At 44.5% G+C, this 69,067-nt stretch overlaps 1 protein-coding gene and 1 long non-coding RNA gene across 3 annotated transcripts; one reads left to right on the top strand and one right to left on the bottom strand.

Annotated features, from left to right (window-relative positions):
- Positions 1–8,389: 8,389 nt before the first annotated feature.
- On the top strand, positions 8,390–52,338 carry LOC115138286 (mitochondrial peptide methionine sulfoxide reductase-like). 2 transcript variants are annotated; one of them, XM_029674983.2, is made up of 6 exons: positions 8,390–8,618; positions 16,968–17,036; positions 17,829–17,948; positions 26,446–26,550; positions 34,097–34,203; positions 49,211–52,338. In XM_029674983.2, exons 1-6 carry the CDS (start codon positions 8,438–8,440, stop codon positions 49,394–49,396), a joined length of 768 nt encoding a protein of 255 aa, XP_029530843.2. In that variant the 5' UTR covers positions 8,390–8,437; the 3' UTR covers positions 49,397–52,338. The 2 variants fall into 2 exon arrangements, with proteins under 2 accessions (XP_029530843.2, XP_029530844.2); XM_029674984.2 differs by lacking the exon at positions 8,390–8,618 and adding an exon at positions 12,103–12,122.
- Positions 44,385–52,992, bottom strand: LOC135574341 (uncharacterized). Its single transcript, XR_010465367.1, has 2 exons — positions 52,714–52,992; positions 44,385–49,390 (listed from the first exon to the last, which is right to left on the bottom strand). It is a non-coding gene; the product is annotated as an uncharacterized LOC135574341 (long non-coding RNA).
- Between the last annotated feature and the right edge of the window lie 16,075 nt (positions 52,993–69,067).

Raw genomic sequence — 69,067 nt, 5'->3', positions numbered from 1 at the left:
GACACGGTCGACCCTGATTGATTGGAATCAGACTCCACATGACGGCAAATCATTTTCATCCATTAACTATCTATCTCTCTCTGTCCATCCATACTCATCCCTCTCCTCCCTCGTCCTATCGCTCGCTCTGCTTTTTCCTCAAAGTATTCCATATGTTTGTCATTTCCTCCTTCTCAATAACGGTAGTTGCACAAACGATCTAGCTATACTGTATGAACCTCTGAGCTGGTGGATTTGGAATGTCTTTGGTGTCAACTGCATTTGATTGGTACTGTTTTGCTGCATTGGTATGATGAGCCCAATCCATTAGTATTTTATGATACACTTTCATCTCTCTGTAGGGATTCCACTATAGAGATTCCCTCATTTTTTACTACGAGTGTTCAAGCTCAAGGGTATTTCTTCTTCTGCCCCTAAAGAATTGAACACAAAAACACTGGCCTACATCCTCTCTCTCGCTTTCTCTCTCTTTCTCTCTCTCTCTGTTACTCTCCTGCTCTCTCTCTCACCCTGGCTTTCAACTCAATGCGGAGCTCTGCTTCAGGGTGAATTTGCAATTTATTTCAGAAGACAAAAATACCAAAAGGGACGATATAGTCTTTTGTAGCTCTCTCTCTCTCTCTTCTCCTCTTTTCTCCTCTCCACATCACTGTGTACTTCCTTCTTCTTACTCAGGCCTAGCAGGTTCCTCTGTCCCAGGGGTGATCGCACGGAGAGAGTATGGAAGGATGGATGGGTAATGGGCGCTGGGGGTTGGGCAGTTTGGGTGCAGGAGGAATTTCTAGACCATTGAAATTCCTTGGTATGTGTGGTCCATCGGAATTGTGTACACAAGTAGACATGCATGCACACGTATACACACACACACACACACACACACACTTGCTCATTCTGTGGTATTAAACCCACATGGTATTTAAGTTGGTGCAACATTTTACCACACAATCATCATAGTTTGTGCACAAAATCCCAAGGTCTGTGTGTATTTCATACAGATAAGAAATCCATCTAGTATTTGTTTCATGTCCTGTATGATTTCTACTAGAGCGGGTCAGCTGGACAGTGATTGGCTTGGCCTGGGAGGAAAAGTTGACCCTAACAGCAGGCTCAGAGTCTGTGTGAGGAGAGGGGAGTGAGTCACTAAAAAGGATTTCACCCAAAGCCTCTTTCCAAAGAGGAGGGAGGGATGGGGTTGAGGAGGGAGGGATGGGATATTGGATGACACAAGGTCCAGATTAACCCTAATCCCAGTACTGGTGCTCCATGCAGGGTTTAGGTGAGGGAACCAGCCTGTAGGTTAAAACCAGGGCGGGGTATCTGGGGAGGGAGTTGCTAGGGAAGAAAGAGACTGGGGGGGGGTCGGTGTGTGTGTATGGTGGGTGCGTGTGTGCTTCCATGTGTGTGTATATATGTGTGTGTCTATGTCCATGTGTGTGTGTGTGTGTAGGCAGCAGGGTGAGGAGTGGTGACAGTGGCACATGCCTCTGGTGTCTGTGGGATTATGCACAGGGTTTAATCTGCCCTGTGTATGTAGGGCAAGAGTGGCTTAGCCGGGCCATTCTTAGCACGGGTCGATTGGGTTCGAGTTTGGGGAGGGCCAATGGGCTCTCCCCCTCTCTATAGATCCGGGCAGGCCCATAGTAACTTGCTATGCCCCATTGCCATTGTACACAAGTGCAGAGTACTCTTGCATGCTTGCAATCCCTTACCATATACTCAGTTGATGTGAGCGGTTGGATAAACTTGCTGGATTGTAGGCTACTTGGTAGGGGATAGTGATCTTCCCTCCCTCCCTTTCCCTCTCTCTCTAACTATCTCTCTCTCTCTCTCTCTAGGTCAAATTCTCATGTGTCATGGTAACTGATTATTTATTGATTGGATCAACTTTGCGTATTTTGCCAATCCTGTCTATGTCACCACGGGCAGCACCTGGGAAACGCTCTGTCAGAGAGTCACATGGCATTATTAAGCACAGACATAATCAGTCCTTTTGTTCGTTGGTGCCAACCGTGCCTCAGTCCCACCTGCCCAGGAAGAGGAGAGCCCTTTAGAAACAGCGAGCGAGGTGGGGTGATTGGTGAGTTATAATTTTAATGAAGGCCCTCAAGCAGTGTGAGACTAGCAAAAGCAACAATTACGCCAAAGTGCCAAACAGTCTGCTGCTTTTTTCAAATGCTAATTCAAATCAGTTGTGGAGTCAAGAGGCAAAGATTGAAGCATGGCAGTAGTGGCCTATCTGTTTCTGACACACCTGGAGCCCAATCCCTATTCCCTTTATAGTGGCAAAAAAAAATGGTGCACTATATAGGAAATAGGGTGTCACTTGGGATGCACTCCTAGACTGACACGGACTGTAGGTAGTCTCACTAATAATCAAATGGGGAAGCATGCTCAAAGTATCTGACACCAAAACAAACTAATTCACATGTCCCACACCATGCACCGGTGTACACACACACATAAACCCCAAACCTGGTTTTGACTCAAATGAGACGCTAGTTTTTTTTTTTCAAACAACTTATATAACCACCACTGCAGTCAAACAGAATGGATGAGCCATGGAGTTCAGTGGGTTTGTTTATTCCAGGTCATTTGGTAATCTCTTTGATTCTCCGCCCAGATCTGCATAACCACTTCTTCTGACTGACAACAGCTGCCGTGTTTTTTTTTCTTTCTTCTTTGCTCCCATGGGACCTCATTTATCAAAGGTGCATGAGCACAAAAAAAAGAAGACTTTAAAACTTGCGTGCGCCAGTATTGCCCTAAAGGTTGGTATTTATCGATGTTGATCTTGCAGAGGAAATGTGCGTGTGTCCACCCAAATCTCAGACCATGCGTGGTTGAATGTTGCAAGCAAATGTGGTTATTTTGAGGGGAAATGGAAATGTTTGGTGCTCGAAGAATTATAATAATGGAATGCTAATAAAACATTAAAACATAGGCCTAGTGATAAAACAGATGCATTTTCCATTGGTATGGAGATCACATAGTAGCATGCGTTTCTTTGAGTTTTATGATATGATATTTTCTGACATGACTGGTTTATTCCTGTTACACAACACATATTAGGATACCACTTATCCATCACCCATTCAATAGTCACGCATGCTCAAAAGTAAATAGGCCAGTAGCCTAGACAGCATGGGTAGGCTCCAGTATTGCTGTGAGATAGGAGTGTGGCATCATAGCCTATTTCATCTACAGTAAGAGCCTATACCAAGACAGGAGATAGAAATACAAACAGCTATTGACAAACAAAATATTGAACAACAATGGTGACTTTGCATAGTGTGGGTTGTAGCATTTACTTTTAAATGGTTTGAACAGACAGTCAATCATGCAGAATGTGCGGACGGTATTTGGCACTCGCTATAGGCGGCATGCGTTTATTTTATTTTTAATGTGACATAAAAAAGATTAAAACATTCTGCCCACACTTCTACAGAAATGTGATCAACTTTGATTATTTTAGAAACAGACATGGCCCAGTTCCAAAATGTCTAAATCATATAGCAAATTAAGGTGGTTTTGTTAGGTGAGTGGAGGGCGTTTTCCAGGCAGGGGTTTAAATGCTCGTTTATGAGCACACACATATAATGTGGTTTGGATTTGCCGTGGCATTGTTGAATACTTGTTTCTGATTGGCTTGAAGGGCATTCTAGAGTGTGTATTATTTCCCTATAACGCGTGGTATATTTGCACGGTGGAATTGAATCCATAGTTCATTCTTACACGTTCTATGTTTGAGCTGCTTTTGAAAGCAAAAAAAAAACATTGTTGAATTAGATTTTCATAATGGTAAGCTAGGAATGACGGTTTGGTTAGCTAAACTAGCAAGTCTGTTTGTTTGGTTACCACGGTAACTACTCTAGTAAACTCGCTAGCTACTTCAGTGGATGTTGAACACATTTCTACCGGCAAAAACGAACACATTTGTAGCGGCAAATGTGTTAAATTATAGCCATGGTATAAAAAGTCTAATCAACTTGGGGCTCTACTGCATGCGTTCTCTGGAAAATAATGTAACTCCGTGGAAGGTCAGTTCCACTCGTTGTCATTCATTATTTTCCATAGAATGCATAGCCCCTCGTTGATTATCCCGTACATGTCGCATACAACAGTTTGAGAAATCCCAATCATTTGTGGCACACACAAACCCTAGAATCTATACATACGCCAACATTTTGTATGAAATGCACGCACCGTTGATAAATGAGCGCCGGCGGACTCTAAAGGAAGTTACCGCTGACAACACACACACACACAGTTACCCATACTGCATCATTAAACAGATCAATAGTTTGCATCCACAGTAAACATCACCTTACTTACTCTCCATCCCATGCAGATTTTGTGAGCATGATCAGATCAGGGGAACAATCAAATGTATTGCAAGCTAGCATTTCCTCTTGTGATTAGAATACAAACCACACATGGCCACATAGTCAACGGCTTTTATTCTCCATATACAGCCTATTACACTTGAACATGGCAACCATGACATACATTAAGCTAATCACACAACGACGACTAACCAAATCTCTCTGGAGTTAGGAAAAACATGGAACACATTCATCTTTTTTTTTGCAGAAGAAAAAGAGGCCACGCACAGACACATGAATGGGCTTAAAACACAAGGGCACAGCAGTCTTCTGTGAATCCCTTTCCTACACAACACCCCTCCATTTTTGCCCTTCATTCCGAGTGCTCCAATCAGTCAGCATCAACAGGCTTGTGAATCTTTCGCGTCTCTCACCGTCGCTTTCCCTTCTTGCTCTATTTTAGCCTTCCACTCGCTCTCCTGGCTTTTAGGTAATTACCTCACATTTGCATCGCAAAGTCCCCCGAGCAGCCCTCGGATCCCCTCAGCTCCTCCGCAGGTGATTGAGCTTCAATATCTACCATCGCAGACAGAGAGAGAGAGAGAGAGAGAGTTATGGAGGCGGTGATGTGATGTTATTTGTGGATTACATAGCCTACCTATATGTTTCATATCCACCTTGACAGGCAAAAAGAGAGAGGGGGAAGAGAGGGATTGAGGCAGTTTGATATATGTAAATCATATGTTATATGATTTGCTTACATATGTAGGCTACGTACGGTACCAGTCAAAAGTTTGGACACACCGACTCATTCAAAAGTTTGGACACACCGACTCATTCAAAAGTTTGGACACGCCTACTCATTCAAATGTTTGGACACGCCTACTCATTCAAAAGTTTGGACACGCCTACTCATTCAAAAGTTTGGACACACCGACTCATTCAAAAGTTTGGACACGCCTACTCATTCAAAAGTTTGGACACGCCTACTCATTCAAAAGTTTGGACACGCCTACTCATTCAAAGGTTTGGACACGCCTACTCATTCAAAAGTTTGGACACGCCTACTCATTCAAAAGTTTGGACACGCCTACTCATTCAAAAGTTTGGACACGCCTACTCAAAAGTGTTAAAATAGTCCAAATGTATTTTATATTTGAGATTCTTCAAAGTAGCCACCCTTTGCCTTGATGACAGCTTTTCCACACGCTTGGCATTCTCTCAACCAGCTTCATGAGGTAGTCACCTGGAATGCATTTCTTTTAACAGGTGTGCCTTGTTAAAAGTTCATTTGTGGAATTTCTTTCCGCCAATCAGTTGTGCTATGACAAGGTAGGGTTGGTATGCAGAAGATAGCCCTATGTGGTAAAAGACCAAGTCCATATTATGACAAGAACAGCTCAAATAAGCAAAGAGAAATGACAGTCCATCATTACTTCAAGACACGAAGGTCAGTCAATGTTGAAAATGTCAAGAACTTTGAAAGTTTCTTCAAGTGCAGTCGCAAAAAAATCAAGCACTATGATGAAACTGGTTGTTATGTCATTGAGGCCAAATTTGAGATTTTTGGTTCCAACAGTTGTGTCTTTGTGAGACACAGAGTAGGTGAATGGATGATCTCCACATGTGTGGTTCCCACTGTGAAGCATGGAGGAGGAGCTGTGATGGTGTGGGGGTACTTTGCTGGTGACACTGTCAGTGATTTATTTAGAATTCAAGGCACAGCATGGCTATCACAGCATTCTGCAGAGATACGCCATCCCATCTGGTTTGCACTTAGTGGGACTATCATTTATTTTTCAACAGGACAATGACCTAACACACCTCCAGACTGTGTAAGGGCTATTTGACCAAGGAGAGTGATGGAATGCTGCATCAGATGACCTGGCCTCCACAATCACCCGACCTCAACCCAATTGAGTTGGTTTGGGATGGACCCCAAAGTGAAGGCAACAAGTGCTCAGCATATGTGGGAACTCCTTCAACTCCTCCTTCAATGTTGGAAAAGCATTCCGGGTGAAGCTGGTTGAGAGAATGCCAAGAGTGTGCAAAGATGTCATTAAGGCGAAGGATGGCTACTTTGAAGAATCTAAAATCTAAAATATATTTTGATTTGTTTTTGGTTACTACATGATTCCATATGTGTTAGTTCATAGTTTTGATGTATTCACTATTATTCTACAATGTAGGAAATAGTAAAAATAAAGGAAAACCCTTGAATGAGTAGGTGTGTCCAAACTTTTGACTGGTACTGTATGTACACTGAGTGTACAAAACATTAGGAACACTGGCTTTTTCCATGACATACAGACATTTACATTTAAGTCATTTAGCAGACGCTCTTATCCAGAGCGACTTACACCAGGTGAATCCCGGTGAAAGCTATGATCCCTTATTGATGTCACATGTTAAATCCATTTCAATCAGTGTCGATGAAGGGGAGGAGACAGTTTAAAGTAGGATGTTTAAGCCTTGAGACAATTGAGACAATGATTGTATATGTGTGCCATTCAGAGGTTTAATGGGTAAGACAAACTATTTAAGTGCCTTTGGACAGGGTATGGTAGTAGGTGCCAGGGTCACCGGTTAAAGTGTGTCACGAACTACAACATTGCTGGGTTTTTCACGCTCAACAGCTTCCCATGTGTATAGAGAATGGTCCACCACCCAAAGGACATCCAGATAACTTGACACAACTTTAGGAAGCATTGAAGTCAACATGGGCCTGTATCCCTGTGGAAGAGTCCATGCTCCAACGAATTGAGGCTGTTCCGAGGGCAAAAGGGAGTTATATATAACTCAATATTAGGAAGGTGTTCCTAATGTTTTGTACAATCAGGGTATATGCATATTAATACACTCTCAAAAGCATAGTGCCTAGTAAAGCTCTCTCACTGCCTGAGACAGGAATTATGAGTCGATGTACAGGTATGTTCTCTTGGTTTATGATTGTGAACATCAAGGTGAACAACTTAAATAAAGTCCTGTGATTGAAATATTTCATCTTCTACCTTGTATAATGGTAGTTTTAGTTTATATTCAGAGGCCACACATTATAATGAAGAAAAAAGTCATTTCTAAGGTTATTCCAGCAAAATGTATGGCAAGCTTGTTATTGACAAAGTGTCCAATCTCAAAAAACATACTACAGTTTCTGAGCTCTTGGCTTCTTAACAAAAGAAGGGTGGCTAAGACTGCTTACCACCATCAAAATGGGTCTGATGGCGGTCTTTTCCTCCTCCATTTTGGTGAGCAGGGATGGACCACACATCCTTCCCTTACCCATTATCCCCTTGTTTTTGAAAGAAACCCCCTGGGCACAAACTTCAATTCAACTTCCTGTGCCTAGTAGAAACATCAAAGTGGCCATATCCTCATCCACAAAATGGAGATCATGTTATAACAAGTCTGTTACAAAGGGATTTATTTTTGACAGCGATCCAATTCACTTTACACTAAACACAGGTACCAGCACTGGAGCAATAATAAACCTAAACTGTAACAGTGGAAGAAAATGCATGGTTATTATACTCAAATATGGCAGATTATTTCACCAATCTCCAAAACAAAATGGCACAAACATTTCAGTGACGATTCTTAGGTAAATATAGGAGGATTCACAGACAAGTGCATGAAATATTTCAAACGAAAGGAAAATGGTTGAGCATTCAAATCTGGAAAATGTTGGGACCTAAACTTTATTTTAATTGAATTACCTTGCATTTTCTTCCACGTTTTCTACCACTGCTCAAAACACATGAATTACTTGATTGGACATTACCAAAGGGGAAACAATATATAGTCTGTTTTTGCCCTCTGCTGCGTTTAAACAGATGCACCGCCCTGAACTAACCCCCAGAATGAGCGATGGCGGGTGGTGAAAAAAGCTCATTTGCATGCTGAACGGCGTTCTCAATGTGGATATTTATTTAAATTTAATTTATTTCACGCATACACTGCACTGTAGGCTTTTGTGCCAAAGTCATATTAACCCCTGCCTAGTTATTATTCAGTGCACGACGTCCCGCACGCACGTTGAATATTCATGTTGATGGACATTCGCTGTCGTTATACTCCTCCCATATCCCAACGCAACAGCGGCGCGACGCAGCGCCATGGAGACTGTCAAAGTACAGAAGGAACTATGTTTACTGTTATCCGCTAAAGCGCAACTGCTTCTCGCTTGGCGCCTTCTTTTGATTGTGTCACTCGCTGTCGCAGACATGGCAGACACAACAGCCATGCCCACCAAAGACCGCGCTCTGAAAGGAAGGGAGGAAAAAATGGTCGTGGCAGGTAAATGAAATCACGTCTCTCGTAAAACTACATCGTGCCACAGAAGATGTTTGTTTACAAGTCCTCCGGGCACAGCAAAGTCAGATGACGATGCACACGTTTTTTGACAATTGTCATATGACGTTTCTATGTTAATATATGGTTATTCACCTCTCTGGTTCAACTATAGGCATATGGGTTTAACGACCAATGAGGGGTGGTCCTGAGCCTAGTGTTGTGACGTGTTAGGCTACACCTTATGGTCACCAGTCATATTCAAAGTTATCCCAAACTATTTACCGTATCACTTTATCAGGCACATAGTTTGCCCTCAGATCATTGAAAGTGTTGTTTGACTTGGTCTCTGTGTCATAATGGGCTAAATATTTTTTTTTGACAAAGTAGCCTTTGCAAACATTCCCCTCCACTGTGGTGTAATTCTTTAGGGGCTATTTATTTGAGATAATTTGAGTGAGTTTAATGCTTATGAGAGTATGTGCTTGGATGGTGTCTATAAATGTCTATGTAACTTGTTTTTGTAATAAGCATAATCACCAATTTCAAGATTCCAACCACATAAGTCTGCACACATGACATATCAGATTGTTGGCATTGATTATGCAATGCATCATCCATCCTGAGATTGCAAAGAGGATGATTTTGAGGTCCGGTCAACCCCCCCAGGCCCCTCCCCCTGGCCATCTAGCTGCTTAGTGCATGGCCTTGAGCACCACACCCAAAGCATTTTGGGGAGCTCTGCAGCCCACTGCAGCGTCCAGGGGCCCATCTGTGCATTATGCGCATGAGAAGCTCCGCCCTGTCGTAAATTCCCGGGCCGTCTGTCGGAGCAGCTCGGAGACACCGCATGGCGGAAATCTGTCCTCCCCTAGTCACCGTGGGGGGGTTGGGGTGGTTTGGGAGGGGGACTGAGAGAAGGACACCCTGTTCCTGGCCAACTTGGTCCTAAACGTTTCAGGGCCCGTTTTCACAAAGCATCTCAGATTAGGAACGCTGATCTATGATCAGGTCCCCATGTCCATGTAATCATATTCATTAGGATTTAAAAGGGGAAAATGATCCTAGATCAGCACTTCTACTCTGAGAACCTTTGTGAATATAAGCCCAGCCTTGTAGCTCAGCAGTAGAGCAGATGCTTTGCATGTACTGCACAAGACTTATCCATGGTTGATGGTTCAATCCTCAGCATATATCCTAATCATGGTCTTGTTGTCTGTAGGCACTAACCAGAAACACCTAGCTTTAGGATAGACAGATAAGGTGGCAATACTATCCTAAGTCAGACTTTAACCTCAGGCCTTCATGGAAGGAAGTGCACACGGGCTATAGGGTGTGAATGTCTACACACTGTGCGTTGCCACAACTTTTTATTTAACTAGGAAAGTCAGTTCAGAACAAATTCTTATTTACAATGACAGCCTACCCCAGGCCAAACCCTAACCCGGACGACACTGGGCCAATTGTGTGCCGCCCTTTGTGACTCCCACGGCCGGGTGTGATACAGCCTGGAATTGAACCAGGGTCTGTAGTGACACCTCTAGCACTGGGATGCAGTGCCTTAGACCCGCTGCGCCATTCGGGAGCCCACACTTGCCTAACTGTTGTTCTCTGAAAGGAACTTGTAATGTCAATTCTCTGATGTGGGCTATCGACCAACATTTGTCCTGTCAATGCAGGTCATGTTTCCTACATGGTGTCAGTATCCCTGATATGACCCCGTCTCTTGTCAGTAGCCCAGATGGTCTCCCATCCAGGTTCTGACCAGGCCCAAGCCTGCTTAGCTTCAGATGACAGGCAGCAGAGGGAATGACTGGTTGGCTTGTATTTGGTTTGATATGGCATCATAGTAGTAGCCGCTGACAGTCAGGATATTGCCTACTGTAGAGAAGGAGTCATAACTGATAAAGAATCCGCATGCTTTTGTTTTGGAATAGAGGCTATCTTAACACGGTTTGCTCTTTGGTTTTCCCCGTAGCCTAGTGTATTTTGTATTTTCTTCAGTATTCTGTTGCATGCTGCTGTCTTTCCCTGTACCTCCTGAAGTTATCAATTCCTCAGATTCTATACTGTAGCAGCTCCATCTTGCTGACTGTAGCAGTCAAGATCAATCGGGTGATGGGGTGGGAGTCCTCTCCATAGCAACCGGAAATGGTTGCTAGGATACACGTTATATGGGAAGCACAGGGGATGAATTTTCTGACGGTCTGTGGTCTCCCCTTCTCCCTCACTGTTTAAACGTTAGCACAAACTTGTCCACAACCCCAGTTTTCCCACTTAATGCTGTCTCGCTTTGGCTGAACTAGCGAAAGTCGTCGCTTTTAATGCTTCACTACTAGTGGCCCGTTGCAAATAGCTTTTTGGAACTTTTTCAAATATGCTGACCGTGTAGATATACCAATGACTATTTTTACTCACAGAAAAAGATAGTATAGTAAGTTTAGTTTTGAACTTTCAGCCACAACACTCCAAATGAAAAACCATTTTGTTTGTCATGTATTTTTTTCTCACTCAGAAGAGCTCAAGGCTCACTCACGTCCTCTTTCCAATAGCTATACAACTACAGACCACCATCACCACCACCATATTGCTCCATCCCACCTACCTCTCCCCACAATGCCTCGCTTCGCCTCATCCCGACTTATCATCCCATGATGCTTTGCGGTTCAGCAGAGCGTAGTTGGCACCAGTAGAAAGCGCCAACCTTCGCCTCGTGCCGGACTGTCTGCCAGCCTGTGTGAGGGGACAGAGAGAGAGAGAGAGAGAGAGAGAGAGAGAGAGAAAGAGAGGGACAATGCCACTTGGGAGAAGTTAAAAGTCTGGAATGCAACCTCTACATCACAGCATTGGCATGGAATCCCCGATTCCCAGAAACCTGGATTCTCTCATATTTACGTGTGCGGCAGGAATCTGTTTCCGCGGACGAAAAACGCAGGAATGTTACAGTGGCACGAGAGGCTAACAAAGGAAAACTCCAGTTCGGTGACGTAACTGGACATATTATCTGGTAGCAAAAGAGCGAAGTTAGCCCTACCATGACCGGTGGAGAGGCTGGCTAAAGCAAGTTTTGACCGAACGTGGTAGCCGATGGTTTGCGTTGTTGTTTTATTTCTACCGCCACAATTAAAAACCAAATAAGCCAACAAAAGCTGTCTGATTACTGATTACTACTGCTTTACGGTTTGACTGTAGGCGCTTTTCAATTTCCTCCAAAAACAAAGGACAAAGGAAACGCCCATATTTCATCCAAGTCACACCAAAAGTATTTTTCACACGTTGTATCCTTTTGTAAGCTCACCACCAACCTCCCTTATTCCCTTTCTCTCCCTCCTCTCCATTGCTGGCATATTCAACCAGTTATTTTGCCTCCTCGGTGCTATTTGTAAGGTGGGGTGTTGTTGGCAAAGGCGCCCGCTGGCAATGGCGGGGGACTGGGCTCAGTGAAAAGAGTCATCCTGAAATCATCTGGACCTCTGCCAGGGCTCCATGGGAGAAATACCCACAGCAGAGGTTGGTGTGTGTGCTCCAAGGAGATGTGGCTTTGTGTGTGTGTGTGTGTGTGTGTGTGTGTGTGTGGGAGGGGAGAGAGGCTGATGATAGGAACATGGTGGGAGGAGAGGAGGGGGTGTGAAGAGAGAGAAGGCAGGAGAATGGCAGGAACACAGAGAGAGAGGGAGAACGAGAGAATAGAGAGAGAGAGCGATTTTGGCGCTGAGTGAGATTCTGTTGACGACCGCTACATATCAGCGTGTTCTTGGCCTCTGGTTTTACATATTTGAAAAAAAAAAATCCTTGTTTGTTTGTTTTTTCGACCCCCGTTCACTTTTTGGACCTGGCGCCCGTGCCATTGCGTTCATTTGCTGCCCAAAGGCATGGCGGTCTCGGAAGCCAAAAGAATCTCGCCGTCCATCCCTCTGCCACGGTCATCTGTTGCTTCTCCCTGGCGATTTGCTTTCTCTTTTTTTAGCATTTGGCATCCTACACTCCTCCTTCTTCTTCTCCTACTCCTCCCACTCTATTACTTTTCTGTCCTCTCTCCACTTATTTCTCCACTCATTGCCTTCTTGCAATACTGCGATACTGCCGTTTGCCTGATCCTGTCTTCTTGTGAGAGGGTGGTGGGTGGTAGGGGTATGAGTGTGCCCATGAATAGGAAGGCAAGGCCAGTCTACCTACTGGCTCAAGATGTAACCTGACACGGGGGAGCGCAGTAAGACGAGTGTCTGCTTGAAGCGATCTATCCCAACATTAGGATCAGGAGTTTTTCCTGATCAAGGTTGTTTTTCGTCAGAAGAAACTGTCTGCAGACGCATGATCTTAGAGACTTTCCACTGGCGCCCCGTCATTAAAGATGGCTGTTCAGGGGTGGGTAGAGTGAGGCTACTCTGGGGTTCAGGGCTACATTGATTTGTCACAATGTTGGCTTTTCTATTTTCTAAAGAACTCCGTGTTGGCCAAGTTATCGTATTTATCTACTTTCTTCTCCACACAAGTCAATACATTTCATATTGTGGGTATTTACTGGATCTCAAGCTGAAATGCTATATAACATCTATTTGAATGGACCCTATTACACACAGTGCATTTGGAAAGTATTCACACATTTTGTTACGTTACAGCCTTATTCTAAAATTGATTAAATAAAACATCATACTCGGCAATCTACACACAATACCCCATAATGAACAAGTGAAAAACAGTTTAAAAAATAAATGTTTTCACATTTATAAAAAATGTAAAAGAGAAATATTTAATTTACATAAGTATTCAGACCCTTTGCTATGAAATTGAGCTCAGGTGCATCCTGTTTCCATGATCATCCTCGAGATGTTTCTACAACTTGATTGGAGTCCACCTATGGTAAATTCAATTGATTGGATATGATTTGGAAAGGCACACACCTGTCTATATAAGATCCCACAGTTGGCAGTGCATGTCAGAGCAAAACCCAAGCCATGAGGTCCGAGACAGGATTGTGTCGAGGAACATATCTGGCGAAGGGTACCAAAAAATTCCTGCAGTTCTGAAGGTACTCAAGAACACAGTGGCCTCAATTCTTAAAAGGAAAACGTTTGGCGCCATCAAGACTCTTCCTAGAGCTGGCTGCCCGGCCTAACTGAGCAATCGGGAGAGAAGGGCCTTGGTCAGGGAGGTGACCAAGAACCCGATGGTCACTCTGGCAGAGCTCCAGTGTTCCTCTGTGGAGATGGGAAAACTTTCCAGAAGGACAACCATCTCAACAGCACTCCACCAATCATGGTAGAGTGGCCAGACAGAAGCCACTCCTCATTAAAATGCACATGACAGCCTGCTTGGAGTTTAACAAGAGGCACCTAAAGGACTCTCATACCATGAGAAACAAGATTCTCTGGTCTGAAGAAACCAAGATTGAACTCTTTGGCCAGAATGCCAAGCGTCACATCTGGAGGAAACCTGGCACCATGCTGTGGGGATGTTTTTCAGCTGCAGTAGTCAGGATCGAGGCAAAGATGAACAGAACAAAGTACAGAGAGATCCTTGATGAAAACCTGCTCCAGAGCGCTCAGGACCTCAGACTGGGGAAAAGATTCACTTTCCAACAGGACAACAACCCTAAGCACACAGTCAAGACAACGCAGGAGTGGCTTCAGGACAAGCCTCTGAATGTCCTTGAGCGGCCCAGCCAGAGCCAGGACTTGAACCCGATCGAACATCTCTGGAGAGACCTGTTAATAGCTGTGTAGCGACGCTCCCCATCCAACCCGACAGAGCTTGAGAGGATCTGCTGAGAAGAATGGAAGAAACAGGTGTGCCAAGCTTGTAGCGTCATACCCAAGAAGACTTGATGCTGTAATCGCTGCCAAAAGTGCTTCAACAAAGTACTGAGTAAAGGGTCTGAATACTTATGTAAATGTGACCTTTAAAAATATATATATTTTTATAAATTAGCAAAAAATTCTAAAGACCTGTTTTTGCTTTGTCATTATGGGGTATTGTGTGTAGCTTGATGAGGGAATAAGGCTGTAACTTAACAAAATGTCAGGGGGTCTGAATACTTTCCGAAGGCACTGTATGCCTTTAGGTCGCTAGTCATTTCATCAGAAGTCTAAAATTACAACCCAAGCTATCCATTGTGTGTGGCTTTAGGATCACAATTACATCCGTCATTTCTATTATATGATATTTCCCTAATTGACAGTGAAAGCAGTCCACTGTAGAGATAACATTGAGCGTATTAAAACAACCACACACACAACCGGGTGGCACCTGGCGATTGGAGATCTTCACTATTCAGGTTAATGTCAAACATGATCTGAAATTCACCCAGATATAACACTGACCAAAAGTAAACGCCCCTTTTACACTCTGGTGTGTGTGCGTGTGCGAGCGAGTATTTGTGCGCACACATTCACAGCCGTTTATCCACAAACTAAAATGAGTCTGTGAAGCAGTGTAAACCAGCCTGGCTCGGTTAGAGATTTACAGACTAAGTCACCTCAGTTGTGTTAGCATTAATCTGTGTGCTGGTTAGTCTTTCAGTTTTATACTTTGCGCTTTATTTCCATTCCATTTATTCCATCCATATCCGCACAGTTGGCATCGATGCACCGCTCCCGCAACCACTTCGTATATGTAGCATATCATTTGTTTTTCAGGTTCTATTCAATAACAAGGGGCACAGTTTGGCACGACAGCCAAGCCACCAGGGTGATACAAAGCGAATGCATCTTTCCACGTTTTGACCCCCTTGACAGAAATGGCTGCTGGTTGGTTTGAGGTAGGGGAGGGTGGGGTAGGGCTGGGCGATATGGACCAAACATTATCTCACGCTATTTAAAAAAAACAATTGACGTTATAACGGTATTTGATGTTTTTTTAATAATAAAAGTTCTACATTTGTGTTATAAGTAGTGCGTGACCCTAAGGTGGCAACACATACATTCTAAGTGAATTCAATGGGTGTTTCTCCATTCTGATTGTTTTATACTGTTCAACTTCAAACCCCCAAAACGTCAGCATTTTCATTTGCATTTGAGATCATCTCCACACTGCCACATAGGGCTGCATGATATTGGCACGTAAATCTGGGCCTTATTTTTAACCAAATGTTGCAATTTGACTTGCGATTTAGAGCAAAACACTTGGGTTAACTGTTGGATTCATGGGAATATAATGTATATTCTAATTATATCGTTAGAATATACTAGTGGGCACGTTTAATAAAGTGTTGTTTGACATGAAAATAAATCATCTTTGGCTACATTGAATGTTTTCTCTTAGCTACTTCATGTAGCTAACATATTAGGTCTACACCATCACTGGTATTATCAGGCTGTATAGCTAATTCTGCTTGCTCTTACTCCGTACATTTATTAGCCAGCTAGCGATTAGCATTAGCGTCCACCAAGATTTTGGAACAACTTGCTAAGAAAAGGAAAACTAGCTGTTTGCAGATGTAAGAAGCACAAGCTAATAGTGATATTATAGAATGCTGCTAGTAGATTTATATTATTAAGAAGCAAAGTGAAAACGGCGTCATTGTCGTCAACATTGTTGCCTGTGCTGCGTTGACCATGCAGACTGAACGCGTGGTTGAGGAACATCCAATGCGCTCCTTGAGTGAAAGGAGGTGGGGCGAGGTCTGTGTGGAAAGCGGCATGGAGAGAGAGAGAGCGGAGAAGGAATGACTTAAGTAGCGGAGTAAACTATAAAAATGGACGTTACACACCGCGTATCACATTTAACAATCCAAACATTCAAATACCGTTATAGAAGGTAAAGTAAACACCAAAACCGGTCCGTGCATCAATACCAGTATATCGCAAAAAACGGTATACCGCCCAGCCCTAGGGTGGGGTTAGAAATGGGGGTCAGAACCATTTAATCTTCTTAGTGTCTTCCAACCCTAGAGCCACCCAGCTCTGATCCTGCTTAGCAGGAACAGGCCAGCTTGCCAAAGCGGTCATTAATCCGACCCATGCAGCATGCCACCGTTTTAGTTTACCTGAGGAGAAGGGAGGGAGGGGGAGATTTTACTGGGACATCGCCTGACGAGTGCCACTTTACCCTGCTCCGCTGTGGTGACCTTTGTCCTCCTGACCTCCATCCACTACTGTTAAGCAGCATGGCACAGATAGGACACATACATACTCTCACAATGGCATGTTGATGTCGCCACTCATTGGTCAGGGTTCTGATGCTGTGATGTTGATGGTCTCATATTAATCCGTCATCGTCGGTCGTCATCATTTTCATTTGAATTGCACAAAGCATTTTATACACAAAGATAGTGACTGTCATTTCTCTCTCGCTCTCTCTCTCTCTCTCTCTCTCTCTCTCTCTCTTCTCTCTCCCTCCCCTCCCCTCCCCCCATAGAGAAGCATGCTGTCAATGGCAACCCCACAGTGGAGCCGTTTCCAGAGGGCATGGAGACCATCATGTTTGGTAAGCCTCAATCTCTTTCAAATGACCGCTACCACTGATGACCGCTTTCACTTTTCATTGGTTCTCGTTAGCTGTGGTCATATTGCAGTCTTATGAACAACAGTAGCAGTGTTATTCGTATACTATAGTGGTAGTGTTATATGGAGGAACACAGTAGTATGAATAGAGTATGTGTTTTTGGTCATCTAGGATCAGCTTACCCTCCCCAAATTCTAAACTTGACAAAATCAAATCAAATGACATTTGTCACATGCGCCGAATACAACGGGTGTAGTAGACCTGACAGTGACATGCTTACTTACAAGCCCTTAACCAACAATGCAGTTAAGGAAAATACCCCCCAAAATAAGAAATAAAAGTAACAAATAATTAAAGAGCAGCAGTAAAATATCAATAGCGAGGCTATATACAGGGGGTACCAGTACAGAGTCAATGTGCGGGGGCATTCGGTTAGTCGAGGTAATTGAGGTAATATGTACACGTAGGTAGAGTTATTAAAGTGACTATGCATAGATAATAACAGAGAGTAGCAGCGGCATAAAAGAGGGGCGGGGGGGACGGACGACAATGCAAGTAGTCTGGGTAGCCATTTGACTAGGTGTTCAGGAGTCTTATGGTTTGGGGGTAGAAGCTGTTTTAGAAGCCTCTTGGACCGAGACTTGGCGCTCCGGTACCGCTTGAGGTGCGGTAACGGAGCGAACGGTCTATGACTAGGGTGGCTGGAGTCTATGAGGTAAAACCATGTCAAACTGACCTTAGATCATGTCTTAAGTATGTCTCTCTCTGGGCCAGGTATGGGCTGTTTCTGGGGGCCTGAAAAGCGCTTCTGGCAGAAATCAGGGGTGTTCTCTACCCATGTGGGCTATTCAGGGGGACACACACTCAACCCCAACTACCAGGAAGTGTGCTCAGGTAACTACACACACACACACATACACAAACCCCACCCTCCTCACACAAAAACACATCTATGTACACTAGTGATGCACGGGTCAGCTTGTTTGTTCACCCGTCCGCAACCACCTGACTACAGGTGATAAAGTGAGAATCTGAGGCCCACACCCGACCCCCTAACCCACAAATATAGAAAATGTGCTCCACAGTCAGAGATGCCGGAATGATTATTTGTTATTCAACTTGTCTATAATAATTAGATACATGCAGTTTCTCTTTTGTCATTACTTGGGACTCTATTCAATCAGATCCGCTTTAGACGACATCCGCACAGCGGCTGTTTTGGCGGTGTTGTAGGTGGAACTGCGTTAGAGCTGTCGTATCCACAAGCGGCTCCTGGCATTATACCTAAAGCGGAGTCGCATTACGAGAAATCCCGTGCAGCCTTGTTTACAAGTTCGAACACTGGAATGAGAGATGTAAACTACACCTGGGTTAGGCTGATAAAAAAATCTCATTATTTTGTTGAATGATTTTCAATTTGAGCGTCATTATTTCAATACAGTTTACACTTTCTCGTTCTGAACTTCTAACGTGAGTGGGACGGGTCTGGCTTTGTGACAATGATCAAGAGCAGCTACTCACCGATTTGACAGCTCCAATGCAGTTACACCTCCCCGGTCCTATGTCATACATCGATAGAATGAACGCTTCATCTGTAGAGTTTTCTCTTTCATCTCTGCTTCTCTCGTGCAGCGAAGACAAGGGACGGGGAGAAAATGCAATAAAAAAATAGGAAAGATTTCAAATGACATCAGTTTGACCGGTTTTAAGGGAATTTGAAGATGTGATATCAACCCAACACATTTCTGAAACGATTTGAGTTTGTCTTGGATGCATATTTCATGTGGTTGAAATACTGTCAGCTTTTTATGATGCTGATAAAGATAGCATCTTTATAGACGCTCCCTAACCATCCATTCATTCTCTTCAATCCTGTTCCAGGGTCAAAATGTACATTTGTTGAATTATTTTACTGCAAGAAATGCTTAATTCTGCAGGAGTTAATATTAAGGCTATGTGAGCGGTTATAGACCTATAGTCAGTGTCCAGATTTCAGTTACTATTTAACCCATCTGAGCAGTGCAGTTCCCTTGACGTTCCGTATTATTTTGTGACTGTCGAATTTGCATAGCGCCTCACAATCATCACGCACAACATATTTCCCAAACATTAGGCCACTGTTCTGGCCCTCCCTTCTCTTTATTTTCAAATCTCCATTATGCAGCTTTTCTCTTGTTGAATTCAACAACATGATCCTTTTTGCCTGAGTGGATCAGCATGAACTTTTTCAGCCCGAGTTCGCAAAAGCATTTGGCAATTGGCATGTGTTTGGCGCGCGTACAGTTAAGCCTTAAAGCTTAGGCTTACGCACTAACGCGAAATAAAGTCAAACCTGCGCATCACTTATGTACGTCATGTCTTTGTTAGTGTGTATGTGTATATGTCTGCAGTGTTTGCTTATGTACGTCTGTGCAACACCTGAGTATCTGGGCAGAACATACACTGTATATACAATAGTATGTGGACAAAAGTATGTCCACCTTCAAATTGGTGGATTCGGCTATTTCAGCACACCCGTTGCTGACAGGTGTATCAAATCGAGCACGCAGCCATGCAATCTCCATAGACAAACAATGGCAGTAGAATTGCCTTACTGAAGAGCTCAGTGACTTTCAATGTGGGACCGTTATAGGATGTCACCTTTCCAACGAGTCAGTTCGTCAAATTTCTGCCCTGCTAGAGCTGCTAGAGCTGCCCGGGTCAACTGTAAGAGCAAAAACATGTCAGCCGTGAAGTGGTAGGCCACACAAGCTCAAAGAATGGGACTGCTGAAGCGCGTAGCGTGTACAAAAGTGTCTCTCCTCGGTTGCAACATACGAGTTCCAAACTGCCTCTGGAAGCAACGTCAACACAATAACTGTTTGTCTGGAACTTCATGAAATGGGTTTCCATGGCCGAGCAGCTGCATACAAACCTAAGATTACCAAGCGTCAGCTGGAGTGGTGTAAAGCTTGCCAACATTGGACTCTGGAGCAGTGGAAATGCGTTCTCTAGAGTGATAAATTGCACTTCACCATGAGGCAGTCCGAAAGGACAAATCTGGGTTTTGGCGGATGCCAGGAGAACGCTACCTGCCCCAATGCATAGTGCCAACTGTAAAGTTTGGTGGAGGAGGAATAATGGTCTGGGGCTGTTTTGTCATGGTTCGTGCTAGGCCCCTTAGTTCCAGTGAAGAGAAATCTTAACGCTTTGGGATGAATTGGAACACCGATTGCGAGCCAGGTCTAATCGCCCAACATCAGTACCCGACCTCACTAATGCTCTTGTAGCTGAATGGAAGCAGGTCACCGCAGCAATGTTCCAACATCTAGTGGAAAGCCTTCCCAGAAGAGTGGAGGCTGTTATAGCAGCAAAGGGAGGGGACCAACTCAATATTAATGCCCGTGATTTTGGAATGAGATATTCGACGAACAGGTGTCCACATTTTGGTCATGAACACACACACACGCATTTCACAATTCTATGTTTTTCCCGTGGCTAGCATGGACAATGACATGCCCAAAAATATAGCTAAACCACTTTTTGTGGGCCATGCAGAGTGGCATGGCATCCCTTCCTTTGACAGTCCTCCGCCCTGATAATACCAGCGTTATTACCAATTTCAAGATAATACCTGTCCAGTATCCCTGCATAGGATAGTTAGAGTGGGTAGTGCCACCCTACTCCTCAGAAGGATCAGTCCGAGTCAGAGAGAGGGAGACGGAGAGAGAGAGAGAGAGAGAGGACGAGAGATAGGCGTTCTACAGTAAAGCTCTCTGATCCTCCCTCTCTTTCGCTATGCTTCTCTTTCATCTCTGCTCCCCCCCCCCCTCCACTTGTGACCTACTTGGAGGGATTGGATTCTGTACTGCGGCGTTTTGCTTCACACTGGTTCCTGTGCCACCTTCGCCTCTGCTGCCATACACTGCTAATGCACTCCACCACTACTCCTCTCTCTACTCATACTGTAACTCAACCCTGCAGCTCAGCCCAAGGCAATTGCCCTTTTCCAATACCAATCCTTCTACCCTTCATTGAAGACGTCCTTGATCTGATATAGCTGGATTGTTGAATGCTATGTGATGGATACGTTGCTTACACCTATACAAATGTGTTTAGGTCAGTGGTTAGTTCAAGGGTGGAAGGGTGGTTTTGAAGTATTTAGACAGGGGACCATGTTCACTCCTCAGTAGACAATCAGCGTTTTATTTGAGGGGATCGGTTTGAGCAAGACGAGGCACAGAATCGCCGATCTCGATCACATAATGAGAAGTTGTTTGGGGATGCACAGTGATTTGGAGATCCAGGATTCCATGCAGTCCCACTCACACCCGTGTAGCTCAGTTGGTAGAGCATAGCGCTTGCAACGCCTACGGTTGGGAGTGCGATTCCTGCGGGACACCAGTACGGGGAAAAAGTACTGTAAGTTGCTCCGGATAAGAGTGTCTGCTAAATTACTGTCAACCGGCAAAATGGGGGACAGACAGACATCTTAAACCTGCAATGGAAGAAAGAAAAGTAGGGTTGGGATGAAAAGCGTAACACAATGGATTTCTGACTCCGTCCTTGGGCTGCTTGGCACTGTGAAGGGACAGCCTCTGGGAAGATGAATTCATTCAAATAGATTCATCATTATTGATTGGTACTGATTCATATTTGGCCACGATAACCATTGTGGCCATGTTCGAAAAGTCGCTCAAACTAAAAACCTTACATATGATACTGCATGACACCTTTTTAGGAGAGTACTTATTGTTTTGGTTAGCATAACACTTCGTAGAGCAGTTCATTGGTGCATTCGAAGATTCAATGTGAACAATACCAAAGGGTGCAATGTCCCTGTTTTATAAATGAAAGAGGTGAAACGATCCCAAACACAGTGAGAGTGTTTTCGACTGCGGAGCTTCCACAGTAACTTTGGGCGCCCCCCGCAGCTCAAGGCATTGGAATGCAAGCATGAGCACGGGTGAGCAGGGAGGCGAGCGGGCAGGGGGGTGAGCGGGCGGGCGGCGAGAGGGGCGCTTCTGGCTTGGCTGGCGGACCTTCTGAGTGGAATCCCTTTGGGGGGTGCGAGCTCCCTCTTGCTGGCAGCCCCGAAAAAAGCTAAGGGAAAAAAAGGGAGAGAAAAAAGAGAGAGAGAGAGCGAGAGAGGAGAGTTGGGCACAGCGGAGGAACGAGCATCGCTTCACTGGGTGTGACGGATCCAAACGCTGCTCTGGAGACAGAAAGGAGGAGAGGAGCTGTCCACTGAGTCACGGGAGGGGGAAGAGAGACAGAGACAGGGGTCCAGTCCACTACAGTCCAGTGTGTGTGGGTGTGTTAGAATCAGGCCGTGTGAGTGTCTAAGAGGGAGGGAGAGAGGGACTGACAGCTGGGACTGCTTGATTGATGTGTATGTCAGTTTTACCGGGTCCCTCCTGTGTGTGAGTCACACCTTTATCTCCTGTGTGTGTGTATGCATGCAGACGTGTGTGTGTGTGTCTGTGCATTCTTTCTGTTTTCCTTCTGCACACTTGATTCAGTGTGTGTGTGTGTGTGTGTGCGTGTGCGTGCGTGCGTGCGTGTGTGTGTGCGTGTGTTAAAGTGTGTGTGATTCATAGACCATACCTGATTTATTTATTTATTTTCCATGTATATGACTAGGGTTGCACATTTTGGGGAATATTCAGAGGTGGAAATTTTCCGTGGGAATTAACGGAAATATATGCAAATTAATATTAATACCATTTAAATATAGATTTTTTTTGCATTGGATATATTTACCATATTATATGGAGACAGAAATCTTTTACCTTATCATAAGTAGTCATCATTAAAATGATTAAATCCTTCCAATAGAAAAAAACAATTTTGTTACGAATTTAACTTTAATTAAATGAGTTCTTCACATGGGATGATTTCACTGAACAACAAAAGAAAGGGACTATTGAATGATCCATTGTATCTCCCAAAAACATTTTCAACATACATCTGTAAAATTCTAGTCTAGAAACTAAAGCTTTGATTGTCTTCCTCTCAGGCTTCCATGTCTTCTCCCTGGACCTCCTCAATTTCCACCTCTTGAACATCAGACTCTGAGGCCTCATCTTCACGGTCACTTTCCAACCGTGTTGAGGATGGCTCGTTGTCACCAATTTTTCAACCCTTGTAATGGTCAGCCTGTTGCGTGCTTTGGTGTGTGTGTTCCCAAACAAGGACAAATTGCGCTCTGAGGTGGCTGATGTTGGTGGGACTTGGAGGATGATGGAGGCAACAGGGGAAAGAGCCTCAGATCCACAAAGTCCTTTCCACCAGGTGGCTGATGAGATATGTTGGCAATACTGCCATATTGCATCTCCATCCCAAAGCCCTTGTTTGGAAGTGTACTTCGCCAGACTGCCAAGAACCTTGCCCTCATCCAGGCCAAGGTGGCGAGACATGGTAGTGATGACACCATAGACCTTGTTGATCTCTGCACCAGACAGGATGCTCTTGTCAGCATACTCGGGGTCCAACATGTACGCTGCGGCGTGTATGGGCTTCAGGCAGAAGTCTTCACGCTTTTTGATGTATTTATTTCAGAACTGCAGTTTCCTCTGCTTGGAGCAACAGTGACGTGGGCAGGGCAGTACGGATTCCTTCTCTTTCATCTGCAAGCAGAGTCTGAACATCAGACAGGACCGCATTGATCGTCTCCCTCAATCCGTGCAATGGCTACTGCTGTAGGTTTCAGGAGTTTCAGGCTGCTTACCACTCTCTCCCAAAATACATCATCCAGGAGGATCCTCTTGATGGGGCTGTCCATATCGGCAGACTGTGATATGGCCATTTCTTGGAGAGACTCCTTCCCCTCCAGGAGACTGTCAAACGTGATGACAAAATCAAATCAAATCCAATTGTATTTGTCACATGCGCCGAATACAACAGTGAACTGCTTACTTTCAAGCCCTTAGCCAACAATGCAGTTTTAAGGAAATAAAAAATGAAGAACAAGGTCAAAGATAAGAAAAACAACTGATTAAAGAACAGCAGCGAATAGCAATAGCGGGGTCAGTGTTTCAATGTACGTGGGTGTTGCTGGGAAGCTTCAATGTGGTGCTCTGATTCTTCTCACTTTGCTTGGTGAGGTGGATTGTTGCTATAACTTGATGACCCTTCACATACCTAACCATTTCCTTGGCTCTCTTGTAGAGTGTATCCATTGTTTTCAGTGTCATGATGTCACAGAAGGAGCAGATTCAATGCATGAGCAGCACAGACAATGGGTGTGATGTGAGGGTAGGACTCCTCCACTTTAGACCAAGCAGCCTTCATGTTCGCAGCATTGTCTGTCACCAGTACAAATACCTTCTGTGGTCCAAGGTCATTGATGATTGCAATACAGTCTGTTTTCTCTATGATTTGCTTGACCTTCACTTGAACTCTGTTGAACTCTGCATCCAGCAAATGAGTATATAAAGCATGTCTGGTTGGAGGGGTGAATGCTGGGCGAAGAACATTCAGAAATCTCTCCCAATACACATTGCCTGTGAGCATCAGAGGTGAACCAGTTGCGTACGCAGCTCAAGCAAGACATTCATCAGCATTTCTCTGACTACGTTCCTCCATTGAGTCAAAAAACATATGATTCCAGGAGGACTATGAGCTGTCGCCATCGATAAGGTGTCTGATTCATCATTTTCACCCCGAATAGAAGTAGAGGGACTTTTGTCAGAGGTTGCTTGTTGTGAGCGCTGAGGGAACTTTATGGACTTGGCCAGATGATTCTGCATCTTTGTTGCATTCTTCACATATGATTTGGCACAGTATTTGCAAATGTACACAGCTTTTCCTTCTACATTAACTGCAGTGAAATGTCTCGACACATCAGATAGTGCCCATGGCATTTTCCTTTAAAGAGTAGAAAAAAATGAGTAAAAAACCCCAAATACAATTCCGTGTACAGATAAATAGTTAAGCAGTTAGATTAAGCAACTCCTTTGTAAGATAAATATTTTTATGTAAGTGTATGGAAACAGGTGAATTAACACTCCTCAGTTAGCAGGTGGTTCAAGCAAGCTAAAACCCACATGGTAGCAAAAACTAACTAGCAGAAATTGTTAACAAGTTAGAAATGATTTAAACACACTTTGCTGTAGGCTACTATTTACTAGTTAACAAAAAATCATGTATGTCATATCAAATATACCACCCAGTATTGTAATCACATCTTACCAGAAAGTATGTAGTCCTAGGCTCAGACAGTGTAGTAGTGTGGTAGTGCTCAATAGCATCTCATGTCCAAGATCTTGAGAATAAGCTGCATGTGATGAAAGAGTGCACTGTGCATGCAGAGGGTTGCAATTCCATTGGATTGGGGATAGTTTAACCAAAATAGACCTAGAATTCCCTTATGTGTATCCCACAGAAAAGGTTCACTGTTATAAGCTAACTTTTTTTAAAAATGAATTTAAGCAAAATTCCCAAAATTCCAAGGCTTAAATTCCCATTTAAAAAATCTGGAAATTTACCGAAAAGTTTCCGACCCTTTGCAACCCTATATATGACCCTCAGCTTGCTTATTGCTTTGTGTCTGCATATGTGGATGTGAGTCTTACTGCACCAGCTGAGTGTGTGTGTGTATATATGTGTTTGTATATGTGCGTGTATGTGTGTAACAGCTGACCCTGAGCAGGACCCACTCTCCGGATGCCTCCAGGCGGCTTGTTGAAGCTTTGGGGTCCTGGCAGCTGCAGGCAGCCAGAGAGGTGCCCCCCACGGTGCCTGTGTGCTTTTGGCAACTTCCGACTCGAAACAGAAACAGTTGCTGTGCACCCACGCTGCCTCTAGCAATAACATGTATCTCAAGTGGATTCACGCGCGTGTGTGTGCATGTAACTGTGCGCCCCTCTTCACACAGAGGCTACATTCTAATCAGGCAACGTTAATGGGCAGACTTCCAAACACTAGCGGTGCTGAGCAAATTTAATATATTACATGTGATGCTGGGTGAATATTTTAAAGCGTACTCCGTAGGATTTCTACATTCAGCTAGACCATTATATCTATGCAATAGCTGTTTGTGTCAATAAATTGATTTCAAAGGAGAAAAGGAACACATTTTAGAAAATAATTGCTATAGTTTGATGTGTAAGTGGGGCATGCAAAATACTGTACAAGATGATGATGATAATGATCACAGAAATAAATGATCAATCAGACTTCTCACAGTAGGATAGATGAAAAGATGTGTTCACCGATAATATTCTATTCAATTGAATAGAAATGTCTATGGAATGGAGTTGCATGAGTCCATATGTGACTATGATGTGTTCGACACTGTTATGGCCTGGGTTGCATTCCTTTTGTCACACTGTAGAAAAACATTTTGCAAACGGGAAAATAAATTGCACCTTTCGTGCCTAATGTACACAACCATCTGGTTTGTCCCCAGGTTTGACAGGACACGCTGAGGTGGTGAGGGTGGTCTTCTCCCCTGAGGACATCAGTCTGGAGGAGCTACTCAAGGTGTTCTGGGAGAGCCACGACCCCACTCAAGGTAGCACCTTACACACACACACACACACACACGATGCACACATGCAAAAGAAAAGTTGCCCTCAGACAGGACCCAATCCCGGGGGGGCCAGGGTGTATTAGAGCAGAAGGAAGCATGGGTGTGTGTGTTTCTGTGTGTGTGTGTTTGTGCTTGCGTGCGTGCGCGCACACGTGTGATGGCAGTGGGGGTTGGGTGGGTCTCAGGAGGGTAAGTCAACGACAGACTGTGTTAATGTGTCTGGGAGCCAATCATCCATGAGGCTGATGGCAGGGGTAGTTTGTGTTTGTTCCTCAAACCTTCCATGACTAGGCTTCTGCCAAATAATATAATAATACAAATATAGAAAAATACAAATATAGAATAATATATATTTAGCATGTTTTGGAATATTTTCATTCTGTACAGGCTTCCTTCTTTTCACTCTGTTAATTAGGTTAGTATTGTGGAGTAACTACAATGTTGTTGATCCTTCCTCAGTTTTCTCCTATCACAGCCATTGAACTCTGTAACTGTTTTGAAGTCACCATTGGCCTCATGGTGGAATCCCTGAGCAGTTTCCTTCCTCTCCATCAACTGAGTTAGGAAGGACACCTGTATCTTTGTAGTGACTGGGTGTATTGATACACCATCCAAAGTGTAATGAATAACTTCACCATGCTCAAAGAGATATTCAATGTCTGCTTTTAGAATTTTTACCCAATAAGTGCCCTTCTTTGCGAGGCATTGGAAAACCTCCCTGGTCTTTGTGGTTGAAATTCACTACTCAACTGAGGGACCTTACAGATAATTGTATGTGTGGGGTACAGAGATGAGGTAGTCATTCAATAATCATGTTAAACACTATTATTACACAAAGAGCAACTCATACTGTGACTTGTTAAGCACATTTTTTTCTCCTGAACTTAGTTAGGCTTGCCATAACAAAGGGGTTGAATAGTTATTGACTCAAGGCATTTCAGCATTTCATTTTTAATCATTCGTAAAAATGTAGAAAAATATTCCACTTTGACATTATGGGGTAGTGTTTGTAGGCCAGCGACAGAAAATCTCAATTTAATCCATTTTAAATTCAGGATGTAACACAACAAAATGTGGAAAAAGTCAAGGGGTGTGAATACTTTCTGAAGGCACTGTACGCACACACACACACACACACACACACACACACACACCACACACACACACAGTTCTTCCCATTGTGTGTTTGTGAGCGTGCATGCGTGTGTGAGATCTCTGCCTTTTTGCCTTGCCTCAGTTCAGAAGGGCTTAGTCCCAACAATGCGATGTCGAACTGCATAGCCTCCACCAATCACGGCTAGGATAGCAACATTCCCAGCCAACCAGATACTCCCAGCAGCCTCCTCTTTGTGCCCTGTTTCCATATTCAGTAACACACTTAATCTGGTGAGTTCTCTTGGATGTTGCATAAAGACGTACGTGCATACCCTCAACACAAATTAGAAGTTTGTTCTTTCTGTCTCCTCACCAACACCCTCCATTTCTCTTTCTTTATATCTTTCTCTCTCCCTCACACACACACACACACACACTACTCTTATACACACACTGCTGTGTCGTAAAATGATCAAACCCTGTATGTGACATCTGCATATGGAAATACTCAAATGTAACGTTTGTTCCTGTGTGGATTCGAAAACTACTGTACTAAGAGCTTTGTAGATTCTCTTGGGCGCATATACATCATCACACACATTACGTGTACGCACTCTCAAAACGCATTCACACACATACAGAGCACACACCCACACATACATGAAGAGACGCAGACAGACAGACAGACAGACAGACAGACAGACAGACAGACAGACAGACACACACACACATACAGAGAGCACACACACGCTTGGTTGCTTCAGCAGTTCGTTACTTCCTTGTTAAAAGAGGGACCCAACCCCCTGTTCTCTCAGCGGACCCCGGGGCTCTCAATCTGTCTGGAGGATAAGAGCATCTTATCTCCCCTTTCCTTACCCATTCACCCCTCTCCTCCTCCCATCCCTCCACCCCCCCCCCCCCCATCCCCTAACACCCCAGAGCTGATGCTTTCCTCTCCTCTCCTCTCCTCTTCCCTCCTTTCCTCTCCTCTCATTTCCACTCCTTTTCTCTGCTCTCATTTCCTCTCCCCTTCTCTCCTCTCCTCCTCATTCCCATCTCCTCTTGTCCCGTCAGCACATCCGCAGAGCAGAGCGGCGCTACGAGTCGACCGCTCCCCCGAGGCCGTCCCGCTCATCTTCACGCTCCCCTTTTATGTCTTAGTCACTCTCTCCTCTCCTCATCCTCTCTCTCTTCCCCCATCATCAACCCCCACTCTTCATCTTACCCCCCTTTTGTCTCCTCTCGGCTGTTTTTTTCCCTCCTTCCCCCTCTTTCTCGTTCTTTCGTACATTTTTTTGAAGACATGCCCGCCATGTGTCTGGCTGCCAATGCTGCTGCGTCAGTGAGCAAGGCAACAAAATGGCCGACGCAACCGTTTTCTTCAGAGGACAGCGACGCGCTCGCTGTGTGACTGTGGAAGTGATAGACCTGGGCCACGTTCAGTAGGCTCCATGTGTCAATCGTTGCAGAATGAAATGGCACGAATAGAGCTGACCCGATTCCTTATTCTACATGTCAGAGAGGCGTGTTCGTTCGACATAATGTATCTGAATGTGCCACACTGCTGTGTCCTGCTCAATTGCGGGCCTGTTTACGCTAGCACAGGACCACGGAACCTGTATTTTTATTGATGCATTTTCCATGTTTCTCTTCACTAGGTTCCATTATTTTTTCCCGTTCTGCGAGTTAGCTTATGCATGGACACACACAGAGGTAAGAGATAGGTTTTGCAGTATATGGTACAGGGCATATAAGTACGTGAATATATAAGTACGTGAATACCTCCCTCTACCTCCCACACACATGCTGAAGACGGCAAACAACATCGCGGATGTGAATGTCGAGAGGATTCCACATAAATCAAATTGCCAAACGCATCAACGAACTGCGGGACCCTTTTTATTTGATTTCTTTCTACCTCCCCCTATAAGCCAGTGACGCCATCACACATTTGTCTGCTACCATCCATCCATCCATCCCATCTTACCTCCCCTCCTCCCCAGCTGGAAAAGACACACATCCCTAATGACACAAATCTCCCCCCGCCATATTTTAGGGGAACCCCCTATCTAAAGCGAGACGCCCTCTTGGGGGGTGACCTTAACCCCCCTCCCGCACCCCTCCGTCATGCTGAAAGTGTCCCACTCCCCCCTTTCATTACCACGTGTCACTTCATTACTGACGACGGGTGGGGTGACAGGTCGAATTTATGGAGATTATCTGCGTTGTGTGTGTGTGGTAGTAGGTGAGGCCGCCCGGTATGGCGTTAATATCTCATTGAGGACATGAATTAGCTTGTGATGAGCCACAACAAACAATCACCAGACATGTACCCGGTGAACCGCCCCCCAAATACACCAATATGTGGTGATAGGAGGCAAGGTTTTTGTACACACACACACACACACACAGACAGACAGACAGACAGACACACACACACACACACACACACACACACACACAGGGTTGTGTTACCATAGCGGGAAGACTTGGACGACACAGTGATGAAATCAAATCAAATTGTATTTGTCAGATGTGCCGATTACAAAAGTGTAGACGTTACCGTGAAATGCTTGCTTTACGCGCCCTTTCCCAACAACGCAGTTCAGAAGTTAGAACATGAACAAGTAGAGAAACAGAAAATAGTAGCACAATATAATAGCACAATGAAATAGCAATAACATGGCTATGTACAAGGAGTAGCAGCAGACAAAGCAGAGCGTCTTCCCCTGTCTCTCTCCATGATCCTCAGTGTATGGGCGTCACACTCAGCCAACCCTCTGATGAGCAGCCCTGTTCTACTTTAGCAGGGTTAGCTGAAGGGCTAGCTGTGCCCTCTTCCTCAATGATCCCCTACACCTAACCCCTACCCTCTCACCCTGCCAGAGAGAGAGAGAGAGAGAGAGAGTGCGGTGGAGGGACGGGACTGGTGACTGTCTGTTTGTGTGACTGCCATCCTGCTCGTGCACATCTACACGCACGTTTCATTGCGTACGGGCCCTGAGGGGTCTTTCTTACGTTTCTCTCTCCTGCGCGTCAGCAACGGGTTACGTAAGACAGGGGCAAAAATAGCAGCGGTGAGTGGAGCGGTCGGTCTCTTGGGGTTGGCACGCACACAGCTCAAGCAGTCCCGCGGGCCACAGCGCTACCTGGGTACTGGCTGTTGCTCCAACACTGGGGGCTTTAGTGGCACTGCGGCTCTCCTCTAGTACTGTTCTGTAGTACTATTGCCTTTCTTTAGCATAGAAGTTTAGAATAGAACACAATTTGAATACTAGCTGTGAACGAAGGAGTTTGGCTTGTGTTTAGTGCGTTTGTCTCTGAAAATAGAAAAAGTGTTATTGTGTGTGTAGATGTTACTGTGGGCTAAGTTAAGCTATTCTAATCACATCGGATAGCCTTACGCCTAATAGGCTTATTTTTTATGCGAGTCGATTTGAATAAAATTGCCAGTGTTGTCTTGGTTCTGTTCTTTGGTGTGAATTATTGCGAGATGTGCAAGGTTATGGTGCAGGATTACATTGGCTTCCTTGCCAATCCATGCGCTCTGTTCTGCTCTGTCCTAGCTGCCGACTGTGACACTGAGTGACTCTGAGTTGTCCTCGTCTCTGCTCCACTCTCTGCCAGGCACGGAGGCATGAGTGTGTGTGTACGTATATTTGCGTGCAAAGGCGCGTGGCACTGCCGACAGCAGGGTGAAAAGGAAACTAAAGAGAGGCCAGAGAGGAGGAGAGGAACGCGGCGAGAAGGAGCGGCTAATCGGAGCACTTTAAGTTGTTAACGGGATAAGGGAGTGGGGGGACACACACACACATTTACACCATAACACCGTCTCCATCAAACATAGTTTGTTATCTTTTCGCGTGAGTGTTTAAAACAAAGTGTTAAGCACTGAGGGGCTGAGATGGTGGTGGGGGTGTCTGCCATTTTGTTTTCTGAATTATGGTTCATCATCGTTTCGAGTAGACCTTTCTCCCTCAGTTCTCTTCCCTCTTTCCACCCCTACTCCTCGTCCTCCTCCCTCCCTCCCGTTTGCCTTTTTTTTTATAGCAGCCGGCGTGCCCCTTAATCTGATTAACTTCTTACCGTTTCATCCACTTTTTTGCCTGCAACTGAAAAACACACAAATCTGTGCATAGTATAAGGCCTACACACACACACAATGCACAGACATGTTTCAAATACACACACACACACTCAGACCTATGCACACACATACCCACACACGTTTCACAGACACACACACACTCCTCATCCGGCCACGCGATTTCATCAGAGTGGCAGAGAGAGATGAAAGAAAGAGAGAGGGGCAGAGAGAGAAATACAGGAAAGAGACAGAAAGGAACGAAAGAAAGAAAGAGGCTTTTAGGATGTATCCACATCCAACAACTGCCAGAAGTAGGAAGCTAGCTGCAGGGACTGTAGTGTGTACGTATGTGCCGGAGTTAGTGCTGAAAGAGATTTTCTTTCTGGAGAATGGATAAGTAGGAAATCTCTTGAGGGTTTAAAGCACAACCAAGAGGGCTGTGTACCAAATGGCACCCGATTCCATCTACTTTGGGCCCGGGGCCCATAGGGCTGTGGTCAACGGTAGTGCACCACACAGGGAACAGGGTGCCATTTGGGACGCAGACGAGATGTGTTGTTGGGGAGAGTTGTCACTACTAACTAGTAATCTCCCTAGAACTCAGAAAAACAAACTTTTTATCACCCAACTTTTGTTGCCACATTTTGAGATTTTTTTTGGGGCGGGAGTTCATTTTTTGGGAAGGGGATATATATATATTTTTAAGAACACAATTTTAATTAGGGCTTGGTGGTGCGTAGGTTAGGTGGGTGACCTTTTGTGAAATGTGCGGAGGGTGGGGTAACCCCTAGCCCCCTCTACACCCCCCATTATCCCCTCTGTTTTCAGAAGCAAGGCACTCATGAATTATTCAAGAGGAGCAGGGAGGCTCTCATTAATAATTTCTGATGCTCTTTGATGGATGGTGGAGAAAAATAAGGGCCCTTAAAAATAAAGGAAGGGGAAGAGAAGGAAAGAGGGCAGAGATGGGGAGTTTTTAAGTATAAGATTATTTTAGGCTCTGAGGAGTTCTTAAAGGAAGAGTAAGAGGGATCAAATGTGACATGATTTACAATATTTAATCGTGATATAGGATGAAGTGTGATGATGCCGTGGATCATGTCATGGATTCCTTGGTTTCATCATTGTCTCCCTCTACTCCATCACAACCTCTGAAGTGAAAACTATAACATTTTATTTTATTCTATTTTATTCCATTCTATTCTGTTCCATTATATTATATTAATTCCATTTAATGATATTTTATTCTATTCCATTCTATCTTTCTGCTCTCCTCCTACATTCATCTCTCCCCCTTCCCCCTTTTAAAAAAAAACTAAGTTTACCTGAGTCCCTTTTGCTTCCAAAATATTTGTTTTCAACTGTTTTCATCCTACGTCATGGTGAAAACCATGTGGGGCACGAAGTGGTAACGGCGATGGTCACTGTGGCGGTGGCTGGTTAGGGACCCTAGGAGGTCACACGGGAACGTCACGCGGAATGGTCGGCGGCGCTGGGGCAGCCAATCAGGGAGCGTTGTTGTGCCCTTTGATGAAGGTGTTTTGGCGGCAGCCATAAGCCTTATCGCACTGACGGGAGCTGGGGGTAAAATGGCCTTCATCCAGCCCTGCCGAGAGAGAAGGAGAGAGAGAAAGAGAGGGACGGAGGGGGGGGAGGGGATATGACGGAGGGATAGAAGGAGAAAGGGATCAGAAGCAGGACAGAGAGTGAAATTGAGAGGGAAGGAGGGATGTGAAGAAGGACCAGAGAGGGGAAGATGGGGAAAGAGGGAGAGAGAGCGAGAGAGAGAGAGAAAGAGAGCGATGAATAGAGGGACAGACGGCCTGAAAGAGACTCTGATGCCATTCGATGCCAAACGTCCCCCAGGATAGTGGCATTTCAAAAGTAGAAAATAGAAGCAAGCTTTTTGGCCACTTAGCAGTACATATACGGGAGCCAAGTCTTCTCCAACGCGTCTGATGTAAAGCTGATGAAAATATTGACAAGCTGCAGAGCACAGCTTGACAAGCCGCGCTAGCAGACTGAGAATGGGAAACAGATACACTGCCTGTCCTCCACTACTGTGTCTACAACACAAGAGAAAGAGCTGCACTTTTATAGAAATAGACGCACGGAGATGTTTAAATGGGTAACTCAATGACAAATGTAATTTCAGTTCACTTACAATTTGAATAATTTTTTCATACAGTATGGAAATGTAGCTAGGCGATGTAGAAAATGTATGCTACAATCTTGACCAATCAAGTCTGCTCCTTCATGGCAAAAATATGATGTGTATATCACAATGTTTGTTGGCACTTCTACTACAATTAACCTGCGTTGTCTGTCTCGTCGGTGTGCTTTCAGGGATGAAGCAGCAGGCAGACTATGGAACCCAGTACCGTTCAGCCATTTACACCTCCAGTCCCTCTCAACAGGAGCTGGCTCTCAACACCAGACAAGCCTACCAAGAGGTACTGAAAAACCTTCTAACCCTACGCTAACTACACGAACAAACACACACACACACCCACACATGTGTGCACTCACACACACACATAGATGCACGCACGCGCACACACGCACCAGTGGCGGTCGGTGCCGTTTAAGATGAAGGAGGACAATTCTTCTTTTTTTATTTTTATGAGCGTAGCCTTATTTCTATGACAGCATATTGGGATGACTGTCATTCATATTCAATTCACCCAGCTCAATGTGACCTCGATAGGTTTAGGCTACTACATGATACTCGAACGTTCCCTATACCCACCACGAGGTTGCTACAACCTAGCTTATGAATGAAAGTTTACAACGTAGGTGCACACAGGTCGAGATAATTGTTTTAGGTGACAGACTGACACATTTAATAGCGCCTTGCACACTCTTGCCTGCATCTAGCTGGTCTAGGGTGTGATCATTAGTCCAACAATTTACAAACGAGAGTTTCTATTGGACAAATGAAGGTATGTTTATCCCCGTTTCATTCCGTTTGCTGGAGTTTAAGAAATGGAAGTTTACAGAAAGTGGAATGGATACACCCTGATCACATGTAAACACAATTCACTTTCATAGCAGCCACGTTGTATTCCTTGGAGCGTCTAGGCGCTCCCCTTCTCTCACCTTTTCCCTTCGCTTGTGGACTTCAATGCATAACAGCAGTCTGTCACCAGCCATATCATAAGCCCTGACCTCTACACACAGCCTACATGGTTGTCACCATATTAGCTAAAGTAACGTCATAATCAGCATACTGTAGCTAATAGAACTAACGCATCAGTAAAGCCGCTACAATCATGCAGTACAGTGTGTACAGTCAGTAAGCAGTTTAGCAGTTACATCTACGAGCCCCGGTGGCAATAAAGGTGTAAAACCAAAAGCTTATCTTGACTTGGAAGAGTTCCAGTGTTGGATAGGCATAGCCAGCTGGCTAACATAGCATCCCTCTGTTTGATCCGGGTGTTTGAGTAGGCTAAACTAGCTAGTTGCATTTGCTAGCTAAGTAAGTGAAAGTGAAAAATAATGTCTCTCTCTCTCTTGCTTCTTCTTCATTTTTGAAGAAATCAATTTGTTCAAAACTGTTCAACTACCATCTTTCTCTCTCTTTGAGTCAACTAGTCTCCTGGCACCTACTACCAAAACCCGTTCAAAGGCACTTACATCTTTTGTCTTGCCCATTCACCCTCTGAATGGCACACACACACACACACACAATCCATGTATTAATGTCACAAGGCTTAAAAATCCTTCTTTAACCTGTCTCCTTCCCTTCATCTACACTGATTGGAGTGGATTTAACAGGTGGCATCAATAAGGGATCATAGCTTTCACCTGGTCAGTCTATGTCATGGATAGAGTAGGTGTTCCTATTGTTTTATCAGTGTACTCACATACACTATGATCTAACACTACACTTCTAACACGTTGCCTCTCTTGTTTTTTGCCCTAGCACTACATAATAATAATAATAATAATAATAATGATGATGAACTCATCGTCAAGCTGCGATTATTTGAACCAGGTGTGTAGTGTTAGCGCAAAAACCAGGGTCTCCTGGTACGAGTTTGGGAAATACTGGTTTAAACAAACCTGAATCTCTGCTTTACGTTGACATTACGTCATTATTAGGGAATTTTGATATCACAAGTGCCGCTGTGTAAAAACACAGACTCATTTTTGCTCCTCGGGTTCACTTGTCTCCAGCAAGTCATGATTCATTGCTAGCAAATGATAACCCTTCAATATCATAGAACCAGGTACTTACTGTAGCACCGTAGGAGGCCGTTCCTTCTCTTGCTAGAATAAAAGACGCCCCTGCTGTGTTCCGACCTGGTACCGACGAACCTGCAGTTTGCAGTTCGCAATGCTCGTCAGTGGTCGAGAACTTGACTTTGAGCCAATCAGAGAATACAAACCTCCACATGGGAAAGCCAACAAAAGTGACAAGAAAAAGGAAAAAAGAGGGCACTTTTCCCCGGTGTTGTCCAACCCCTATTTCACGAGAATTGTTTTAACTAAATTGTTTTAACTAAATTGTTTCCATCTAGCTAAGGAATCTTGTGCTTGAAGGATTTTTTGTTTGTTAGGTTGAGTTTGATAATGTGCACCAGGCAGTCACACACACTTCATATGAAACAAATGGGGTGGTAAGTGCAGCACAATGCACACAACACTAAATGTTTTACCAAGCTAGTGATATATCAAGATTTTGATGAAATAATTTAATTCACTCTCCATTCCATGGTTAGTGCTATCCGGGATCCTTGGGACATCCCTACCCTGAACCCTAAACTGAAAAATAACACTTACCTAACCTTAACCCTTACCTTAACCATTTTCATTTTCAAGGATCCTCACTTAGCATTATCCCTTCCTGCTTGCTAGCTAACATTAGCTAAATGGTTAGCATCGCCATTTAGCACAATGTAGCTAGGTACTCCACCGACTCTCTACAGTTAACAGGCAGCTTAATTCAAAAACAAATCCATTGTGATATAATTATATCTAGTTGAGGCCATCTGGTTAGTATCAACAAGGGCTTACTACATATTCTAGCTAGCTAGCAACAATGTTAGAACATTAATTAGCTTAATAGCTACAGGCACAAGTCAACAAGCCACTGCCACCTTGTGGCCTGGGGTAATTTAAACAAAGCAAATTGGAGGTAGAACTGTTCTATGTGAACAACAGAAAGTTAACTTCCATCACTCTGGGCAGAGGTGGTAAGTACCTATCGGCAGTCAGGTTTCTAAGTGTGTCTGACCCTTTAGTCTACAGAGGTGCCATTTTGGGCCTCTTCGCATCAGTTGCACCGAGGAGACAGTGAAATGCTTGACACAGCAGAGGCCTCAGCAGGGTTTGTGACTGAGCGGGACTCTGTTGTCCCTCTTGTTTTCTGTTGAGTCAGGTCACTGGGCTCTTGGCTGACACTGAGGTTACAGAGGTGGCAGGGCATGTCCTACTGTCCTTCTGTGACAGTCTGGACGGATAGACGGACCTAGCCCTCCACCCCTCTGGGGGGGGGTCATAATATATGTGTGTGTGGTGGTTCCTGGGGTGTGAGGTTCATGTGTCTCATTACGATTTAGGAAAGGAAAGGGGATACCTAGTCAGTTGCACAACTGAATGCATTCAATTTGTCTTCCGCATTTAACCTAACCCCTCTGAATCAGTTTGTGTGTGTTTGTTGGGGGGCTCAGCGGCCTTTTGACAGCCCTTCAGTCTCGGCTCTGTGATCTGATTGCATTCCCTCCCTGTCCCCTTCCTAGCTCCCCTTGTCCCCTCTCTTTGGTCCCAGCTGCCACCCCTGCCTGACATTTGACCCCTGCCCAAGGCCAAGGCTAGGGAGGGGGGGGGTCGCTGTCACAGCAGCCTGACAGCCCACCAGTCCATGACCGCTGACCCTGGGACCGATCAGTTACCATGGCGATCCCATTCCCTTCATTTCCTATGAATCCCATTTAGGACGGGATGGAGGAATGGATTAGGCAATACATGTGCGTCTCAGAGTCGGTTTGGATTAATGTGCCATTAGAGAGAGAGAAAGGAGAGAGAGAGAGAGGCGCAGGGTGTCAATCTAAGATGGGGTGAATAGGCGAGATGGCTTGTTTCACAAACTGGCCTCCAGTAGAAAAGATCAGGGCTTTAGAGGCTAACTGTTAACCCCAGTCATTGTCATTGAGAGGTTAACCACTAACCCCAGTCATTGCCATTGAGAGGCTAACTGCTAAGCCCGGTCATTGTCATTGAGAGGCTAACCGCTAACCCTAGTCATTGGCTGTATGTGCAGATAGGGGGCCGTTCAAGATCACACTGGTCAAAGCAGTTGACAATAAACTGTTGAAACAAACGTTTGCTTCTCAGGGAGCTTGTGGCCTTGTTGGTTAGTTTTGAACAATTGCATATTGTAGAGAAAGATTTGTTTTGTAAGCCTGGGTCATGTTCATTAGGCACTGAAATGGACAAAAACGGAATAAAACAGAGAAGGACCACTTGTCCAATAAGAAACACTTATTTCCGATTTGTTTTGCAAAATGTTTTTCGTTGCATACCTTAATGAATGGAACCCTGCCATAGAAGGACTTCCGTCTCTCTGTGATAACTTAAATGGTTAGTCTTTTCTATATACCTCAAGTCCTCATTCGTACAGTGCCAAAGCACATCTGATGGATTTCAAAGAATCTGTCCGTTGCAAAATAGCTGATGTAATGTGAAATTACTATTGCTCTGCCGTCTCATTACGATTTGGTGGTGTGTGTGTGTGTGTGTGTGTGTGTGTGTGTGTGTGTGTGTGTGTGTGTACTGCACGCACGTCCACTGCAAGCATGACTGTGTGTGCTTATGTGTGTGCGTGCGTGTGTGTGTGTGTGTGTGTATGTACAGTGCCCGTATGTGTGTGTGCCCCCCTAAAAGCACATCCTCATCCTTGGAGAGATGTGGTTGGCTTGGCAATAGGTACTAGAGGCTGCCCAAGATTCTGCCACACACACAGACGCACGTACACACAGCCCAATGAATAATTAACCCTTACAAGGCTCCTTCCTTTTGCAGGGCTTTCAGTTTCTTAACTTCGGTACAGCGGCACAAAAAAGATAGTGTGCGTATTTAAAGCAACAACAAAAAGAGAGAGGCAGAAAAGCTTGTTTAAGCGTGAGAAGAGGGGGGGGCATGGAGGAGAGGAGAGGGGGATGAGGAGAGGAGGAGGTGGAGAATTCGCTATAATGAAATTTGAAATGTGCGGAACATCAAAGACTTCTGGAGCAGCGGCTGCTGTGCTAAGGAGCACCATAACGCGCCCCCCCCCACACACACACACACACACTCTCTGTCTCTCTTCCCCCATCTCTCTCTGTCTCCATATCTCTCTACCTCTCTCTCTCCTGTCTTTCCCTCTCCCTCAATCCCTCTACATTTCTCTCTCTTTCTCCATCTCTCTCTCTCTCCTCCCTCTACTTCTCTCCCCCTCTCCTCTCTCTCTCTTCCTTTTCATATTTTCTCCTTCTCTGTCTCTCTCCTGCAGTGTCTCTCCTGAGCTAGGGGGAAGAAAGGAGGGATGGGAGGGTTTGATTAAGGGGAGAAGCGTGGCGGGGGGCGGGGAATGGGGTGAGGTGGGCTAGGGGGTTTGTAGGAAGTTGGGGGAGGGTGTGACCGCGTTCCGTTCTGTGTGTAGAACAATGGTTTTTAACAAGCCAGCCAGAGTGCATTGAGTGTGTGTGCGTGCCTGCGCCCGTGCGTGTGTGCACCTTTGTGTGTGTGCGTGCGTGTGCGTGCGTGCGCCTGCGTATGTGATCGGAGCCTTGGCGAAGCAAGTGTGCCCTCTGATAAGAGAGCCTGGCTTAAAGAGCTGTGTGTGTGTGTGTGTGTGGGGGGGGGGGGGTTGTGGGCTAAAAAGTCTAGAGGAGAAACCCAGGCGTTCTTCAATGGGGGCAGAACTGCTCTTTTCGGGGCTCTAAAGAGTGTAGAGTACCTGTGCTCTTTTACAGTCACTAAGGAATGCCTTATCCAATTCGGCACCTTGGTTTGGTCCATAACACTCCTGTCCTTCCCTATGTGTGGTCTTTGACTGTGTGCCTGTCTGTGTGTGTCCATCTATGTGTCAACGTACAGTTGAAGTCGGGAGTTTTACATACACTTAGGTTGGAGTCATTAAATCTTGTTTTTCAACCACTCCACAAATTTCTTGTTAACAAACTATAGTTTTGGCAAGTCGGTTAGGACATCTACTTTGTGCATGACACAAGTCATTTATTTTTTTATGTTTACAGACAGATTACTTCACTTATAACTAACTCACTGTATCACAATTCCAGTGGGTCAGAAGTTTACATACACTAAGTTGACTGTGCCTATAAACAGCTTGGAAAATGCCAGACAATTGTGTCATGGCTTTAGAAGCGTCTGATAGGGTAATTGACATCATTTGAGTCAATTGGAGGAGTCAATTGGAGGTATTTCAAGGCCTACCTTCAAACTCAGTGCCTCTTTGCTTGTCATCATGGGGAAATCAAAAGAAATCAGCCAAGACCTCCAGAAAAAAATGGTAGACCTCCACAAGTCTGGCTCATCCTTGGGAGCAATTTCCAAATGCCTGAAGGTACCACGTTCATATGTACAAACAATAGTACGCAAGTATAAACACCATGGGACCACGCAGCCGTCATAGCACTCAGGAAGGAGACTCTTTCTGCCTCCTAGAGATGAACGTACTTTGGTGCAACAAATGCAAATCATTCCCAGAACAACAGCAAAGGACCTTGTGGAGATGCTGGAGGAAACAGGTACAAAAATATCTATTTCCACAGTACAACAAGTCCTATATCGACATAACCTGAAAGGCCACTCAACAAGGAAGAAGCCACTGCTCCAAAACCGCCATTAAAAAGCCAGACTACGGTTTGCAACTGCACATGGGGACAAAGATCATACTTTTTTGAGAAATGTCCTCTGATCTGATGAAACAAAAATAGAACTGTTTGGCCGTAATGACCATTGTTATGTTTGGAGGGAAAGGGGGATGCTTGCAAGCCGAAGAACACCATCCCAACCTTGAAGCACGGGGGTGGCAGCATCATGTTGTGTGGGTGCTTTGCTGCAGGAGGGACTGGTGCACTTCACAAAATAGATAGCGTCATGAGGAAGGAAAATGATGTGGATATATTGAAGCAACATCCCAAGACATCAGTCAGGAAGTTAAGGCTTGGTCGCAAATGGGTTTTCCAAATAGACAATGACCCCAAGCATACTTCCAAAGTTGTGGCAAAATTACTTAAGGACAACAAAGTCAAGGTATTGGAGTGGCCATCACAAAGCCCTGACCTCAATCCTATAGAAAATGTGTGGGCAGAACTGAAAAAGCGTGTGTGAGCATGGAGGCCTACAAACTAGACTCAGTTACACCAGCTCTGTCAGGAGGAATGGGACAAAATTCACACAATTTGTTGTGGGAAGCTTGTGGAAGGCTACCCGAAATGTTTGACCCAAGTTAAACAATTTAAAGGCAATGCTACCAAATACTAATTGAGTGTATGTTAACTTCCGACCCACTGGGAATGTGATGAAATAAATAAAAGCTGAAATAAATCCTTCTCTCTATTATTCTGACATTTCACATTCTTAAAATAAAGTGGTGATCCTAACTGAACTAAGACAGGAAATTTTTACCAGGATTAAATGTTTGGAATTGTGAAAAACTGAGTTTAAATGTATTTGGCTCAAGTGTATGTACTTGCACCACGTTGTGTCTCAGCATACTCTTGGGTTGAACTATCAGTGATATATATCTCTATTATCCCCATAGTCTGTATTTTATCTCACACACACACACACACACGCACACAGACACACACGCACATACACGCGCGCGCACACACACACAGACACACACACACAGACACACACACACACGCACATACACACGTGCACACACACACAGACACACACACCCAGACACACAACACACACATGCACATGCCCACACACACGCACACACACACACACACACACACACACACACACACACACACACACACACACACACACACACCCCTTAGTCCTACTTATCCACCCTCTAGTTTATAACCGCCACAGTGAAAATGCTCTGAATGCTACTAAAATCCCCTACCGTTCATTATTGAACATGCAAAACCCATGCAGGTAACACATGCATATACTTGCGTGCATTAATATGTACATATACAGAATAAGTATTTCGAAAGTCATGGATAAGTCGAAATTAAAGGAGTGTTCATAGGTGAGCTGTGTGATATCGCAGCGTGCAGCCGGAGTGCTGTGGCTGTGAAAAAGCACAGCCACGCTGGCTGGTGTCTCGCTGCCTCCCAAACAAAATGTAGGACCGCACTCTGGCTGCAGATTTGAGAAGCAACCTAAAATGGATGCCTGACCCGGTCTGTGAGTGGGATGAGCGGAGAAGCGCTCACACGCTCTTCATCCTACGTGCACAGATGCGCACTCACACACACTCACACACACAGAAATGAGCACGCACACTCACACTCTCACAGAGGATACACAGAACGTAGCACCCACTCACACGGCAAATGTACTTTACATATAGTACCAGTCAAAAGTTTGGACACACCTACTCATTTTTTTTTTTTTTGTACATTGTAGAATAATAGTGAAGAAATCAAAAACTATGACATAACACATATGGAATCATGTAGTAACCACAAAAGTGTAAAAACAAATCAAAATATGTTTTATATTTGAGATTCTTCAAAGTAGTCACCCTTTGCCTTGATGACAGCTTGGCACACTCTTGGCATTCTCTCAACCGGCTTCATCGGGTAGTCACCTGGAATGCATTTCAATTAACAGGTGTGCCTTGTTAAAAGTTAATTTGTGTAATTTCTTTCCTTCTTAATGCGTTTGTGCCAATCAGTTGTGTTGTGACAAGGTAGGGGTGGTATACAGAAGATAGCCCTATTTGGTAAAAGACCAAGTCCATATTATGGCAAGAACAGCTCAAATAAGGAAAGAGAAATGACGGTCCATCATTACTTTAAGACATGGAGGTCAGTTCATCTGGAAAATTTCAAGAACTTTGAAAGTTTCTTCAAGTGCAGTCGCAAAAACCATCAAGCTCTATGATGAAACTGGTTCTCATGAGGACCGCCACAAGAAAGGAAGACCCAGAGTTACCTCTGCTGAAGAGGATAAGTTCATTAGAGTTAACTGGGACTCACATTGCAGCCCAAATAAATGCTTCACAGAGTTCAAGTAACAGACACCTCTCAACATCAACTGTTCAGAGGCGACTGTGTGAATCAGGCCTTCCTTCATTGTCAAATTTCTGCAAAGAAACCGCTATTAAAGGACCCCAATAAGAAGTGACTTGCTTGGGACAAGAAACACAAGCAACGGACATTAGACTGGTGGAAATCTGTCCTTGGTCTGATGATTCCAAATGTGAGATTTTTTGTGAGATGCAGAGTAGGTGAACAGATGATCTCCGCATGTGTAGTTCCCATCGTGAAGCATGGAGGAGGGGGTGTGATGGTGTGGGAGTGCTTTGCTGGTGACACTGTCTGTGATTTATTTAGAATTCATGGCATGCTTAACCAGCATGGCTGCCACAGCATTCTGCAGCGATACGCCATCCCATCTTGTTTGCACTTAGTGGGACTATCATTTGTTTTTCAGCAGGACAATGACCCAACACACCTCCCGGCTGTGTAAGGTCTATTTAACCAAGAAGGAGAGTGATAGAGTGCTCCCTCCACAATCATCTGACCTCAACCCTTTTGAGATGGTTTGGGATGAGTTGGACCGCAGAGTGAAGGCCAACAAGTGGTCAGCAACTCCTTCAAGACTGTTGGAAAAACATTCCAGGTGAAGCTGGAGAGTGTGCAAAGCTGTGCAAAACAAGAGTGTGCAAAGCTGTCATCAAGGCAAAGGGTGCCTACTTTACCACTTTTTGTTTACTACATGATTCCATATGTGTTATTTCATAGCGTTGATGTCTTCACTATTATTCTACAATGTAGAAAATAGTTCAAATAAAGAAAAACCCTTGAATGAGTAGGTGTGTCCAAACTTTTGACTGGTACTGTATATGATGTGCGCTGTCAGTTCACTGTTCCCATAAAGAACAAAGGCCATAATTGGAGAGTAGGGATACACAAACAAACACACACACTCAAAAGTGTTTATGGCTCTGTCGCTGTCCCGAACCTGTCAGGAGAAGACATTAATAGTCAGGCCTCTAGTTTCTTCTCTACTCCGTTTCTCTGTCCTCTTTCTTTCCCAGATAAAGAGTGAAGAGCAGGGGGCTCCCCTATTCCTCTCTTATTTGCCGTTACCTCTCCCTGCCTATCCATCTCCATGCCCCTCTCCTCTTCATCACCTTCTTTCAATCTCCCCCCTCACTCAGGTCATTTGTGGCACTGTCATGGTTGCTCGCTTTGTCTATCTGGATAACAATTGTGTCGAACCTCTCCCTTCCCTTCGTCTTTCAGCTATTATTTTGCTGTTGGTCCTCTACATAGGGAAGGATTCCCCAACTGGCGGCCCGCAGGATTTTAATTGGCCCAGAAGTTTTCAGAGCAAAAAAAATTATATATATATTATATATATATGTTATATATATATAAGTTTTACTGTTGGACATTAAAAAAAAAACTGTAAAAACAGCAACAAATCAGCTCCACGTAATTTTAATTTTGGAAATCTGTTCCAAAGTATTCACACGCATAATAGAGAGATATATGTGACCGTAAACAAATGCAAGGAAGGTTTGAAATGATTATGTTTTAGTCAAAAGTTATGCAGTGCTTTCGGAAAGTATTCCGACCCCTTGACTTTTTCCACATTTTGTCATGTCTTTTTTTTCCAGCAATCTTCGCACAACACCCGATAATGACAATGCAAAAAAACTCTCTATAAGGTCCCACAGTTGACAGTGCATGTCAGAGCAAAAACCAAGCCATCAAATCACATTTATTTATATAGCCCTTCGTACATCAGCTGATATCTCAAAGTGCTGTACAGAAACCCAGCCTAAAACCCCAAACAGCAAGCAATGCAGGTGTAGAAGCACGGTGGCTAGGAAAAACTCCCTAGAAAGGCCAAAACCTAGGAAGAAACCTAGAGAGGAACCAGGCTATGTGGGGTGGCCAGTCCTCTTCTGGCTGTGCCGGGTGGAGATTATAACAGAACATGGCCAAGATGTTCAAATGTTCATAAATGACCGGCATGGTCCAATAATAATAAGGCAGGACAGTTGAAACTGGAGCAGCAGCACGGCCAGGTGGACTGGGGACAGCAAGGAGTCATCATGTCAGGTAGTCCTGAGGCATGGTCCTAGGGCTCAGGTCCTCCGAGAGAGAGAAAGAAAGAGAGAAAGAGAGAATTAGAGAGAGCACACTTAAATTCACACAGGACACCGAATAGGACAGGAGAAGTACTCCAGATTTAACAAACTGACCCTAGGGCCAAACAGGAAGGATATAACCCCACCCACTTTGCCAAAGCACAGCCCCCACACCACTAGAGGGATATCTTCAACCACCAACTTACCATCCTGAGACCAGGCTGAGTATAGCCCCAACCCAGACAGGATGACCACATCAGTGACTCAACCCACTCAGGTGACGCACCCCTCCCAGGGACGGTATGAGAGAGCCCCAGTAAGCCAGTGACTCAGCCCCTGTAACAGGGTTAGAGGCAGAGAATCCCAGTGGAAAGAGGGGAACCGGCCAGGCAGAGACAGCAAAGGCGGTTCGTTGCTCCAGAGCCTTTCCGTTCACCTTCCCACTCCTGGGCCAGACTACACTCAATCATATGACCCACTGAAGAGATGAGTCTTCAGTAAAGACTTAAAGGTTGAGACCAAGTTTGCGTCTCTGACATGGGTAGGCAGACCGTTCCATAAAAATGGAGCTCTATAGGAGAAAGCCCTGCCTCCAGCTGTTTGCTTAAAAATTCTAGGGACAATTAGGAGGCCTGCATCTTGTGACCATAGCGTACGTGTAGGTATGTATGGCAGGACCAAATCAGAGAGATGGGTAGGAGCAAGCCCATGTAATGCTTTGTAGGTTAGCAGTAAAACCTTGAAATCAGCCCTTGCTTTGACAGGAAGCCAGTGTAGGGAGGTCCTGACGAACCATGTCCAGATAAAGCGTCCGGAGTGAAAAAGTTGAGGGGAAAAAAACTAAAATATAAACGGTAATTAAAAAAGTAAAAACCGTAAAGTTGTCAGGTAGCAAAATAGGTTGGCAACAAAACGCACAGCAACACGTAAACAAGTCTGCAAGTTGTGACCGGAAATTACGTAGATAGCCAATACAATGGCAAGGCAGGGACAGCCTTGCCATTGAAGGAATTCGAAGGAATTGCCCGTAGAGCTCCGAGACAGGAATGTGTTCAAGGCACAGATCTGGGGATTTTAGCATCATTGAAGGTCCAAAAGAACACAGTGGCCTCCATCATCCTTAAATGGACACGTTTGTAGCCACCAAGACTCTTCCTAGAGCTGGCTGCCCGTTCAAACTGATCAATCGGGGGAGAAGGGCCTTGGCGATGGTCACTCTGACAGAGCTCTAGAGTTCCTCTGTGGAGATGAGAGAACCTTGAAAAAAGATCTCTGCAGCACTCCACCAATCAGGCCTTTATCGTAGAGTGGCCAGACGGAAGCCACTCCTCAGTAAAAAGCAGGCTTGGAGTTTGCCAAAAAGCACCAAAACACTCTCAGACCATGAGAAACAAGATTCTCTGGTCTGATGAAACCAAGATTGAACTTGGGCAAAGTGTCTGAATAACTTATGTAATTCTGATATTTCAGTAGTTTTTATAAATTAGAAAAAATGTATCACTATGGGGTATTGTGTGTAGATTGATAGATCTTTGTTTTTAGAATATGGCTGTAACGTAACAAAATGTGTAAAAAGTCAATGGGGTCTGAATACTTTCCGAAGGCACTATATCCTTTTTTGGGCTTTTTGCTGTCACTTTGCAGTCTACAAATGATGTTCCGACCCCCTGACCATCTGCGCCAGAAGAAATTGTCCTGCGGCTGAATGTAGATGATGATCCCTGACATAGGGCATCTCTAACATGTCAGGAGCATCATATTATAATATTATATCACAATGAGGTATTGCTTTCCAAGACATTTAAAAAAAACTTTTCTCAAGATATTGTAGACTGTGTGAAGATGAGAATATACGTGTATTTTTTTCGAGCAACCTTTCTTTGATTGAGTAACGTATTTGTATTGTAGTAACATTATTATGGGATGCTGTGTGCTCTGTTTAGATATTATGGTATGTCATTTATCTGTGAAGCATTACTCAGAAGAGGACTGGGGGGAAAAGGAACAGTCCTTTAGCTTGCTTTTGACAGAACTGTCAACCATGTTTTTTTTAAAGATGGCATAAATGACCATGTCCATGGTGAGGGCAAAACTCCTCTAATAATGTCCTACTGATGACTCAATGTGTTTGTGTGTGTCACTCTCTCTCTCTGTCTGTCTTTCTGTCGCTCTCTTGGTCTTTCTGTCTCTCGCTTTTCTGTCTCTCTCACTCTCTTTCTCTCTCTACAGCGTGGGCCTTCCGAAGTAGAAATAGAGAGAATACGGTAGATAAATAGAGAGTGAACCTTTCTTTTTCTTTACTCGGTGTGTCACATTTTATTTGTGTCGGGCGTCCGTCTCTCTCCCTCTAACGGTGGGTGGGGTGTCTTTGCTTTCTCGCTTGACTGGAGCTACGGTGAAGCTCGCTCTCCACGGTCCTTCCGTCGTCACACGGGAGAGAGACGCGCTCGCTCGGCCGTAGTGCCTTTGACAGCCAATCCTTTCCGACAGGCGTGAAGATGGGCTGACTGAGCTAGCTCGCAATGCAGGGCTCACTGGGGCTAGTGTAGCGCTAAGGTGCCCTGCACTCAAAGGCTATTCAGTCAGACCCATTGCTAACACTAGCGCTAGCCGATTCTCCAGCCGCAGTGAGCCTTGCGGATCCACTACGGCATTTTGACACGACGTGACTGCATGCATTCTGATTTATGGGCTCAAAATGGCTGCCGTATTGTGACTTGCATTAGAGTCAGGCTTGAGAGTGTAGCCTATTCCTTCTCTGTTATCAGGCCATTTCTTGGGCATTGTATTCCTCTCATATAAAAGCAAACCTCTAATGCATCTGATGCCCTGGGGCTTTCTGTCTATAATGAGTGGGTAGTGGGCCTATTTATAGTCCGGAAAAGCTGCCCTCCATTGGGGGAAAGGGTGGGCAATCCCTTTGCAGCTTTCATTGGGGAATGTGTATATTATAACAGTACATTTGCCATAGGAATATCCTACATTTTATATAAGTGCAATGCTTTTTGTCCCTCAACTTCTCCAAATGTGGTGTTTGATTTTGATGCAATGTCAGTCCGAAATATCTCATCACAAACCGTATTGGCCAGTAAGGACTGATGGTCTTGAATCCTGTTTTGAATGTGCTCGGGTTCTAAATGATCCTTTGGCTACAGATCTAGGATCAACTTACCTCCTCAAATACTAACCTTAACCACTCCATCAAAATTAGTCTGTTTTCTGGGGGCAGTCAGTGCTTTGATATAGAGAGAGAACCACCACCTCGGACATCACCTCCAGCACAATCCCACTCTAAATTCTTCACTGCTGCCTTGTGGCTGAAGGCTGGTACTGCATGTCGCGGCTTTATTCTTTCTCCCTGACAAATAAGGGACTAATACTGCTCTGTAGCAGCACAATGTCTCTCCGCGATTTTTGGCATCCTCTCTCCGCCTCTCGGTCCTTCCAATGTGTTTTGAGAACGGGGCCAAGACAACGAGGATGCAAAGTATCGAGGAAGGATGAAGGGATCCCCTTGTGGAGGTGAACAATCCAGCACACCTTAGAATGATTGTTTTTGTTGGGGTCTCCACAGAGTGCTAGTCTTTAAATGTATATGGGGGTGGAAGGAAGCCGTGTGTTTTGCTGCAAAGGAGTACTCCCTCAGCAGGTAGAGTGTTTGAATCCTGCTCTCGAGGTGCTTACACCATGTTGCAACACTGATGGAGAGCTCAAAGCTACCAGGGACTCTTTCAAGCGTTGTCCCAGAGCGCGAGGAACAGAGCCAATGCTATAGAGAAACAGAGTCTGTTTCATGTGTCAATCAATCAACCACGCTGCTTTCTAAGTCAGAGAGCAGATCCATTATCTTTGGAAAAAGTGCACCTGGTTCATTTTCTGGGCATATCGTAGCAAAACATTTCAAAATGTTGTGCAATGGATAACAAAAATGAGCAGTTTTAGCACCATTTCCGGTTATTTTCCTTACATTTTCTGACTAGTGAACAAAACCTTGAAGTCAGTTTGTAGCTGTTGTTATGATTAGGGCATTTCCTGACCATGTAACCTGGCTAATGCCTCAAAAACGGAATCTAGAAGTTTTCCTGGTCAGGAGGGAAATCTCCTGGCTCCGTTCATGATACCTTTCTTGTATTTTGACCTTGTGTCCATTTCAGGTGTTATCTGAGAAGGGCTATGGATCCATCACCACAGAGGTCCTAGAGGGCCAGGAGTTCTTCTACGCGGAAGACTACCACCAGCAGTACCTGAAGAAGGTCCCCAAGGGCTACTGCTGTCTGAAGGGGACCGGGGTGAACTGTCCCATCGGAGCTGAAGCAGACGATGACAAAGACGAGCTGTGAAAAGAGAGAGAGAGAGAGAGAGAAAGAGGGTAGAGGAGAGAGAGAGAGAGAGGGTAGAGAGAGAGAGAGAAAGAGGGTAGAGAGAGAGAGAGAGGGTAGAGAGAGAGAGAGGGTAGAGAGAGAGAGGGTAGAGAGAGACAGGGTAGAGAGAGAGAGGGTAGAGAGAGAGAGAGGGTAGAGAGAGAGAGAAAGATGGTAGAGAGAGAAAGGGTAGAGAGAGAGAGAGGGTAGAGAGAGAGAGAGAGAGAGGGTAGAGAGAGAGAGGGTAGAGAGAGAGAGAGTGGATTGAATACAAGGTGGGTTTTTCGCAGATCTGAGTTTGTCGCTATCCAGGTGGAAATCATGCTTTTTAATTTTCCTGCTTCATATAGTCTCTTTATGGCCAAGTTAGGAGAGTTGTTTGGACAATCTTGACTTTCTATAAACAATCAGCAGTAGGTTGAAAAATGTTTCCACTCCCTAAAGTGTTTCTGAACTCGCTTAGCATTGTGTTCATTTGACTAATTGGCTAAATCATTTCAAAAGTATTTAGCCATCTGTATGAACTCTATTGTATACAATGATAATTGTATTTTCTCATTTAAATTGAAGTGTTACAGTTCAATATAGCCCATATCAAGGTTATTTTATTATTATATTGGTGCATGATGCCATGAGACCTCTTTGTATGCGAGGCTGAAGTACTGATAGAAATCCACAAGATGGCAATAGATACCAACAAACTTAACCTCTCAACAAAACAGCTTCAGGATTTCATTCCATCCACTCAATGTGACATCCTCACCCTTTAGGGCTATCTTCCATTAAGAGAGAGATTAGTACCCTTTCCGTAGAAGGGATTTGCACGTTGTGGTAGAATAATTTTTTACATGTGTGTTGGAATCACATTAGTTTTCTCTCCTTCCATTGTCTCATTGCTCAGAAACATACACTGAGTATATACCAAACATTAGGAACACATTTCTGATATTTAGTTGCCTTCAGAACAGCCTCACTTAGTCAGGGCATGGACTCTACAATGTGTCGAACACATTCCACAGGGATGCTGGCCCATGTTGACTCTATTGCTTTCCAAAGTTGTGTCAAGTTGGCTGGATGTCCTTTGGGTGGTGGACCATTCTTGATATGCACGGGAAACTGTTGAGCATGAAAAACCCAGCAGCATTGCAGTTCTTGACACTTCTCCCATACCCCGTTCAAAGGCACTTATATTTTTTGCCTTGCCCATTGACCCTCTGAATGGCACACATACACAATCCATGTCTCAATTGTCTCGAAGGCTTAAAAATCCTTCTTTAAACTGTCTCCTCCCCTTCACCTACACGGATTGAAGTGGATTTAACAAGTGACATCAATAAGGGATTGTAGCTTTCACCTGGTCAGTCTATGTCGTGGAAAGAGCAGGTATTCATTATGTGTTGTACACTCAGGCTTATGTGTGAGAACATCCCTGGTTTTCAGCTAAACAAAATCAAATCAACGTTTATTGGTCGAGTACACAGTTTAGCAGATGTTGTAGTGGGTGCAGCGAAATGCATATGTTACCAGCTCCTAAAAATACCGTAAAATGTTTTATAAAAAGCACACAGGGCCTCCCGAGTGGTGCAGTGGTCTAAGACACTGCATTGCAGTGTTAGCTGTGCCACTAGAGAACCTGGTACGTGTTCAGGCTCTGTCGCACCCGGCCGCGACCGAGAGACCCATGGGGCGGCGCACAATTGGCCCAGCATCGTCCAGGTTAGGGAAAGGTTTGAGCGGCAGCGCACTAGCGATTCCTGTGGCAGGGCGGGCGCAATGCACGCTGACACGGTCGCCAGGTGCACGTGTTTCCTCCGACACATTGGTGCGGCTGGCTTCCGGGTTAAGCGGGCATTGTGTCAAGAAGCAGTGCAGCTTGGCTGGGTTGTGTTTCGGAGGATGCACGGCTCTCGACCTTCGCCTCTCCCGAGTCCGTACGGAAGTTGCAGTGATGGGACAAGACTGTAACTACCAATTGGATACCACGGAATTTGGGAGAAAAAAGCACTATGAATCAAGAACATTGGGACAAAGCCAATTAATAACCTAAATAGCATCGTAACAGTAGATTTTAGACAAGATATGCTATATTGAATAAAAATATGCATGCAACAATTTCAAATATTTTACTGAGTAACAGCTCATATAAGGAAATCCGTGAATTGAAATAAATGAATTAGGCCCTAATCTATGGATTTCACATGACTGGGAATACAGATGCATATCAGATGCATCATTTTTTTACGCAGGAAAAAAAGATAAAACGCGTTTTGTAAAAACAGATCTAAAATGCTTCCAATTGTAATTTATGCTCGTTATCAGACTGATTGTTTGCCTCAGTTGCACTTCTAAACTCTGATGTGTAGCTTCTTTTAAAATGCTAGATTAACTTTAAGCAAAACATTAAGGAAATGTAGCTGGCTTTCTATTATAGCCCTAGAACATTAGAAATCTGATGACCATACATAGTTATGCAAAAAATACCTTGCCTTTTCATTGTAAGCTCATTTACTTGTGTGGCTGCCAGCCAAACAGCGTTGCTGTTTGGAAATGAAGCTATTTTATGTTGAATGTGTTGCACTAATGTATTTTCTGTGAAGGAAAACTGTAGTTGCACGTCCCTTTTCACTCTATTGAAGTAAATAAAAACACAGTTGACTTTCAATATAAAACGTGACCGCTGTCACCTGCTCCTGCTTTCTACTGTTGTGCTATTTACAAACAAACATGTGACTGGCTCAACTGTGCTGGGGAACTAAATAAGCTTCATAATGCAAAATAATGTGACGGATAAAATGAAGTATGTGATCTTTATCTCCTAACGTATTGCACAAGTTGACTGCAGGTATTTACTTAAAAAATAGCTACAAATATGAAATGTATCACATGTATTGAAAAACTTCAAATAAATATTTTCAACAGTATTGAAAAACCATCCAGTGGCTATTTCCAAATACCCCAGTATACAGTATATGCAGAATACCGCCCAAGCCTAGTATGTTCAGAGGTAGATATATTAGAGTAAGCTATGCCAAGAATCCAGTATATAAATAAATATGTATAAATGTATATGTATAAACAGTATAACTAAATATAAAGTACAGTAGTACAAAATATTTGAATGAGCTACAGTATGTCAGGAATGCAGTATTTAAATACTCGGTGTGAAACAGGAAGTGTCCAATGGTTCAATGTCTCTATGAAATGGGACAGCAGAGTTGGCTGTGTGGGAGTGTGTGTGAATTTGTGTATGTGCATGTGTTTATGAGTATGAGGTGTGTGTGTGTGTTTTGCATCACCTGGTAGACGGCTAGTGATGGCTGTTCAACAGTCTGATGCCTGGTAAAAGAAGCAGTGTTATAGTCTCTCTGTCTTGACACTGACGCGCCTGCACTATCTCTGTCTGCGCCGAGTGAACAGTCCGTGAGGTCCTTAATAATCTACAGAGTGGCCATTAAAGCTGACATCTGCGATAGGCGAAACAAATGTGCCCCTAGGCGCATTTGTTATTGTTTTTGTTTTGAGGAAATGAAAATCCAGCATGGTGGTAAAATAAAAATGTAGTACTCTGTTGTTCTATCGCGTGTACAATGATGTCAGAGGGGGGGGGGGGGGTGGTTGTGTCACTCCCTGGCCATAGAGAGGCTTTTTATTCTCTATTTTGGTTCTATGTTATTTCTTCTATGTTTGTATTTCTTTGTTAATGGCCGGGTATGGTTCTCAATCAGGGACAGCTAGCTGTCTGTCGTTGTCTCTGATTGAGAACCATACTTAGGTAGCCTTTCCCACCTGTGTTTTGTGGGTAATTATTTTTCCGTGTTTGTTTGTGTGTGTGTTTGTGTGTGTGTTTGTGTGTGTGTGTGTGTGTGTTTGTGTGTGTGTGTGTTTGTGTGCACCTCGGTTGCGTCACAGTCTTTGCTGTTTACCTGTTTGTTTTTTGGTTGTTTCGGTTTCACTTTCACTTTCATTAAAAGATGTGGAACTACATGCACGCTGCGCCTTGGTTGATTTATGACAGGGAGTTTGAGGACAGCGAGCGTGACAGAATTACCCACCACAAGAAGACCAAGCAGCGTGCACCAACCTGGAGGAGTTGGACCGGGGAGGAGATAATGGTAGAGGACAAGACCCGGTCACTGAAGTCAGAGAGGCAGCCCCAAACATTTTTTGGGGGTGGGCACACAGGGAGTGTGGCGGAGTCAGGTTGGAGACCTGAGCCCACTCCCCGTGCTTACTGGGGCTAGCAGGTGACAGGTCAGGCCCCGTGCTATGGGGTGATGCGCACTGTGTCTTGGCCGTGTATTCACAGGCCGGTGTGCTCGGTGCCAGCATCCCGCATTTGCCGGGTGGAAGCCTGTGTGTCCAGTGCCTCGGCCAAGGAAGAGGCCGCCTGTATGTCTCCCCAGCCTGGTGAGTCCTGTGCCTGCTCCCACAACCAAGCCACCCTCCTGTCCGGAGCTGCCAGAGTGAACCATCCATTTGTAAACAAAATAAGGTTCTTCTTCTAAATATGTTGGTAATCCCTGAGTCTCTGTTTGAGAGGGTGTGTGTGTGTGTGTGTCACCTTTTCTGCTCTGCAGATGAGCAACACTGGGACTCCTTGTATATGATTCACAGACTGTTTTAGAACTCAGACAAACCTTGTACACACAAATGATTGAACAAATACACACACAAACACACGGATACACACAACAGTGCCTAAAGAGAGAGACACAGACCTCTCTACCAGTGGTGGTCAGTGCCATTTAGATAAAAGGGAGAATTAAAAAATAAAAATATTATGAGCATGGCCTTATTTCTATTGAATATTGAGAGTACAGGGTAGTGCTTTAAATTGCACACACGGCGAACATAAGCCACCGCGCACACAAAACAAATGCCCCAAACACGGGGACTCAGACAGTCGGGAGAAAAGCCCACGAACGAAAAACACGTCAACCTCAAATGTGCACAGTAGCAACACAAAACAATCCTGCACAAAGAACAGGCGGGCCTACCGGTAAATGAAGCCCGACCAATCAGCCTAAACCAATAAACAGAAAGGGGAAAAGGGATCAGTGGCAGCTAGTAGGCCGGTGACGACGGAGCGCCACCCGAACAGGAAGGGGAGCCACCTTCGGTAGGAGTCGTGACACTGTCATTCATATTCCCTTCACCGAGATCAATGTAACATCGATATGTTTAGGCTACTACATGATACTCACATGTTTCCTATATCCATCATAAGGTTGCTACAACCTAGCCTATGAATGAAAGTTTACAACAGAAGTGCACAGGTCGAGAGAAGAATGTGAGTAATCAAGGTGACAGGCAATGACACATTCAATAATGCCTTGCACACTCTTGCCAGCATCTAGCTGATCTAGAATGTAATCATTTGTCCAATAATGGCAAACAAGAGTTTCTATTGGACAAATTCAGGTATGTTTATCACCGTTTTGTTCCGTTTAAGAAACGTTTTTTCAACAGAATCAGTGAAATGAATACACCACTGATCACACGCAGACACAGTTCATTTTCATAGCAGCCACATACAAATAGCACAAGCACTTTGCGCGTTGTATAATTCCTTCCCACATCTACACGCTCTCCTCCTCTCACCTTTCCCTTCGCTTGTGGACTTCAGTGCACAACACATCAGCTCTCTGTGACCAGGTGAAAAAACATTTCCAAGCCAAACCTTCATATCATAACCGATACACACAGCCTACATTGTTGTCACCATATTAGCTAACGTCATTGTCAACATTCAGTGCATTCGGAAAGTTATTCAGACACTGACTTTTTCTACATTTTGCTACAGCCATTTTGTTTTATTCTAAAATGGATTAAATTAATTGTTTTCCTCATCAATCTACACACAATACCCCATAATGACAAAGCGAAAACAGGTTTTTAGAAATGTTTGCAAATATATAGATTTTTTTTTAAATAATGATAATAATACCTTATTTAAGTATTCAGACCCTTTCCTATGAGACTTGAAGTTGAGCTCAGGTGGATCCTGTTTCTATTGATCATCCTTGATATGTTTCTACAACTTTCTTGGGGTCCACCTGTGGTAAATTCAATTGATTGGACATGATTTCGAAAGGCACACACCTGTCTATATAAGGAGATGATTGTGGACTACAGGAAAAGGAGGGCCGAGCACACCCCCATTCCCATCAACAGGGCTGTAGTGGAGCAGGTTGAGAGCTTCAAGTTCATTGGTGTCCACATCACCAACAAACTAACATGGTCCAAGCACACCAAGACAGTTGTGAAGAGGGCACGACAAAACCTATTCCCCCTCAAGAGACTGAAAGGATTTGGCATGTGTTCTCAGATCCTCAAAAGGTTCTACAGCTGCGCCATCAAGAGCATCCTGACTGGTTGCATCACTGCCTGGTATGGCAACCGCTCAGCCTCCGACCGCAAGGCACTACAGAGGGTAGTGCTTTTTGGCCCAGTATTTCACTGGGGCCAAGCTTTCTGCCATCCAGCACCTCTATACCAGGCAGAGGAAGGAAGGCCCTAAAAATTGTCAAAGACTCCAGCCACCCTAGTCATAGACTGTTCCCTCTGCTACCGCACGGCAAGTGGTACCGGAGAGCCAAGTCTAGGTCCAAGAGGCTCCTAAACAGCTTCTACCCCCAAGCCATAAGACTACTGAACATGTAATCAAATGGCTACCCAGACTATTTGCATTGCCTGACTCTGTACCCCCTGTATATAGCCTCGCTATTGTTATTTTTATGCTGCTCTTAATTATTTGTTACTTTTATTTTTATATATATATATATATATATATATATGGGGGTGTATTTTTCTTAACTTCATTGTTGGTTAAGGGCTTGTAAGTAAGCATTTCACTGTAAAGTGAACAACACCTGTTGTATTAGGCGCATTTGATTTGATAAGATCCAACAGTTGAAAGTGCATGTCAGAGCAAAAACCAAGCCATGAGGTTGAAGGAATTGTCCGTAGAGCTCCGAGACAGGATTGTGTTGAGGCACAGATCTGGGGAAAAGTACCAAAACATTTCTGCAGCATAGAAGGTCTCCAAGAACACAGTAGCCTCCATCATTCTTAAATGGAAAAGTTTGGAACCACCAAGAATCTTCCTAGAGCTGGCTGCCTAGACAACCTGAGCAATCGGGGAGAATGTTCTTGTTCAGGGAGGTCGATGGTCGCTTTGACGAGCTCCAGAGTGTGGGGGTCGGGGTGTTTTTCAGCAGTAGGGACTTGGAGACTTGTCAGGATCGTGGCAAAGATGAACGGAGCAAAGTACAGAGAGATCCTTGATGAAAACCTGCTCCGGAGTGCTGAGGACCTCAGACTGGGGTGAAGGTTCACCTTCCCACAGGACAATGACCCAAAGCACACAGCCAAGACAATGGAGGAGTGGCTTTGGGACAAGTCTCTGAATGTTCTTGAGAAGCCCAGCCAGAGCCCGGACTTGAACCCGATCAAACATCTCTGGAAAGACCTGAAAATAGACAGAGCTTGAGAGGATCTGCAGAGACGAATGGGAGAAACTTCCCAAATACAGGTGTGCCAAGCTTGTAGCGTCATACCTAAGAAGACTCTAGACTGTAATCGCTGCCAAAGATGGTTCTACAAAGCACTGAGTAAAGGGTCTGAATACTTATGTAAATGTGATATTTCTGTTTGTTTTTTTATTAATTTGCAAAAATGTATAAAAACCTGTTTTTGCTCTGTCATTATGGGGTATTGTGCGTAGATTGAAGACGGGGAAAAAACTATTTAATCCATTTTAGAATAAGGCTGTTAACATAGAAAAATGTGGAAAAATCATGGGGTCTGAATACTTTCCGAATGCATTGTAGCTTTGTATTTATTAATTTATTTAACCTTTATTTAAATAGGCTAGTCAGTTAAGAACAAATTCTTATTTACAATGACGGCCTACCAAAAGGCAAACATAAGAAAATAGAGGACAAAACACTCACGACAAGAGAGACACCACAATACTACATAAAGAGAGACCTAAGACAACAACATTGCATGACAGCAACACATGACTACTAGCTACTAGAACTAACGCATTAGTAAACCCGCTAGCTAAAATCATGCAGTACAGTGTACAGTCAGCAAGCAGTTTAGCAGTTACACCGGCCAGCCCCAGTGGTAATAAGTTAATAAAACCAAAAGCTTACCTTGACTTGGAAAAGTTCCAGTGTTGGATAGCCATAGCCAGCAAGCGAACATAGCATCCCTCTCTGCTTTATCCGGGTGTTTGAGTAGAATAAACTAGCTAGCTACATTCGCTAGCTAAGTAAGTGAAAGCGATTTGTTTTTAATGAAATACATCTCTCTCTTTCTTCTCCTTCATTTTTGAATAAATAGATTTGTTCGAAACTGTTGAACTATTGTCTTTCTCTCTTTTTGAGTCAACTAATCCACATTTTATGCAGTGCAGTGTTAGCTAGCTGTAGCTTATGCTTTCAGTACTAGATTAATTCTCTGATCCTTTGATTGGGTGGACAACATGTCAGTTCATGCTGCAAGAGCTCTGATTGGTTGGAGGACATCTTCCAGAAGTTGTCATAATTACTGTGTACGTCTGGAAGTGGGTGAGAACCATGAGCCTCCTAGGTTTTGTATTGAAGTCAATGTACCCAGAGGAGGACGGAAACTAGCTGTCCTCCGGCTTCGCCATGGTGCTCCCCTACAGAGTGCTGTTAAGGCTGCTGTAGACCTTCATTGCAAAACATTGTGTAAATACAATATTGTTGATCCATCCTCAGTTTTCTCCTATCACAGTCATTGGTCTCATGGTGACCGGTTTCCTTCCTCTCTGGCAACTGAGTTAGGAAGGACGCCTGTATCTTTGTAGTGACTGGGTGTATTGATACACCCAATAACTTCACCATGCTCAAAGAGATATTTAATGTCAGTTTTTTTTACCCATCTACCAATAGGTGCCCTTCTTTGCGAGGCATATGAAACCTCCCTGGTCTTTGTGGTTGAATCTGTGTTTGACATTAACTGCTCTACTGAGGGACCATACAGATAATTGTATATGTGGGGTAGTGAGATGAGTTAGTCATTAAAAAATCATGTTTAACTCTATTTTTACACAAAGAGCAACTCATAATGTGACTTGTTAAACACATTTTTACTCCTGAATTGATTTATGCTTGCCATAACGTAGGACTTGAGTACTAATAAAAAAACATTTTACATTAATTTGTAAACATATATTTTTAAACATTTCAGTTTGACATTATGGGGTATTGTCTGACAATAAAATCACAATGTAATCCATTTTAAATTCAGGCTGTAACACAACAAAATGTGGGGAAAAAGTCAAATGGTGTGAATACTTTCTGAAGGCACTGTAAAACAAATGTTTTCAGGTTTTTCTTGAAAAGCCTTATCTACATCAAAACGCGATGTAATCACCATCTCATTGCTGTCTCTCTATGTCACTGTGAATAGGTGTTTTGAGCAATCATTCCTATTTCAACCTCGGCCAACAGCTCCGACCCACCCGCAGCTACTCGCCCAAGCCTCTCCAGGTTCTCCTTTACCCAAATCCAGACAGCAGATGTTCTGAAAGAGCTGCAAAACCTGGACCCGTACAAATCAGCCGGGCTTGACAATCTGGACCCTCTATTTCTGAAACTATCTGCCGCCATTGTCGCAACACCTATTACCAGCCTATTCAACCTCTCTTTCATATCGTCTGAGATCCCCAAGGATTGGAAAGCTGCCGCAGTCATCCCCCTCTTCAAAGGGGGAGACAGCCTGGACCCAAACTGTTACAGACCTATATCCATCCTGCCCTGCCAATTCAACAAACAGGTCACTGACCATCTCGAATCCCACCGTACCTTCTCCGCTGTGCAATCTGGTTTCCGAGCCGGTCACGGGTGCACCTCAGCCACGCTCAAGGTACTAAACGATATCATAACCGCCATCGATAAAAAACAGTACTGTGCAGCCGTCTTCATCGACCTTGCCAAGGCTTTCGACTCTGTCAATCACCATATTCTTATCGGCAGACTCAGTAGCCTCGGTTTTTCTGATGACTGCCTTGCCTGGTTCACCAACTACTTTGCAGACAGAGTTCAGTGTGTCAAATCGGAGGGCATGCTGTCCGGTCCTCTGGCAGTCTCTATGGGGGTGCCACAGGGTTCAATTCTCAGGCCGACTCTTTTCTCTGTGCAATGATGTTGCTCTTGCTGCGGGCGATTCCCTGATCCACCTCTACGCAGACGACACCATTCTGTATACTTCCGGCCCGTCCTTGGACACTGCTATCTAACCTCCAAACGAGCTTCAATGCCATACAACACTCCTTCCGTGGCCTCCAACTGCTCTCGCTTTTCAACCGTTCGGTGCCCGCACCCGCCCGCCCAACTAGCATCACCACCCTGGACGGTTCCGACCTAGAATATGTGGACAACTATAAATACCTAGGTGTCTGGCTAGACTGTAAACTCTCCTTCCAGACTCATATCAAACATCTCCAATCTAAAATCAAATCTAGAGTCGGCTTTCTATTCCGCAACAAAGCCTCCTTCACTCACGCCGCCAAACTTACCCTAGTAAAACTGACTATCCTACCGATCCTCGACTTCGGCGATGTCATCTACAAAATAGCTTCCAACACTCTACTCAGCAAACTGGATGCCGTTTATCACAGTGCCATCCGTTTTGTTACTAAAGCACCTTATACCACCCACCACTGTATGCTCTAGTCGGCTGGCCCTCGCTACATATTCGTCGCCAGACCCACTGGCTCCCGTAGCACGCGCTCCAGCAGGTGTGTCTCACTGATCATCCCTAAAGCCAACACCTCATTTGGCCGCCTTTCGTTCCAGTTCTCTGCTGCCTGTGACTGGAACGAATTGCAAAAATCACTGAGACTTTTATCTCCCTCACCAACTTCAAACATCTGCTATCTGAGCAGCTAACCGATCGCTGCAGCTGTACATAGTCTATCGGTAAATAGCCCACCCAATTTTACCTACCTCATCCCCATACTGTTTTTATTTATTTACTTTTCTGCTCTTTTGCACACCAATATCTCTACCTGTACATGACCATCTGATCATTTATCACTCCAGTGTTAATCTGCAAAATTGTAATTATTCGCCTACCTCCTCATGCCTTTTGCACACTGTATATAGACTCTCTTTTTTTTCTACTGTGTTATTGACTTGTTAATTGTTTACTCCATGTGTAACTCTGTGTTGTCTGTTCACACTGCTATGCTTTATCTTGGCCAGGTCGCAGTTGCAAATGAGAACTTGTTCTCAACTAGCCTACCTGGTTAAATAAAGGTGAAATTAAAAATAAATTTAAAAAATTCCAATCAACCTTTGGCCTCATGGTGACATCCCTGAGCAGTTTCCTTCCTCTCTGGCAACTGAGTTAGGAAGGACGCCTGTATCTTTGTAGTGACAGGGTGTATTGAGAGGTAATCCCTGAGTCTCTGTTTGAGGGGTACCCACACTGGCCCCCCAATGGTGGAACAAACTCCCTCACGACGCCAGGACAGCGGAGTCAATCACCACCTTCCGGAGACACCTGAAACCCCACCTCTTTAAGGAATACCTAGGATAGGATAAAGTAATCCCTCTCACCCCCCCTCCCCCTGAAAAGATTTAGATGCACTACTGTTCCACTGGAGGTCATAAGGTGAATGCACCAATTTGTAAGTCGCTCTGGATAAGAGCGTCTGCTAAATGACTTAAATGTAAATGTAAATGTGTCCCCATGTGTAGTTGCAAACCGTAGCCTGGCTTTTTTATGGCGGTTTTGGAGCAGTGGCTTCTTCCTTGTTGAGCGGCCTTTCAGGTTATGTCGGTACAGGACTCGTTGTACTGTGGATATAGATACTTTTGTACCTGTTTCCTCCAGCATCTTCATAAGGTCCTTTGCTGTTGTTCTGGGATTGATTTGCACTTGTTGCACCAAAGTATGTTCATCTCTAGGAGACAGAATGCGTCTCCTTCCTGAACGGTATGACGGCTGCGTGGTCCCATGGTGTTTATACTTGCGTTCTATTGTTTGTACAGATGAATGTGGTACTTTCAGGCATTTGGAAATTGCTCTCAAGGATGAACCAGACTTGTGGAGGTCTGCAATTTATTTTCGGAGGTCTTGGCTGATTTCTTTTGATTTTGCCATAATGTCAAGCAAAGAGGCCCTGAGTTTGAAGGTAGGCCTTGAAATACATCCACAGGTACACCTCCAATTAACTCAAAGAAGCTCCGAAGCTTCTAAAGCCATGACGTAATTTTATGGAATTTTCCAAGCTGTTTACAGGCGCAGTCAACTTATTGTATGTAAACTTCTGACCCACTGGGATTGTGATACAGTGAATTAATAAGTGAAATAGTCTGTCTGTGAACAATTGTTGGAAAAATGACTTGTGTCATGCACAAAGTAGATGTCCTAACCGACTTGCCAAAACTATAGTTTGTTAACAGGAGTGGTTGAAAAACAAGTTTTAATGACTCCATCCTAAGTGTATGTAAACTTTCAACTTCAACTGTAGCTATTTTGTGAGCTATTTATCAGTCGTATTTCTTGGGGATAGAAGCTGTTTAAGAGCCTGTTAGTGTCAGATTTGATGTACCGGTACCTCTTGCTTGGCAGCAGCAGAGAAAATAATCTTTGGCTTGGGTGGTTGGGGTCTTTGACTGCCTGATAACGAGGTCCTGAATGGCAGGGAGCTCGGTCCCAGTGATGTTGGGCTGTCCACACAACCCTTTGTAGCTTCATGTGAACGAGGGCGGTGCTATTGCCATACCAAGCAGTGACGCAGCCAGTCAGTATGCTCTCAGTGGTACAGTTGTAGAACCTTTTCAGGATTTGAAGACCCATGCCAAACTTTTTCAACCTCCTGAGAGGGAAGAGGCACTACTGCAACTTCTTCACGACTGTGCGTGTGTTAGGACCATTTTAAGTCTTTAGACACCAAGGAACTTGAAGCTGTCTACCTGCTCCACTGCCGCCCTGTCGATGTGGTTGGGGGCATGCTCGCCCCCTCCCCCGTTTCCTGTAGTCCATGATCAGGTTCCTGGTCTTGCTGACGTTGAGGGTGAGGTTGTTGCTCCATCACCACACTACCAGGTCACTAACCTTCTCCCTATAGGCTGACTCATCGTCGCCGGTGATCAGGCCTACAATCCTTGTATCATCAGCACACTTGATAATTGTGTTGGAGTCATGGGTGAACAGGTAGTACAGGAGGGGACTAAGCACACCCCCCTGTGGGGCCCCTGTGTTAAGGGTCAGCATGGTGGAAGTGATGTTGCCTACCCTCACTACCTGGGGTCGTTCCGTCAGAAAGTCCAGGATCCAGTTGCAGAGGGAGGTGTTCAGGTTCTTAGCTTGGTGACGAGCTTGGAGGGGATAATGGTGTTGAACGCTGAGCTGTAGTCAATGAAGAATATTCTCACATAGGTATTCCTCTTATCTAGGTGGGTGAGGGCAGTGTGGAGAGCAATTGAGATTCCGTCATCTATGGATCTGTTGCGGTGGTATGCAAATTGCAGTGGGTCTAGGGGGGCTGGGATCGTGGAGTTAATGTGTGCCAGCCTCTCAAAGCACTTCATGATTACAGAATTGAGTGCTACAGGGCGGTAATCATTGTAGCATGAAGCCTTAGAGTTCTTAGGGACAGGGATGATTGCAGGTCATCTTAAAACGTGGGGGATTACAGATTGGTACAAGGAGAGGTTAAAAATATGCCTGCCAGCTGTTCTGCGCATGCTCTGAGAAAGCACCCTGGAATACCGTTGGGCCCGCGGCCTTACGGGTGTTGACCTGATGAAAGACCCATCTCACGTTGGCCTTGGAGAGTGAGATCAACCAGTCCTCTGTGTCGGTGACGGCCCTCACACCCGGTTCGATGTTGTTGTCAAAGCGTGCATAAAAAGCATCGAGTTCGTCTGGTAGAGAGGCATCTTTGGGAAGATTTTTGGTCTTCCTTTGTAATCCGTAATTGATTGTAGCCCGTCACATCCGACGGGTGTCGGCACCGGTGTAATATGATTCCACCTTATTCCTATATTGTCCTTTTGCTCATTTAATAAATCTGCGGAGGTCATAGCGGGCCTTCTTGTACGTATTCTTGTCTTCGGCTGTAGCATCAGGGTTGTCTACGATAGGTCTGTGTGCGGCAGCCCTGCTCTTTAGTTTTAGCGCCAACCTCGGTGTTAATCAGGGGCTTTTGATTGGGGAAGCAGCGAACCTTCAGCGTGGGTACAACATCGCCAACACATTTTCTAATGAAGCTGGGGACGGAGGAGGTTAGATCGTCTCAAAACATATTCCAAACATATTCCAATCCTGTACTTCCTGTTTTAGTTTCTTGTTGTAAACAGAAAGCAAGAGTGCATAGTCATGATCTGATTTACCAAATAGTGGAAGAGGGAGTGCCTTGTATGCTTGCTTTTGGGTAGAATAGCAGTGGTCTAGGACTTTGTCGCGCCTAGTGGCGTTAGAGACGTGCTGATGGAAGTTGGGCATCATGTGTCATAGAGGATTCAAAATCTCCGGCAACCAGAAAGGCAGCCTCTGTGTGTAGGGATTCCTGCTTGTTTATAGCCTTGTACAGTCCGTTAACTTCTTAGTGATCCCTTCGCGCGCCAATCTCGTTAACAACACCCAGTGAAATAGCAACGCACCAAATTCAAAAACAGAAATACTCATAACGATAATTCATAAATCATACAAGGGTTATACATCGGTTTAAAGATGAACTTCTTGTTAATCCAGCGACAGTGTCAGATTTCAAAAAGGCTTTACGGCGAAAGCAAACCATGCTATTATCTGAGGACAGCACCCCATCAAACAAACACAGACAATCATATTTCATTCCCGCCAAGCGCGACACAAAACTCAGAAATAACGATATAATTCATGCCTTACCTTTGAAGAGCTTGTTCTGTTGGCACTCCAATATGTCCATTAAACATCACAAATGGTCCTTTTGTTCGATTAATTCTGTCGTTATATCCCCAAAATGCCAATTTATTTGGCGCGTTTGATTCTGAAAATACACCGGTTCCAACTCGCGCAACATGACTACAAAGTATCTAATAAGTTACCTGTAAACTTGATCCAAATATTTCAAACAACTTTCCTAATTCAACTTTAGGTAGTTTTAAACGTAAATAATCAATAAAAATTTAAGACGGAATAAACCATGTTCAATACCGGACGAAAACAAAGTGGAGCGAGCTTTCAGGTCTTGCGCCCCAACCACAACAGTACACTAGACTCGACCCTCGTTCTGAACAGCCCTACTTCTTAATTTCTCAAAGGAAAAACATCAACCAATTTCTAAAGACTGTTGACATCTAGTGGAAGCGATAGGAACTGCAAGCAAGTGCCTTAGAAATCTAGATCCACATAGAAAACCCATTGAAAAGAGAGTGACCTCAAAAAAAAGAATTCCTGGATGGTTTGTCCTTGGGGTTTCGCGTGCCAAATAAGTTCTGTTATACTCACAGACATAATTTTAACAGTTTTAGAGACTTTAGAGTGTTTTCTATCCAAATCGACCAATTAGTGCCCCCTAGCCTTAAGAAGTTTTAAGCGCCAGCTTGTTATCTTTATTGTCTTGAGGTGGAATGTATACAGCAGTTACAATAACAGCTGAAAACTCCCTCAGAAGGTAGAAGGGTCAATATTTGACCGTCAGGTATTCCAAGACGGGTGATCAGTGGATCGACACTTACACCGCGAAAAATGTATTTGTTAAAAAATTATTGTCTTTCTCTCTCTTTGAGTCAACAGCTCTCCACATTTTATGCACTGCAGTGCTAGCTAGCTATAGCTTATGCTTTTAGTACTAGAATAGTACTAATTCTAGTACTGGTCCTTTGATTAGGTGGACAACATGTCAGTTCATGCTGCAAGAGCTCTGATAGGTTGGAGAACATCTTCCGGAAGTTGTCGTAATTACTGTTTAAGTCTATGGGAGGGGGTGAGAACCATGAGCCTCCTAGGTTTTGTATAGAAGTCAATGTACCCAGAGGAGGACTGAAACTAGCTGTCTTCCGGCTACACCATGGTGCTACCCTACAGAGTGTTGTTGAGGCTACTGTGTTTAAGTCAATTGTTTGGTGACATGAATATATTTAATATAGTTTTATCTAAAAATGATAACTTTTTTAATGTTTCATATTTTTATGAAATTCACAGATGGGGATGGTTCTCCCTTCCTCCTCTGAGGAGCATCCACTGCTGTCTACCCAAATTCTAGTTACACCCTCCAGTTCACCCAGACACACACACACACACACAGTCATACACATACTGAAGTACTCACTCTTTCATACAGACTCACATCTCTACTCAAACACTCATGCGTACCCTCCAAAGAGTAGAGAAGAGAAATCTAGAGAAAGCTCTTTGGGTGACCGCAGCAGACAGATTTCACCCTGCTCTAGTTTTTTTTCCCCTCCCTCTTTCTCTCTTTGTGTGTGTCACTTCCTGACACCTGTGTGTAGGTGGACCCGACTGGGGTGCAGGTGCACGCTCTCGGGGCTTATTTTAGTATTGGGCCACAGATTTTTGCATGGGTCTGCATGTAGCTCTCTGTCTCTCTGTGTCTCTATGCGAAGCGTTTGAATGATGAGGATATGAACTATGCCCGCTAGCTCAGTGACATATGTGGTCGGGCTGGCTACCTGTTTGTTAGCGTCTGTACTTGTCTGATAACCTATGATAAAGCAGCCACACACACACACACACAAAGCAGACACACACACACTTACACACAGTATCTGAGTGGAATGATTTTAATCACACACTGTTGTAGTTTCAATGTCGGTGTCTCAATGAGGCCAACAGCATGCTACGGCAGCACTGTTGATTGTTTCCACACTGAGTTACAGTTTCTCTGAGCCTCTGGAGGGTTCAGAGGTCGTGATTGGCTGTGTGGCCTCATTGAAAATGATGAACGCTTAAATGTATAGGGTACTGAGTCTTTATTATAGTCAGAATTGAAGGATGTGTAGTTTGAGTAGATGACCCTGTTCACTTTGGGTTGAGGGGAATTGCTGTAGGATGGGCAGGCCAAGAGTTTGACTGGTGATATTGAGGCAGCGATTGTAACAGCCAAACTGTCCAGGTGCAAATGTCTCTCTCTCTCTCTCTCTCTCTCTCTCTCTCTCTCTCTCTCTCTCTCTCCCTCTCTATCACTCTACCTCCCTCCAGCGATTTCCCCCCCACCCACTCTCTTTCTGTATCTCTCTCTCTCTCTCTGTCACACACACTCACGAGATGAAGACACTCAGCAGTTATTTCGGGGTTTCCTGTCTCTTGGTGGCTCAGGCTCACAGGTGCAGGGTGCCAGCGAGTTGGGCCTCCAGCCAGGCCTAGTGGAGCACGTGCCACTGGGGCCAGAGAGAGTGACACGCCACACACTGCCCCCCCGAGACCATCCGTGTGTGTGTGGATGGGTGAGTACGAGGGTGTGTGTGCGAGTTTGTGCATGCCCTTGCTCGAGCTTGCGGTTGTGCACGGGTGCGTGTACCCATGTGCGTGACATGCTCATGCGTGTGTCCGTCTGCATGCATGTGTGTGTACATCTCCTTTTGTGTGTGTACGCCTTCATGCATGTGTGTATTTGTGTGGAGGTTGTAGTGCTATCTCCAAGAGTTCAGAGGTCAACCATCCCAAAAAAGAGGCAGCTTGTAAAAGCCACCAGGGAAGGCCACCGGCTCCTCCCTCGCCCCCGGGCTGCAGATGCCCAGGCCCACACAACGGTGCGTTTCTTGGGGCGACACAGAGGGCCCGCTGTGCTCCGGAGCTCCAGAGCTGTGACGCTCCGATTAAGACCCGGCGTGCCGGACGGACGGAGAGGGGACGCAAAACACATCTGGCATCCACGCACACACACATGCACACACGTACATACACACTCAGCCACACACGCATAGTCACACACACTGACACACGCGCTCATATACGCATTCACGCACACACACAAAACAGGACATAGTCAGAGAGGAGCTGACAACACAAGCGGAAGAGAGGAGCTGAGCAGCGAGGCTGTGTGTGTGTGTGTGTGTGTGTGTGTGTGTGTGTGTGTGTGTGTGTGTGTGTGTGTGTGTGTGTGTGTGTGTGTGTGTGTGTGTGTGTGTGTGTGTGTGTGTGTGTGTGTGTGTGCGCGCGCGCGTATAGTAATGGCTCCATGACTGCCATGGCATTTCTAATCAAATGGAAAAACTGGTATTTATCAATGGTGCATCTGAGGTGGGTCATGATGATATAGCCAAGCTTTGTCAGGTGCACATATAACCGATTGTTTGTCCCTTTCCAAGTCTGTACATCGTGTCGCTGTCGGACGAAAACCTTCGCAACTGATTTTTTTGCCCAATTAAATGTTTTCAAATGTATTGAAAGCAGTAACTCCCCTGAATGCACTCTGAACATTTCATTACTCTGGGACCAAGAAAGAAAATTGAAAATAGCTTCTGAAGTTTCGTAATTGTATGTTCGAAGACTTTGTGCTTTTGTGAATTTATGTCTTTAAATAGGTTCTAACTTAGAATGTTCTAATAAAGTGACGAGGCCCTCGAAACCGAGTGTTTGGAGGATATATTGGCACAGGTGTTGTTAGGTCCGAGACAAAGTCAACTGTCGACAAACTGTGCCAATATATCCTCCAAACACCGGCTTCGAGGGCAACATATTCAAATAATGATTGACACACTTTCAATTTATTTATACTATTTCATCCTTCCACAAGATATAGTCCCAATACAAATCTAGGGTTGCTACCCAAGCCGACTGGTCGTTCGTTCTATCGGTTCGGTTGCTAGAGACGCGACCCAGTCGTTCAGTCTTTTTGTTCTGTATCTATCGTTCATTCTAAATGTTCCATTGCCATACTGACTGGCAACGTTCTTATCCCGTGTTTACTAGCTAGCCAACTACGGCTAACTTACAGTCACGTCAAAAAAGTGCAGCCAGAATCACAGCAAAGTGGTTGCATTTGCATTTGTTTATGCTGTTTTCTCGTGACATTTATTTGGATACATCCATAACAATGAGCTAAATCATCAGGACACTGTTGTTCAGAGGAGCTAGCCAACAGCACAGTTAAAACAGTCACTTCAAACTGAAGCTGGAAAGACTGCAAACTAGCCGCACTTCGTTTCCGTTGACCTTTTTTCAACAGACATTGTTTTGTATATACAGTATGCATATAAATTGTGCCGGCTGATTCTTGATTTCGACTGGCTGAGAAACGCTGCCTGCTTGTCTGTCTCGTTCTGACTCAGGACACGTTCATTACTATGTTGCAAATGTCTGAGAGACAGACAGCGAGGTTTATACACTTCTCCGCTGTTGAAAAACTAAATTTCTAGATGCTTTTTATATTGGAGATCAAGTTTATAAATTGCCTGGCTGGGCTGAAGAGACAGTGGATTGCGCAGTCAGATGGAACCGAGTAAAGCGGCATTTTAACGTCATCGATCTTGCCGGCGGTAACTTGTGGAATAGACACCGACTGGAATGCGGTTTTAACCAATCAGCATTCAGGATGAGACCCACCCATTGTATAATTAGTATGACCATCTCTTCAGAGTGACCTCCGTTCCCTCTGAACGACAGTCAGAATATCATTACCAATTGTTCCCATTCCAACTGCCTAGGGGTACCATC

The sequence above is a fragment of the Oncorhynchus nerka genome, linkage group LG12 (genome assembly GCF_034236695.1).
Source record: "Oncorhynchus nerka isolate Pitt River linkage group LG12, Oner_Uvic_2.0, whole genome shotgun sequence".
Taxonomy (NCBI): domain Eukaryota; kingdom Metazoa; phylum Chordata; class Actinopteri; order Salmoniformes; family Salmonidae; genus Oncorhynchus; species Oncorhynchus nerka.
This window is presented reverse-complemented; position numbering and strand designations above follow the sequence as displayed.

What these genes read in the sequence shown, in the direction of transcription:
- LOC115138286 (XM_029674983.2), top strand. Translation starts at nt 8,438, where the DNA reads ATGGAGACTGTCAAAGTACAGAAGGAACTATGTTTACTGTTATCCGCT. An exon ending in CATGGAGACCATCATGTTTG is followed by an intron (nt 17,037 to 17,828) that starts GTAAGCCTCAAT and finishes TCTCTGGGCCAG; the next exon opens with GTATGGGCTGTTTCTGGGGG. An exon ending in CCAGACAAGCCTACCAAGAG is followed by an intron (nt 34,204 to 49,210) that starts GTACTGAAAAAC and finishes TGTCCATTTCAG; the next exon opens with GTGTTATCTGAGAAGGGCTA.